This window comes from Pyrus communis, chromosome 16, assembly GCF_963583255.1.
Source record: "Pyrus communis chromosome 16, drPyrComm1.1, whole genome shotgun sequence".
NCBI lineage: Eukaryota > Viridiplantae > Streptophyta > Magnoliopsida > Rosales > Rosaceae > Pyrus > Pyrus communis.
This window is the reverse complement of record NC_084818.1, coordinates 8,751,801-8,822,288: the sequence shown is the minus strand read 5'-3', so window position 1 is coordinate 8,822,288 and position 70,488 is coordinate 8,751,801. Positions and strand designations below refer to the sequence as shown.

At 36.3% G+C, this 70,488-nt stretch overlaps 6 protein-coding genes and 2 non-coding genes across 10 annotated transcripts; 2 read left to right on the top strand and 6 right to left on the bottom strand.

The window, feature by feature from the left end:
- Nucleotides 1-15,053: 15,053 nt before the first annotated feature.
- On the bottom strand, nt 15,054-17,850 carry LOC137721273 (NAC domain-containing protein 1-like). Of its 2 annotated transcripts, none has more exons than XM_068460377.1 (7): nt 17,653-17,850; nt 17,058-17,344; nt 16,786-16,914; nt 16,470-16,694; nt 16,211-16,339; nt 15,897-16,106; nt 15,054-15,798 (listed from the first exon to the last, which is right to left on the bottom strand). In XM_068460377.1, the coding sequence occupies exons 1-7, from the start codon at nt 17,834-17,836 to the stop codon at nt 15,670-15,672; spliced, it is 1,293 nt and encodes a 430-aa protein (XP_068316478.1). In that variant the 5' UTR covers nt 17,837-17,850; the 3' UTR covers nt 15,054-15,669. The 2 variants fall into 2 exon arrangements, with proteins under 2 accessions (XP_068316478.1, XP_068316479.1); XM_068460378.1 differs by having other exon boundaries at nt 15,897-16,103.
- A 10,126-nt stretch (nt 17,851-27,976) lies between these two features.
- On the bottom strand, nt 27,977-31,050 carry LOC137720817 (uncharacterized). The gene is made up of 6 exons (XM_068459923.1): nt 30,676-31,050; nt 29,799-30,067; nt 29,320-29,466; nt 29,138-29,218; nt 28,461-28,868; nt 27,977-28,340 (listed from the first exon to the last, which is right to left on the bottom strand). Exons 2-6 carry the CDS (start codon nt 29,841-29,843, stop codon nt 28,128-28,130), a joined length of 894 nt encoding a protein of 297 aa, XP_068316024.1. The 5' UTR covers nt 29,844-30,067; nt 30,676-31,050; the 3' UTR covers nt 27,977-28,127.
- Nucleotides 31,051-37,252: 6,202 nt separating this feature from the next.
- Nucleotides 37,253-37,337, top strand: TRNAM-CAU (transfer RNA methionine (anticodon CAU)). Its single transcript is given in 2 exon segments — nt 37,253-37,290; nt 37,302-37,337. It is a non-coding gene; the product is annotated as a tRNA-Met (tRNA).
- A 454-nt stretch (nt 37,338-37,791) lies between these two features.
- Nucleotides 37,792-40,561, bottom strand: LOC137720377 (uncharacterized). Of its 2 annotated transcripts, none has more exons than XM_068459440.1 (4): nt 40,180-40,561; nt 39,314-39,588; nt 38,831-38,977; nt 37,792-38,729 (listed from the first exon to the last, which is right to left on the bottom strand). In XM_068459440.1, the coding sequence occupies exons 1-4, from the start codon at nt 40,433-40,435 to the stop codon at nt 38,160-38,162; spliced, it is 1,248 nt and encodes a 415-aa protein (XP_068315541.1). In that variant the 5' UTR covers nt 40,436-40,561; the 3' UTR covers nt 37,792-38,159. The 2 variants fall into 2 exon arrangements, with proteins under 2 accessions (XP_068315541.1, XP_068315542.1); XM_068459441.1 differs by having other exon boundaries at nt 40,201-40,561.
- Nucleotides 40,562-48,410: 7,849 nt separating this feature from the next.
- TRNAM-CAU (transfer RNA methionine (anticodon CAU)) lies at nt 48,411-48,495 on the top strand. Its single transcript is given in 2 exon segments — nt 48,411-48,448; nt 48,460-48,495. It is a non-coding gene; the product is annotated as a tRNA-Met (tRNA).
- Nucleotides 48,496-49,106: 611 nt separating this feature from the next.
- On the bottom strand, nt 49,107-52,900 carry LOC137720376 (protein NTM1-like 9). Its single transcript, XM_068459439.1, has 6 exons — nt 52,442-52,900; nt 51,561-51,829; nt 50,901-51,047; nt 50,422-50,799; nt 49,806-50,234; nt 49,107-49,710 (listed from the first exon to the last, which is right to left on the bottom strand). The coding sequence occupies exons 1-6, from the start codon at nt 52,629-52,631 to the stop codon at nt 49,426-49,428; spliced, it is 1,698 nt and encodes a 565-aa protein (XP_068315540.1). The 5' UTR covers nt 52,632-52,900; the 3' UTR covers nt 49,107-49,425.
- Nucleotides 52,901-54,418: 1,518 nt separating this feature from the next.
- On the bottom strand, nt 54,419-58,261 carry LOC137720844 (uncharacterized calcium-binding protein At1g02270-like). The gene is made up of 11 exons (XM_068459951.1): nt 58,114-58,261; nt 57,784-57,978; nt 57,431-57,535; nt 57,130-57,235; nt 56,370-56,590; nt 56,182-56,258; nt 55,830-55,938; nt 55,584-55,709; nt 55,268-55,378; nt 55,085-55,192; nt 54,419-54,957 (listed from the first exon to the last, which is right to left on the bottom strand). Exons 1-11 carry the CDS (start codon nt 58,114-58,116, stop codon nt 54,730-54,732), a joined length of 1,389 nt encoding a protein of 462 aa, XP_068316052.1. The 5' UTR covers nt 58,117-58,261; the 3' UTR covers nt 54,419-54,729.
- An 8,619-nt stretch (nt 58,262-66,880) lies between these two features.
- On the bottom strand, nt 66,881-70,049 carry LOC137720893 (uncharacterized). Its single transcript, XM_068460014.1, has 11 exons — nt 69,697-70,049; nt 69,505-69,585; nt 69,275-69,370; nt 69,077-69,160; nt 68,887-68,956; nt 68,630-68,712; nt 68,250-68,329; nt 67,922-68,020; nt 67,703-67,811; nt 67,296-67,385; nt 66,881-67,159 (listed from the first exon to the last, which is right to left on the bottom strand). Exons 1-11 carry the CDS (start codon nt 69,916-69,918, stop codon nt 67,121-67,123), a joined length of 1,053 nt encoding a protein of 350 aa, XP_068316115.1. The 5' UTR covers nt 69,919-70,049; the 3' UTR covers nt 66,881-67,120.
- Between the last annotated feature and the right edge of the window lie 439 nt (nt 70,050-70,488).

Below are 70,488 nucleotides of genomic sequence, written 5' to 3'. Positions count from 1 at the left end.
AACATGTATCTCAGGGATTTCATGACACAATATAGAACATCATTCCCACAACATTTAGCTTACTTTACACTTCAACAAACACTTAATCATAGTTACCACTTATTATTTCACATTTAATCAATTAAAACATCATTTTGAATGTAGTAACATGCCTTAGAGAATTCCCTCAATTCCTTACTAGAATGCACTCAATTTTCACACAGATTTTCTAACTCCACACCCTACACTAGGTATATGTGAGGAGATTGATGTAAATATGAATTCTAACACTCACATATGTTATATCAAAGAAAGCATTTTCTGGATTTACGACAATGACATGAATATGATCTCATGAATGGAATGCTACTACTTAGAATGAGAACCAGTGATTCCATATGCTCATACCAAATTCAAACTCCACAAATTGAACACATAACATCAAGATAGAAGTTGAGGGTTGTAACGGGGCTAAGGGTAATTGTTTAACAAAGAAAGGTAAAGTAAAACAAAGGTTCTTAAAGCAATAGGAAGCAAAGTAATGAAATTGACACCTAAACTCACTTTTAATGGCAGAAATCAACTTTTAAACACAAGGGAAGATTCATGCACAATTAGGGTCAAATTCACTCTTTTGGACCCTTCCTTCAATAACCAATACTTGTGAGATCATTCTCACTTATTTTTCAACTCTTTTTCTTTCTTTTCAACACTTTTCTAATTTCTTTTTATTTTTCCACGAATTTTTTTTTTTTTTTTTTTATTTCATTCTTTGGCCGTGCCCTATTATCTTCCCCCACACTTATTTTCTGCAATATATTGATCAAAAGGAGTTCATTCTAAGTCATGCTTCACTATCCTTTAAGAACAAGGGTATGGAAAGTCCTAATCTAAGCTAGGTGAGGATAATGTGATTAACAAAGAAAATAAGCTTGAAAAGGCTAAAAAGGGGTAATCCTACAATACATGTGAAAAGGGATAGGCTTTTTGGCTTTGACTTGACTAACAACTTCATCTTATTGTATGTTATGCAATCAATATCATGCTTTGAATGAATTGGGCATGAGTTCTAGTATTTGGAACTATAATGAAATGCATTCCAAGTAGCAACCAAGCAAAGAATGATGAGATCATGCAACGACTTTAGAAAACAAGAAATCACAGATTTATACTCTCCAAAGAACGTTATAGGCTCAAGTTCACAAGGATGTAGCTTTAGTTTAAGTTCCTTCGTTCAAGCATGTTACAAAAACAGATTTTCTCTTTGTAATTACATGTGAATTCATAAGCTATAACCATAACCAAGCATAAACCAAAGCATAAATCAACTTCCAACCATGTTTACAACATTCTATAATAGTCATGTAATTTAAAACCAAATCCTCATCATTGTGTTGGAAGGTACCCTAAAACACAAAAATGACTCAAAAACGACTCTTTTTGGTATTTTTCAAACTTTTTCGTTTTCTGTTATATGACACTAAAACACATCAAAACACACTAAAAACACTTTAAAACGGTGAGAAACAACATGTGAAGTGATAGGTGATAAAATCCCACGAATTTCATGCAAAAACAGCTTGTTTACCCCCCCACACTTAAACCAAACATTGTCCTCAATGTTTCAAACTTAGATTAACACAAAAACAATCAACTAACACAACTAGCAAACATAACACAAATGGCAAAGTAATAGCAATAAAGAGATAGGTTAGGGACGCAAATCTGGGTTTGGAGTGAAAGTTCCTTCTTCTCGTGTTTCAACACATGGGTTGCCTCCCAAGAAGCGCTTGCTTTAACGTCTTCCAGCCGGACGGTACCTCCGTTTAAGCTTAACTGGGTTCCACGGCATGGAGGGGTACCTCCTCCACGACATGCTCCTCAAACGTCTCGTAATAGGGCTTCAATCGATGCCCATTCACTTTGAATTCTTGCTGCGTCCTTGAACTTTTGATTTGCACTGCACCATGAGGGAAAACATTAGTGACAATAAAAGGACCAACCCATTTGGAACGCAACTTACCCGGAAACAACCGAAGGCGAGAATTGAACAACAACACTTTCTGCCCAATAGAGAACGTCTTGGCACGAATCATCTTGTCATGGAATGCCTTCGTTTTCTCCTTGTAAATCCGGGCATTCTCATATGCTTCATTTCGGATTTCATCAAGCTCACACAATTGAAGCTTCCTATGTAAACCTGCGGCATCAAGGTCCATATTGAACGTTTTGACGGCCCAATGTGCACGATGCTCTAGTTCGACGGGAAGATGGCATGGCTTCCCATAGATGAGCCGAAAAGGTGACATCCCAATGGGAGTTTTGTAGGCAGTGCGATACGCCCACAATGCATCGTTTAAGCGCAAACTCCAATCCTTCCTTGTAGGCCCCACGGTCTTCTCAAGAATTTGCTTGATTTCCCTATTCGAAACCTCGGCTTGCCCGCTCGTTTGAGGATGATAAGGTGTGGCCACCTTATGCGTGACATTGTATTTCTTGAGCAACGCCTCAATGGTTCGATTACAAAAATGGGAACCTCCATCACTGATTAGCACTCGTGGCATTCCAAACCTTGCAAAAATGTTAGTTTTCACAAAATCTGCAACCACTTGAGAATCATTAGTTCGGGTGGCTTTTGCTTCCACCCATTTCGACACATAGTCCACAACAAGCAATATATAAAGAAACCCATGTGACGAAGGAAAGGGACCCATAAAATCAATACCCCAAACATCAAAGATTTCAACACTAAAAATGGGGGTTTGCGGCATTTGTTGTTTAGGACCAATATTGCCCGTTCTTTGGCATCTATCACAAGACATGCAAAATGTTCTAGCATCCCTAAAGATGGTAGGCCAATAGAAACCACATTCTAACACCTTAAGTGCTGTTCTTTGAGTGCCAAAGTGTCCCCCACAAGCATAAGTGTGACAAAAGGTTAGAATAGCATTAAACTCAGAATCGTGCACACACCTACGTATAACTTGGTCAGGGCAATATTTCCATAAATACGGGTCATCCCACACATAAAACCGTGCCTCTTTCTTTAATTTATCACATTGGTGTTTAAGTAATTCACTAGGAACATGTTTAGACACCAAATAATTCACCAAATCAGCATACCACGGTTCACTTACCTTGACGGACATCAGTTGCTCATCTGGGAATGTCTCTATGATAGGCACGGCATCCTCCTCATGCACCATACGGCTCAAGTGGTCAGCGACCACATTTTCACTTCCTTTCTTGTCCCGGATTTCGATATCGAACTCTTGGAGAAGAAGCATCCAACGAATGAGTCGTGGTTTGGCCTCCTTCTTGGTGAACAAATACTTCAATGCTGCATGGTCAGTATAAATAATAACTTTAGTACCAAGCAAATAAGAACGGAATTTATCTAAAGCAAATACAACAGCAAGAAGTTCTTTTTCAGTGGTAGAATAATTCAATTGTGCATCATTTAAAGTCCGAGAGGCATAATAGATAACATGCGGCCTCTTTTCCTTCCTTTGCCCCAAAACAGCTCCTAATGCATAATCGGAAGCATCGCACATAAGCTCGAAAGGTAGGCTCCAATCCGGTGGAACAATGATGGGTGCCGTGGTCAACAACTCCTTAAGTAGGTTGAATGATGCCGTGCACTCCTTGGTGAATTCAAACGTCACGTCTTTTTGTAGGAGACGGCAAAGAGGTTGTGCAACCTTTGAGAAATCCTTGATAAACCTACGATAGAATCCTGCATGGCCAAGAAAAGAACGAACCTCTCTAACCGAAGTTGGAGAGGGTAAGTGACGTACAAGATCTATTTTCGACTTATCAACCTCAATACCGTTTTCAGAGACTATATGACCTAAAACTATGCCTTGTTTAACCATAAAATGACATTTTTCCCAATTCAAAACAAGGCTAGTTTCCATGCATCTTTTCAAGATTAAAGTAAGATTATGCAAGCAATCATCAAATGAGTCCCCAAAAACACTAAAATCGTCCATAAATACTTCAATTATCTTTTCAACATAATCGGAGAATATACTTACCATGCATCGTTGGAAAGTGGCCGGTGCATTGCATAAACCAAACGGCATACGACGATATGCAAAAGTACCAAATGGACAAGTAAAGGTGGTCTTTTCTTGATCATCCGGCGCTATCACAATTTGATTATATCCCGAATAACCATCAAGAAAGCAATAAAAAGAATGACTGGCTAACCTTTCAAGCATTTGATCGATGAATGGCAAAGGGAAGTGATCTTTCCTTGTTGCCGCATTTAGCTTCCTATAGTCAATGCACACCCTCCAACCGGTTTGAATGCGTGTAGGCACAAGTTCATCTTCTTCATTTTTCACCACCGTGACTCCGGACTTCTTGGGAACCACTTGGACCGGTGAAACCCAACAACTATCCGAGATGGGATAGATGACGCCACAATCAAGCAATTTGATGATTTCCTTCTTCACTACTTCCATCATTGGTGGGTTGAGTCGACGTTGGGCTTCCCTTGATGGTTTGGCGCCTTCTTCCATGAGAATTCGATGCATGCATGTGGTAGGACTTATACCCTTGATGTCGGCCAAAGTCCACCCTATGGCCGTCTTGTGCTCTTTGAGAACCCTCACCAACTTTTCCTCCTCTTGTGCCGTGAGTGATGAAGCTACAATGACGGGCAATGTGTCTTGCTCGCCCAAAAACACATACTTCAAGTGATTTGGCAACAGTTTGAGCTCAAGTGTAGGTGGTTGTTCTATAGAAGGAAACAACTTATTAGTTGAAATTGGAATTGAAATTGGACTAGGGGACTTACCTTGGAGCCGTGGCAATGACTCTAGGGCTGCCACGGTCTCAATTACATCTTCATCAAAGGCCACGGCATGGGTGTTCAATTGTGTGCCGTGGTTTGTTATCGTGACATCCATGTGATCCTTCATTTCTATGCCATTTGTAATGACCGTTTCAAGTGCATCGCCATGTAATTGATCAAAGTGTGCCTGCGCCAAAGAATCAAGAATATCAATAGAGAAACATGAGTGATCATCATTAGGAAATCTCATAGTTTCTGAAATATTAAAATCAATCACTTCCCCATCGAATTCCATTGTTAAAGTGCCTTTAAACACGTCTATCTTAGTTCGGGCCGTCTTCATGAATGGCCTCCCAAGAAGAATCGGCAAGGATGGAGCATGGGTGGTTTTCTCCATTTCAAGGACATAGAAATCCGCCGGGAAGATCAAATCATTCACCTGCACTAAGACATCTTCCACTACGCCCTTTGGATAGGCATTAGATCTATCGGCCAACTGAATAATCACACCATCATTTTTCAATTCACCAAGGTTCATTGAAGCATAAATAGAGTATGGCATGATGTTAATTGAAGCTCCTAAGTCTAACATAGCATGTTCGAACTTAGTTTGACCAATAATACAAGGGATTGTAAAGCTACCTGGATCTTTGCACTTTGGTGGTAACTTTCTTTGTAAAACAGCGGAAACGTTCTCACTTACCCTTACTACCTCTTTATGTGACGCCCTCTTCCTTGTAGTGCACAATCCCTTGATGGTTGGACGGTTTTGGCACAATAGGGGGCTGCGGCAAAGTTTCTTTCACCCTTGCCGTGGCCTTTATTCCTTGTTCCTCCTCTTCTTGCAGCAACATGTCCTCTTCTTGACTTGTTTTGGACGGCCTTGAGGTGGTTCCGACCTCCTTACCACTTCTCAACATGATTGCCTTGGCAGATTCGAACCCTCCCTTTGGATTGACAATGGTTGAGCTAAGGAGCTTGCCTTTGTCTCGAAATTGTCCTACAAACTCCGCAATCTGCCCAATTTGTTTCTCCAAGTGATCCACCCTTTTGTCTTGGTTTTGCATGGCTTTGGTTTGATTCTCGTGCCCCTGAGACAAACTAGTAAGCAACTTAAGAATAGTAGCATTATCTAAAGACGTACCTTGATGGTTTTGGGCGGATTGGGGTTGGGTTTGGTCTTGGCCGTGGGTTTTGGTGTAAAACCCCGGGGGTTGCTGCCTAAAGCCTCCTTGTTGGTAAGGTTGTTGAGGCTCCCTCCACTTGAAGTTTGGATGGTCTCTCCAACCTGGATTGTATGTATTGGAATATGGATCATTCCTTGGTTGATTTTGGTTTGGAAAGCCAATGGCGTTTGCACTCTCCCACCCACCATTCTCAATCAATTGAGGGCACTTTTCCGAAGGATGACCTTGAATAGAACATACGCCACATACAATTGGACTATGGATCTTCATTCCTTCGGCCATCTGAGACACAAGAGAAGTAAGATTAGCTAATTGAGTTTGAAGGTCGGATTGAGAACTCACCTCATTAACTTGTTGCCGTGGGGGGTCCCTTTGCCCAAGTCCTTCATATTGTTGTGCATTTAGAGCACGGTTTGCAATTAGGGTCTTGGCTGCCATAGGAGTTTTGTCCACCAATGCACCTCCCGCCGAAGCATCGAGCATTTGCCTTTCAATGGGAAGAAGGCCCTCATAGAAATATTGAAGGAGAAGCTCCTCCTTCATTTGATGTTGAGGACATGATGCAACAAGGGCTTTAAAACGCTCGTAGTATGCCGGAAAAGATTCTCCTTGACTTTGTTGGATTCCGCTAATTTTCTTCCTCAAGAGAATGACTCTTGAAGTAGGGAAGAACTTCTCCAAGAATGCTCTCTTCATGCTCTCCCAAGAAGTAACGGTCCCGGGTGCCAATTCATAAAGCCAATCCTTAGCCTTTTCCACAAGAGAGAATGGAAAAGCTTTCATCTTCATAATATTCCCATCAACGTTAATGGGTGTCATGCTTGAGCATACAACTTCAAACTCCTTCAAATGCTTGTTTGGATCTTCCATGGACAGCCCATGGTACTTCGGAATGTGGTGCAACAAGCTTGACTTCAACTCGAATTCATCGGTCTTGCCTTGGGCAGCCGCGGGGTATTGAATGCATAATGGTGCGGCATTGGCCAATCCCGAGGCCGAAAGCTCTTTAATGGTCCGATTGTCTGCTGCCATAACTTCTTCTTCCACACTTTCAAACTCAGATTCGGCCTCTGAACTTGAACTAGGTTCACTAGGTTCACTAGGTTCGGGATGCCTCCTCTTTCTTCTCAAATCACGTTCAAAATCGTCGTTAAAGTCCAAGATATGTGCATGCACAGTTTGAGAACTCCGCGTCATGCACTAGTACCTAAACCAAGAAAACAAAACAAAATAAGAAAACTAGGTAAATTACACTAAAAACATACGGCAAAAACACAAGGGATTAGCAATTTTGCTAATCCCCGGCAACGGCGCCAAAATTTGATATGAAAATTAACTTGACACACAAATTAAACCCTATGGATGACAATTGTAGTATATGAGCAAATAGGGATCGTTCTAGACCGGGGATTAACTAGGGATGCTAACCAATGTGAAATTGACTCTAAAACGTAAAAACAATATTTAGAACACTAAACTAGACTTAATGAATGCAAACCTAAAATTTAAAATACTCAAACAAACTAAAAGACTCAAACATCACCCAAAACACTCAAAACTGCCTTAAAAACACTTTCTGGGCAGTTTTGAACACTTTGGTGAATTTGGACGAAATTGGGAAATAAATTTAATCAAAACTCTTAAAAACACAAACTAAGATACTTTCTAACTAAATTGGACAATAAAGTAAAGGGGGATTTAGATTTTTACGAAATTAAACTAAATGTACAGATTGTAAATTAAAGCAAAATGTAAATGTGAATGTGTGATAGAATTTGAATGAAATGAAGGCTAGCTAAGGGGTTCATCTCCATACATGTTATACTTGCATAATAAAACGATTTCCAATTGCATTTCAACAAACCATGAATTCTCAATGCTCCAAGTTAATTAGGTCCGCTTAAATTAACTTTCAGATTTCCCTAGATTCATTGGATTGAATGGAATACGCATTACAACCAAATTATTCCTAATCAAAGTCCCTAACTATGGAATACGCATGATAGAGACAATCAACAAAGATCATTAAGTTCAACGGAAATCATAAACATCGACGAGGCATTCGTTACTATGGAATACGCATGAAACTTATGCCAAGAATTCGTTTAACGCGATTGTTTATAAGCAACCTCCACTACTTGTGAATATAAGTTCATAACGATTAGGTGAAACTCACTTATATTCTAGCGTCATATTCATGCATGAAAATTAAGCGCGCATTCTCAATAAACATACATAAATAAGTTATCAATCAAACGGTTAAACAAATTGAATCCACAACTTATGAAACGCAATTAGAAGTAATCAAATCAAAATGCAAGCATAAACATATATTTCGAATCCCCCCCTAGCCAAGGGGGGTTTAGCCACTCATGATTACAACAAACTTAGAGAGTAATAACAAAGTAAACATTGAAAACAAGAACGAAGAACACCTAAAAATCCCAACAACTCAATCTTGAATTGTATGAACGTTTAGGCCTCTTCTCCTCTAGTTGCTGCAGCACAAGGGGTTTTGGTGAGTTTTGGGGGTTATGGATGATGTAGAATGATGTGTTTAGGGTAGGGATGGATGTAGGGGAAGGCAAGGAGTGTTTTTGGGCAGAAAATATGAAGAATGGTGAAGTATGGCAGTGTTAGAGAGAGGGAATGAATTTCTGGCGTGAATGAATGTGTATGAGAGATGATTTTCTGAATATGGAAGAGTGTGTTAATTGTGGCTGCAATGGGTGCTTATTTGTAGGTGAAAAAGAGGGAATATGACAGCTAGGAACTTGGTGGAAAGCTGAAAATGCATGTGCAATGTTTTGGGAGAAAATGGGAGTGCATGTGGCTGCAATGGATTAAAGGGTGAATGCATGTGCAATGATGAAGTGGGATGGCTGAAATTGTAAGGGGAATGCATGTGGGTGAATGTGTGGCTGCATGGTTGAATGATTAAAGGGTGCATGTGGCTGAATTGGTGGTGCAAAGAGAATGAATAATGAAATGGGAAAGCATGTGCAAGGTTTTGGTGTGAATGATTGAATGTGCATGTGGCTGATATGGATTAGGAATCCTTCAATTTCGTCCATTCCTTTTGTTCCAAACATAAGCTATCCATTCCAAGTCCAATTTTGCTCCAAAATGCTCCAAAATGCAACTTTTTGCTTCCTTAGCCATATGAACCTAAAAACACACGAAAATGGCTTAAACTACTAAAACAACTATGAATTAACAACATAAATGCACGAAAACAAGCTAAGTAAGTCGCCTAAATATGCTCCTATCAGATAACGAACTAAAAGTCCTTGGTCTCAAGGCATAAAAAAGAACTTAATGTGGACTTAACTCATCCACGAAAATCCTTTGATAACAAGAATACCCTCCTCAGCGAAATTCCTACTCAAATACGTTGCATTCATTTGATGTGGACTTGTGCTACTTTCTCAAATTCTATCACGTGGATTGTTGAGACTATATACGTTTGATTGTAGTCGAATATCCTTTTCTTTCCTCCTTTGTAGGGTGTAATATAAATAACATGTAAACAATTGACATAGTTTGGTTCAAAATCTATATATAAAGCCAACATAAAAGGTGAATAGTGATTTTGGTGTCACCAAGTTTCAACAAAAATATTTAGACAAATGCCCTCAATACAAAAAACTTCAAAAACATCCCAAAATAATGCATCAAATAAGGCAAGACCATTTTCATCATTTTAATAGTATTTTTTTAATAATTAATTTATTTGTGGTTTGTTTTTTGTTTTTTTTTTTTTTTAATTAGTACCTCACAATAGGCTGTCAATAATGTGATTCAATTTCTCTATTTTTAAACACGTTCAAAACATCTTAAGAGGCATATAATGCCGGTTATAAAAAAGGCCATTCACACATGGATAATAATGTGATTAAATTAGTTATCAAATGATTGTTGTTTTTTTTTTATTTTTAATAAATGATATTATCTAAACTAAGGGGGAGGGGGATGATCTTAGCCTCACAATAGGCTAGCTGTAACATCCCACATCGCCCAGGGGAGTGATCCTTAAATGTATATTCTCATCCCTACCTAGCACGAGGCCTTTTGGGAGCTCACTGGCTTCGGGTTCCGTAGGAACTCCGAAGTTAAGCGAGAAGGGGGCTAAAACACTCCCATGATGGGTGACCCACCGGGAAGTTCTCGTGTGAGTTCCCAAAAACAAAATCGTGAGGGCGTGGTTGGGGCCCAAAGCGGACAATATCGTGCTACGGTAGTGAAGCGGGCCCGGAAAGTGGTCCCGCCTGGGCCAGGATGTGACAATTTGGTATCAGAGCCTAACCCTGGTCGTGGTGTGCCGACGAGGACGTTCAGCCCCTAAGGGGGGTAGATTGTAATATCCCACATCGTCCAGGGGAGTGATCCTTAAATGTACCCCGACCCAGAAAGTCCAGTTGGACCCTGAATCGAGCTGTGCTGGCCGACACCTGGACGGTGACGAAGCCATAAAATGTGATAGAGTGTAGAAAAAGTGAATAAATTTGAATCTAAAAGTGTCTAAGTGCCAGAGTGCGCTATGAGTGGGAGCGAACCCATTTCACATGCGATGTCAGAGCATAAGTAAGGTACAGTAGTGTGGGTAAGAATCATACCCTCAGAAATATCCATCAATACTAAGATTCACCACAGATTCTTGTCGATACAAACTCAGCAGCTAAAACCTGGAGGGCACCAAACAGAAGGTGTGAGTAAGCAATAAAACCAAGCTTCCCAAAGTTATTACCTCTCTAAAAGTAATGCCCCAAATGTAAAACCCGTATCGTTTTCCATAAGACAGTACAACATATATACATATATCCAAACCATACTAAAAAATGACCAAAACCACGGTTTGCCATCAACTCCACCATACATTAATAAGTAGGCTAAATGAACTAAATCAATACAAAGTGATATATCAGTCAGAGTCATCTAAAATGACATGTACAACTTATCCATATCTCATCAATCATGGCTAGCATATAAGTCGGAGTCACCTATAGTGACCTGTACGACTTATCCATATCTCATCAATCCCAGCTAGCATATAAGTCAGAGTCACCTATAGTGACCTGTACGACTTATCCATATCTCATCAATCCTGGCTAGCATATAAGTCGGAATCACCTATAGTGACTTGTACGACTTATCCATATCTCATCAATCCTGGCTAGCAAATAACTCAATAAGTATACCTGCACACGAGTCGGAACCACCTAAAGTGGTCTATACGATAGGACTGGGTGTAAATAAATACGCTCAAGTGCTACGATCACGTGAAGACTGGGCGAATAATCGCGGGTCACCTACGAGTCGGAACCACCTAAAGTGGTCTGTACGACAAGACTGTGCACCTACCTTGAATCCAAGGTGAGCGTAAGGTGCGGGAGGTGAACATCACGTGAAGGATTGTGCCCTGGCCACGGGCGGGAGCACTAACACCAGGGTGCAGGTTTATGAGCTATACTATATCTCAACACAATCGTACTCACTACCATCACTAACATCAACATGTACTCACCTAAAGCTCACTTGGGTGTCCTGCGTCCACCTTTGCACTTGAAAGCATTCCCAATAATTATATGCAAGTAGTATACATATGGATATACCATGATGCAATCTAACATTCAACCATGTTGTAGCATTTTCAATTATAAACTATATAGTGTGAAATGTATAATCAATAACGCTCTACTCCCGAACTACTTATTTTCAGGGATAATTATCCATGATAACCCAATTAACACTAATTAACTAACTAATTCACAAAACTAAAACTTGTCTTTATCAATTTCCTTCGCATTACTCAATTTCCCAAATAAGGCTTTTGTCTCAAATATTTTATGGCTGCATCTAACGTCTCGTTAGACTGCCTACGTACCCTAGACAGGGATCAAGCCATTCGTAGTTCATATAGTACTTCAAGCATTCACAATAATTATATATGAAAGTAATATACCTAATCAATTTAAAAGTGTCGATAAAACTCTCAACAATATGTACGATAAAAAGGAAAAGATCCACTTACCTGGAGTCCACGCTATGATTCTCTAGCGTACACATCGAGGCGTCCTGAATGATTGGTCCCTGTGACCAATTATCAAATCACATCTCAGAACTCTTATCCGTAGAATATGTAATTCACATAAAACACAACCTCAACAACATTCTAAAATAGTTTGAGACCCATTGACCACAAGTCAACCGTCGATCAAAGATCGACGGTAGGGTTTACAACCCTGTATAACTTGACCCGGAAGATCCGCATATCAGATTTCCAATCTAAAACTCCCAACGGTCCACAATATGTTTCTAGAGCAACATATTAAAATTTCATTACGATCCAACGGTTGGATCTCCGCCAATTGCCTAAAACAAGTGGTCGTGAACATTTATTTTACTAACTTACAAATCCAATTCAGGAAGATCCGTAAGTTGGATTCCCGATCCATAAATTCCTATGATCTTTAAATATTACGTATTATAATGTGTCCAATTTTGGTGACGATCCAACGGTCGGATCATCGATTCACATTTTTATCAAGTAACGTATCGTAACGAATTTAGGTTCCAACTATCAACCTACGTCATTCAAATGACAAAACTGAATTCAAGACATTTGACATAGCTTAAAAATAGCATTGGCGGCCCACTAGCCACGCGCCGCCGCGGGTGGCGGTCGGTCGCCCCGACTCGCCGGAAAATCCAACTATTTCCAAAAATTCTCAAACTTCACAGAAATGAAGATCTCAGTGAGTGGATCAACTTTCATACCTGCCACGAAGTCCAAAAGTGGACGGAAGATGATCAATTTTTTCCACAAAGCCGGCGGGTGCCTAAAACTTCCCGACGTCGATTCGTCGTCTACGGTGGTCCAACGGGGTCAAGGTTGGTTGGGTTTTTTCTCCTGGGATGATGGGCTACAAAGCCCAAGTGGTGGCATCGGCCATCGCTTTGCCGATTTGCCGAAAAATCGAAAAGGGTGGCCAGAGCACCATTGATTTTTGTCAACTTTCGTGGCCTCAAACCGCCCCATACCATGGTTAATCAAGGTGGTTCTTGGGTGGGTTTTGTAGAGGGGAATGAGAGCTTCAAGATGGTGGTGGTGGCATCGAAAAACTCCACCGGAGTTGGCCGGAATCGGCCTTGGAAAATGGACTCGCGGTGGTCCGAGTATGGGTGCACAGGAAGCTTTCCCCCCTTTTTTTTTTTTTTTTTTTTCTTTTCTTTTCTTCTTTCTTTCTGATTGGCTGCAAGCTTCACTTCTTCTTCTTCTAATTGGTTCCTTATCTCTTTAATTTAATTGGTCCATTAATCCTACAAGGTGGGAATTCAAATATTTAAATAATCAATTTCAAACGTCCATAACTATACCGTTATAATCCGGACTCGCAAACGGCTTTCGCCTATACGTTTGTACCAATGAGTACTACGAGGATATGCTAAAAGAATAAGTCTCACATCTCTCAAGTCGATGGTCAACAGAAGTCAAAGTCCTTGCCTTTAGGGCAATTTCGTAAATTCACGCTTTTAAAATAAAATAAAAACGTAAAATTTGGAACGGGTTGTTACACTAGCAATAATATGATTCAATCAGTTATTTATTAAATATTATTTTCTCTATTTTAAACACGTTCAAAACATCTTAATAAGCATGTAATGCCGATTATAAAAAAAGTCTTTCGCACGCGGATAATAATGTGATTAAATTAGTTGTCAAATGATTGTGTTTTTTTTTTTATTTTAACAAATGATATTATCTACACTAAGGGGAGGGGGTGTGCTGAGTCTCACAATGAGCTAGCAATAATGTGGTTTAATAAGTTGTTTATTAAATATTATTTTCTCTATTTTTAAACACGCTCAAAACATCTTAAGAGGCATGTAATGCTAGTTATAAAAAAAAAAAAAAAGAAGATCTTTCGCACATAGATAAAAATGTGATTAAATTACATTAAATTAGTTGTCAAATGATTGTTTTTTTTTTTTTTTTTTCCTAACAAATGATATTATCTACATTTTCTCTATTCTTAATGTAAATTCTATAGAGACCGATTTTATTATATGAATTTAGTTGCTTTAATTAGTTTATAAGAGATTTCTTCTAGCATGATCTAAGATTATTCATTTACTTCAAATATTTGACTTTCCTTTTGTCAATTTACGCATATAAATACATTTAAAACGTGTAAATCACGTGTAGTTCAAAAAATACCTTCATCATTTTAATTAGTTTTTTTGTGTTTTTTTTTTTTTTTGTGTGCTGTTTTTTTAATTAGTACCTCATAATAGGTTAGTAATAATGTGATTCAATTTCTCTATTTTAAAACACGTTCAAAACATCTTAAGAGGTGTGTAATGCCGGTTATAAAAAAAGGTTTTTCACACGCAGATAATAATGTGATTAAATTAGTTGTTAAATGATTTTTTTATTTTTTATTTTTAGGGAAGATGATGGGTTTAGTCTCATAATGGGCTAGCAATAATGTGATTCAATCAGTGTTTATTAAATATTATTTTTCTTTATTTTTAAACACGTTCAAAACATCTTAAGAGGCGTGTAATGCCGGTTATAAAAAAAGTATTTCACATGCAAATAATAATGTGATTAAATTAGTTGTCAAATGATTGTTTTTTTTTTGTTTTTTTTAATTTTTTTTAATTTTTTAACAAACGATATTATCCACACTATGAGGAGGGGGTGGGCTTAGCCGCACAATGAACTACCAACAATGTGATTCAATCAGTTGTTTATTAAATATTATTTTCTCTACTCTTAATGTAAATTCTATAGAGACCAAATTTATTATGTGAATTTAGCTGCTTTAATTGGTTTATAAGGAGTTTCTTCTAGCATGATCTAAGATTATTCATTTACTTCAAATATTTGACTTTCCCTTGGTCAATTTACGCATATAAATACATTTAAAACGTGTAAATCGCGCATAACATGCCGTAATTCAAAAAATACCTTGTGCATGCGTGAGCGCATGCATGAAAGTTAGTACATAGAAAAGAATATGCAAAATAAGATGTTCTGATAAACAATACACAAGGATATACATATAGAAAGGTTTAAGACCAACTACAACCATATGTTTTAATAGTCATTCCAATTATACACAAAAACACATGTAAAGTAACACTAATATGTAGACTGATAAAAACTCCGGTAGCCTTGCAGTAGCAGCTGCAGAACAAACAAAAGCACTGCCAATACAGTGAGAACTACGGCTTGGTTGAAATGATATTCTGGAAAAGAGATCATTTCCAAATCTCTTCTTTCAAAATCCGCAGATCAAATGAGTCAGGTTATTGAAATTTGATCCAACATCTATTGAAATTCGAACCCTTAAAAGTTATAATAAATTTTTGTCGTTGAACTAAATTTCAAAAGTTCGGATCACTTGATTTACCGATCTTAGAGAAAGAGATCTGGAGAGGATCTCTTTCTATTATTATGTGGAAGACTATGAACTGACTTCAGGGAGATTTTCAGGAAATTGAAAGAATGTTTTCAGTTGCTGCCAGCTACCTCTTCCTTGCCTAATTCAAAAGGCCTCTTTGCTTTTCTCGCTTAGCTAAATCAAAATGGTCTTTCACAGATAAATGATCCTACATCAGCGTCCACATCAATGCTTACTGCACTTCCGTAACTTGTAGTCAGATAAAATAAGAATATATTATTTCTTCATAGGACTAGCAAACATAGTTATTGTCATGCAAAACATCTCCCACTTTTTTGTTCATTGGTGGCTCCAGTGTGTAGTCCTCTAGCTGAGGTAGATGAAAAGCCAATTCCAAATCTTCTTCTTGCGAAAGACATACCTAGATTAAGAATCATGAACAAGTAAAAAGCTAAGTTTGAATATATTCATAACAAGAAGTTCATATAGCTAAAGTTCAAAGAGCATTCTCATTCTCACCTCTGAAGTCCTTTTATTTGTAACTTGATTTTCAAAATTAAAATGAGTGTTGCTAAATTGTTCACACTCATTATTGGTTGAAATATTATTCTTATCTGTAAGATAAAAATCTTTATTCCAAAATTGTGGTTGCCAATTGTTGTAGCCGTTGTTACAGACATCAGCATCCAGAACACTTCTCGCATGTTTTTCTGGTTGAAGATAAGACTGCTAGATTAAGAATCACAAACAAGCAAGCATTGAGTTTTTGGTATACATCTTGTGTTCAATATTAAGAAGTTCGTATAAAAATGGTCAAGCATGATTCTTCGCACCTCTTGAATCATATCATCTGCATTTTGATTTTCAAAATCATACGCAGTGTAGCTAACCGTCTCATTTTCAGCATTGGTTGAAATATTATTCTTGTATGTAAAATGTGAATAAAAATCTCCAACTCGAGGCTGCCAACATTCATCATAAGGACATTAGTATGCATAAAATCTCCGAACAAATCACAAACAAGAAGGTTTTGATACACTTGTATTATTAAAGCCCATATTAGAAATATTCAAATAAGTATTTTATTCTCACCTCTTCACACATATCATCTGGAGGTTCATTTTCAAAATCAGACATGGTGAACAAATCACCTTTATCACAGGTTGAAATATCATTCTTATCGATATAAGAATAATGATTATCTCCAAATGGTGATTGTATTGCATTACAATCATAATTAATGCCATTGGCTTGCAGAACATCTCCCAGCTCTATGTATCCTGATGACAGGAATGTAGAGGAACTGTAATCCTGTGACTGAAGTGCATGGAGTGATGCATTAAGTTGGGATAAATTTCGCATAATCCATAAGAAAAATGTTCAAAAACAAGACGACTCTCATTCTCACCTTTGGAGTCACAACAGCTGCAGCATGATCTTCAACATTAGACACACTGTAGCTGCCAAGTTCAACTTCATCAATTGAGGTATCCTCTTCATCAAATTCTTTCTTCATGCGATTGAGAACAAAATCCTTCTACATAAGTTGGATAACAATATCATGAATTATAGAGCAAATTCAATTGTCACACTTCAAAACTACTACTTCATGTATGTTACACACGGAAGCATCAATACGACACAAATGTGAACGAAGATGCAATTGAAAAAGAGAGTGACCTGACGCAGCTTAGGATTAGAGATCGCTTCACTCTCAATGAGACTGTACTCGTGCCTGACCCAGTTGGTTTTTTTCAGTTTGCGTTGAGGCCCACAACGTTGGTAGAATGTCAAGGTCCTCTTCTTCCCAATGACAGCTTTGGACAGCCGAGTCTTGACCGCACGCTCCTTGCCTGTCGCTTTCCACTGACCTCCTGGTGTGGTTCGGTTGTAACGGGTGCTATTGATATACTTGTACTCCTTAGGGCTGAAGAAGTACCACACCATATCGTCGGATGGAATGCGAGCTGCATATTACAACGCAAAAACAAAACTGAACGAAGAATTGAGGCCAACCCAATTGAAGTCTTGAAAAACAGTACTAAAAACAGAGTAATTTTTCCCCTTTGGGAACTTAAACATAATTGTTAGTGAGAAATTCAACACAACATAAAATCAAAACAGAAAATTGATGCCAACCCAATTCAGTTATTCAAAAACCAAGTAATATATACAAAACACTATTTTCTTTTATGAAATTTTTCATAACAATGGATTGTTAATGAATCATGAGAAATAAACAGGGAAGAAAGGGTGAGACGAATTGAACAATCACCAGCCAAATCCCAAGGGTCGAAGTTGCAGACTTCGAATTCAGCGATGTGATCAGATTTGAAACCCTTGTCCTGTTTCTTGAGCTTCAAGTAATGATCCACCATTTCCTCCGGAGTGGGGTTGAATCTGACCCCTACTGCGTCCGAAACCCCTCCTGTTTTTCTGTTGCTTCCCTGTGTTCCCATATGTTTCTTTTCTCTCAGTGTTTGAGCGAGTGAAGTTTGAACTGAGAGGAAGGTGCAACTGCAAAGTAACTTATAACTCACTTCAGAATACTCCAGAAGCATTTGATCGCACCTCAGCAAGTCTGCTGACGTGCCACGCGTTTTTATTCTCTTTAATTTATTATATTTTGTCCTTCTGATCAACCCCTGTCGGAAGTTTTCCTTTTCTGCGAGAAAACCCCTCTTGGAAGTTTAGCTCTTAGAATGCTTTTACATTTTGGAATCTGCCCCAAGTCATAAAATATGTCAGAATCAGTTACGAGTCCTTTTACTACATTGAATTACAAATCCAAGAGTAATGGTAAGTAGATTCTTTGGAACTTTAAACTTTCCGTTACTACATGTCTTTTTTTATAATATTTTATAATTTTAGAATAAAAGTAGTAAGAATGTGAACGGGCAAAGTTCTTGAGAAGTCTCACTTTAAAAGAGTATTCTTAATATTTCTCACAACTTCAAAATCAAATTATAATGAGAAATGCTAACGAAATTCTCTTAAAGTGAGATTTTTCATAATCCCTTTGTCACTTTAGAGTTTAACATTAATTTTTTTGTGTCAATATTATAAAATACTGTGTAAAAAACATGAAGTGACAAAGAGTCTATAGAGAATTCCACTTTTAAGAGTTTTCTTAGCATTTCTCAGTAATGTAAATGATTTCTACACTAATAATACTTGGCTACTCAATATATATGTAAGAGCTCATCGTCAAGACTCTTCATTTTCGATTCATACAACTTTGTATTTATTATTATAACCGTTTATATTATGAATCACTTTGCAAATATTAGCTCTACAAAAATTTCAATTAAAACAAGGTCATTTTGTCATGGAACAACATAAAAATAGATGGACAAAATAGGATAAAAGCATTACATACAGTTTATCTATTTGCTACCTTAGTTTTAATTTCTTTTATGCAAAGATGATTTTTATAAAGTAATTTATAATATGAAGGGTTCAGATTATAAGCATGAAATTTTGTGACCCGAACAAGAAAATTTTTGTGTAGGGTGTTCTTACTCATTCTTGAATAGCCATGAATTGTTTTTACTACTCAACTCATTTTTTTCATTTGCACACCTTATTGATTTTATTCATTGATTTTCTATAACTTTTTTAACACGACGATCACAAATAAGTGGGTCGTGCATGTGGTAAAAAATGATGTGTTGAAATGGAAAAAGATCCTCACCGGATCCTTTTCCTAGGGATCCCGTGATCGTGATCATGACCGTTCATCGTACATCATGCGGTCATTTTTCGTTAGGTAATATTTATATTTAATTTTAAAATTTGGAATGATTTTTGACCGCATGATGTACAATAAGCGATCACGATCACGGGATCCCTAAGATCCCTAGGAAAAGGATCCGACAAGGATCTTTTTCCGTATTGAGATCTCTCGTAATAATACTAGACTTTCTAATATGGAGTGATTTCTATGCATCATTTTGCACCTTTTGTAGTCTCACTAATTTTTATATTTGATTCTCTTTTAATTTGTTCAATTCAATGACTAAAAAAGGAGTTCGTAGGAACTGAAAATATGTGTGTGAAAATCATTTTTTTTCGTCTATACAACAACGAATGTATACATTGTAAGTCATGATTATCATCTCATATCCTAAGAGAGAAGGAGAACACGTAATATTCAAATGATTAAACAAGACTTTGACGAATAAGTTTGAAGATGGTACTAAGAAAAATCAAGTTCAGGTTGGTCATCCATAATTTCAATTCTTCAAAACTGCATTCATGTGATCTAGAGTGCCCTTATCCAAGTTTAATCACTTTCTTTCCTCCCTCTTTATAAAAATATATTTGAATTTTGTGATTGGAAGATGGAGATATCCAATACTTCCTCAGCAAGTAGTCCTCTAGTACACTACTGACTACCCCACCTCAGGTATATATTGTACCATTCATTCACACCTTTTTGTTCCCATTTTTCACTTAATCCATAATATCGAAAGTGTATAATTCATAAATTTTAGAATTAAGGATTAATTCCACGGAATAAAGATAGGACAATATGGGTATACATCATTCAGTATCCAATAAATACTGACCTATTACATGATTCAAAAATATTACAACATCTGTTCATTTAATATTCACAACCAAACACCCTTTTTTTAATGTTCATTACAAATATGATCATACTCATCTTCTTCCATGTCAATCAATACAAAACCTTCCATGAAACCATTTCATGATTCGCTGTCACCTTCCTCCCCCACTGCCATGGCTGCCACGAAATAAGGGGACGGATTGGAGGCGGAGTCGATGGTAGAGACGGGTGGGAATGATGGAAATGACGAGGTTGGGTCGATAGAGGTGAAAGGGTTGAGTCGACGGAGGTGACAGGATGGGAACACCCAGAAGGAGGTGAGGGATTGACCAGATCTCCCATGAAGGAAGAAGATAGGCATTTGGTTATCCACATAACAAGATGTAAGTGTCGCAAAATTATTGATCCACGTAATGAGTGAGTATTTTGAGTACTGATTGGTAAGTTCTCAATACCCAAGTATTATGCATAAAGATATAAACCACAGTATTATTCGGTAAATGTGTCTAGCAAGGTTGCTTTAATCTTTCTCTAAGCATCAAATTTGAATGGTAATGCAGCTCCCCGTCAAACCATTTTTTACCAAGCAAAATTTTTTGGGTGGGTTGTGCAGATGTGGGCTATATGACATATAGGTGGTAAATGGGCCATTTTATGTGCTCTTTAACCAAAAAAAAAAAAAAAGAAAAAAAGACTTTGAACAACAACGGGGTGGTGGCGCGGTTGGCTAATCCAAATGATTTCTTTTGAAATTATATTAAAACAAAAAACATTTCAACTTCTCAATTTTAAAAGATATCTCAAGAGTTCAAATCCTTGCTCTCCAAATGATTCTTTTGCAACTATAGAAAAACGAATAACATTTCCACTTCTAACGACAAGAACAACACCATGGTCTAGTAGTGCTTCTATTTCACAATTTTAAGAAGATATCCCAAAAGTTTGAATTCTGTTCCCTAAATGATTAAGCAAAAAAAAAAAAAAAATTATATTTGAGATTTCAGGCTCAGCCATCCATCCTTTCATCTGGTCAGTAGAAATAGAAAAAAGTCAAACTTTATAGGCTATACCAAATATAAACACTACTGCAAACCGTGGCTGGTACTAGGATCCCAAATCCCAAACTGAACTGAAAAAATCTCGATCTCAAATAAAAAATTTTCCAAACCGAAATTCTCAAAATTTTTGGAATGCTATTCCATACCGATTCCGAAATTTCGGTATGAGATTTGAGATTGTCTTCTCAATATTTCAAGAATCTCATACCAAACCGAAAATATATATTATTAATTATTATATATTTATTTATTTATACAAATATATTATATATATATATTTTTAATTATAGTTAGAGTTAATTTCAACCATTGGATTGTTTCAAATTGATCTGTGCCGTCCATTCATTGTTAGGGTTCTCCAGCTCTGAGTTCTCTCCGTTCATCTCAATTTTGAAGCATTTAGGACTCCACGGAATTCTCACTCCAGACCGAAAAACGAAGATCTACTTAGCTTGCTCGAATCAAGTAAGTGCTCTGTTCCTTTTGACATTCCAAAGAATACCCATTTCTTCTGCGCACCCTTTGTCCAAACCCTCCATTTATTTTGGCCTTTTATCCCCACTCTGTTGCCATTTCAGTCTGCAAGTTCGTACCTCAGGACTGTGAATCTGGATCAAACTTTGCTTAAATTTAGTCGGTTTAGTTTAATTGGGCTTCTGTGTCTCTGTACTTCATATTTCGGATACTATTTTTTGCATTTTTTGCGGGATTGAAGAATGTTAACTCAGCTGCCTGCTGTTCATTGTCAAATGGGTAAAATCTGTAGTTCTCTGTTATCTCTTTTGTATGGGGTGGGGTTGGATCTACTTTAGTTACAGTGACTTTGTGAATTAGATTTGTTGTGAAATTATGCGGTAAATTGTATTGTGGGTTTTTTTATATGTTGCTCACCACCTGTTTGATAAAATAAGAAACGGTATATTTTACTTGCCAATGATTATTGAATGTAAGAAAATGAAGAAGCTTTTTTGCGCGTAGTTCGTAATATTTTGGGTTTTTTCACAGAATCATGTTAACCGTAGATGGGAAAGTTCAATTTTTTCCCATTTCATTATATTGCCTGTTCTACCAGCCCAAAAGATAATATTGTTATGATTTTGTTAGAGCTTAGAAGATATTTAACAGGCAATGTATTGCAGTAGATTCGGACGGGGATACAGCTGCACAAGTCTAAACTACCACAAGTCTAAATTTCGCAAGTCTAAATTACCACAAGTCTAGATTCCAGCCCTAGTTGCAGAGCTTAACCATTACATGTAGCCCTATTTGAAGTACAGTTCATAATTTCATTTTTCAATTTTAGATTCCCGATTTGTCCTGAAATTCTAAAAATATTTTGGGATTCTTGAAAATTTGGTTTGAGATTGGTCTTCAAATTTCCGTCCCGAAAAATTTCGGTTTGAGATTCAGGATACTAGTTTCGGTTCGGTATCCCATACCGAACCAGCCCTAGCTGGTGCTCCCACATTTTAGAGCAGCAATAAGTAACCAGTAAGTATGGCATTACTCATTGTGTGACAGACAACAAAAACTAACCATTTTCCGGTAAATGAACCGCTCTAGCACCACTGACCGTATAAAACCGCTTCCCGAGCAAAAATGCAGAACATTATTACGCCTAGAACCATGTTGAAAAGGTATGCTGATGGGGGACTTGTTAATGGAGGGGATATCTCTAAAGAAACGTAGTGTGGTAGAATTCTTTCACTTGTATTGATCTAAACAAGGAATACAAAATATATAGGAGATTAGATACATTCCTGAGCCTAAACTATAGCCTACAAACAAGGAAGTCAAATACATAACAAGTAAATAACTAATTACCAATTTACAATATTTACTTAATCAATTGAGATATCTTCTTTAACACTCTCCCTCAAGTTGGAGTGTATGTTAATAACACCCAACTTGTTGAGTAATGTTTCAAACTGCATTGATCTCAACGGTTTGGTGAAGATGTCAGTTGGTTGATCAATTGTTCGTATATAAGCTATATGAACTATTCCTTATTGGATCTTCTCTCTCACCAAATGACAATTAATCTCTATATACTTTGTTCTTTGATGAAACACCAGATTCGAAGCGATGTATATGGCTGTTTGGTTGTCACAAAACAACATGACTGGTGGTGGATGACGCACTTTCAAATCCTTTAAAATGTTCTTCAACCATGTAATCTCACATGTGGTGGCCATGGAACGGTACTCAGCCTCTACACTTGAACGAGAGACAGTAGTTTACTTCTTCATTTTCCAAGATATCAGTGCTTGACCAAGTTGAATGTAGTAACCTGTTATCGATCTCCTTGTGTCTTTGCATCTAGCCTAGTCGGCATCACAAAATGCCCTTAACTACAATGATGTTGTAGATGGCAAAAAAATACCTTGTCCCGATGCTTTTGTGATGTATTTGAGAACCTTGTGAGATGTGGTTGTCAAGGTTTTTCCATAAATTGACTCAACATATGCACATCATAGGCTAAGTCCGACCTTGTTATGGTCAGGCAGATTAATCTACCTACAAGCCTTATGTACGATAAAGCATTGACCAGAAGCTTTCCTTCTGTCTATGTGAGAGAAATATTTTGCTCTACGAGAAATTGTGAAGGTTTGGCACCTAAAAACCCAACATCATCTAATATATCCAATGCATACTTTCGTTGGCATAAAGTGATGCTGCTTTTGGACCGTGGGACCTTTATCCCCAAGAAATATTTAAGTTGGCCGAAGTTCTTCAATTTGAATTGTTGCGAGAGAAACTGCTTTGTTACTTCAATTTCTTGTAAATTATTTCCTGCCAATATTACATCATCAATGTAGACCAACAAAGCAATGAAGTTACCTTGACGACTTTGGATGAACAATGAATAGTCAGACCATGATTGGTGAAACCCCGCGGTCTTAAGAATAATGGAAAGCTTAATGAACCATTGTCTTGAGGCTTGCTTTAAACCATACAAGGATTTATGTAGCATGCATACTCGAGTCTCCCCTTTTCGTCCGAAACCAGGGGATAAGTGCATGTAGACTTCCTTGTCAAGGTCACCATGTAAAAATGCGTTGTTGACATCGAGTTGGTGCAAATGACACTGACGCACGGCAACCACACTTAGGAGCACACGAATAGTGGTCAATTTTTCAACGGGAGCAAAAGTTTCTCGATAATCAACTCCTTCTATTGGGCTATATCCCTTCGCAACCAACCAGGCTTTGCAGCGCTTGATGGTCCCATTAGGTTTAAGTTTGACCTTGTACCCATTTGCAATCGATTGATCTTTTGTGAGGTGGAAGCGGAACAAGGGACCAAGTATGGTTGGCCTGAAGAGCATCTATTTTGTGTTTCATGGTAGCATGCCATTTTGGATTTGGACAGCCTGCAAAAAGGTGGTAGGCTTGTGGATGACTGTGACATTAGTGACAAAGGTTTTATGTGTGGGAGAAAGGCGAGTGTAAGATAAATATTGAGAGATAGGGTGAGAAGTACTTGATGACTTGACCACATTCGTGGAAGATGAAGAAGCAGGTCTTGACAGGAGAAAGGTCTCTACATGGAAGTCCTGCAGAAAAGTGGAAGGTTTGGTGGGGCGTGTGCCACGGTGCGATAGTGGTGGGGCAGCAACAGCAGGGTGAGCTGGGGTGGGAGATGTAGGTGATAGCGGTGGGGAAGATAATATATGTGAGGTGGTGTCAAGAGGGTTGGTATTAATGGATAAATGTGGTGGGGTGGTGGGGATTAAAGCATCGACATCAGGAAAATGTGAGGAGGATTCTGTGAGAGATGAATGTGGGAGAGTAGGGGACGAATCAAAAGAGAATGGTGAAGGGGTAGTAGTGGACGAAGAACTGGGAGCAGCAGAAGGATGTGAGGTTTGGTATGGAAATTGATCTTCAAAAAATGTTACATCCCTTGACACAAAAACCTTTTGAAGTGTGATATCAAATAAACGATAACCCTTTTGACCATAAGGATTGTTGGGTTTTATGGCTCAAAATTACGATGATGCAAAGAATTAGGTTTGTATTACCTATTTGGTTTTGGTGTCCTATTTGGGTTTGGATTTTGACTTCTTAGTTGGTTCCTTGGTGGAGAGATTTTGTTAATTACCTATTTGATTAGGATTTGTATTTACTTCCTATTAGGATTCTTATTGTAACCTAAGTTTTATGCACTATAAATAGGACCTTAGGGTTAGTGTATTTTGTGTGCCTCACCATGGCTTAGAGAGTTTTCTCTAATTGGGTTTTGGGGTGGAGGTCACCGTTTGGAATCATGAGTGCATGGCAAACGTGTGGCAATTTGGTGAGAGTCAATTTGTGAGTTAGAGAGCAATTTGGGAGAATCTTCTCCGTTTGTTTGAGTTCTCTACTCGTTTGGTTTAGGGTTTGTAATTTGTGGGATTTGGGTTGTGAGAGTTTAAACACTCTTTTGTAATCTCCGTTTGTTTAGTGAAATTCCTTGTCATGCTTCGCTCGTGGACGTAGGCTTTACGCCGAACCATGTAAATTTCTTGTGTTAGTTTGAGATTGTTTGTTTTAGTTTTCACCTACATCATTGATATTGGTACTTTGTTAAAATTCGCTTCCGTTTGCGCATAAAAATACAACAAGGATACCCAAGGAAAAGACAACGATGTGCACGAGGATCAAACTTGAAAGGTTTTTGTGCATGAGTGGATGCAAAACATAAACACCCAAAAACACGTAGATGCGTGTAATTAGGTTCCTTGTGAAACAATCTTTGGTATGGTGTTTGGCCTTGAAGAAGATGTGTGGGTGTACGATTTATGAGATGGGCCTAAGTAAGAATAGTGTCCCCCCAAAAACGTTTAGGAAGGTTGGCTTGGAAAAGTAGGGCTCGAGCGACATTTAACAAGTGCCTATGTTTGCGTTCAGCAACACCATTTTGTTGTGGTGCGTTGACGCAACTAGTTTGGTGAAGAATAACTTTGAGCTTATAGAATGTGTCAAGTTTAACTCAGGTCCATTGTCACTTCAAACCACTTTGACTTTAGCATTGAATTGATTTTCGACCATGTGAATAAATTGAACAAGGAGATCTTGTGTGTTAGATTTGTGTTTCATCAAATAAACCCATGTGCACCTAGTGTGATCATCTACAATGGTGAGAAAATATTTGACACCTAAAATGGAAGCAACTTGATAACCACCCCAAATGTCAACATGTATTAATTCAAAACATGACTTAGTAGGTATTGAACTTAATGGAAAAGATGATCTTGTTTGTTTAGCCAATGGGCAAATGAAACATTTATTTGAATCATAAGGTTTAATGTTCAAAAAGGGAAATAACATGGACACTTTATGTGATGGGTGCCAAAAGCTAGAACTTATGATGGTTACGGTATTGCAAGTTCCCTTCCTTGGTGGGTTGAGATAGTAGAGTCCCTCCTGTTCAATTCCCGTCCCAATCATCTTCCCCAAGCGTAGGACCTGTATGACACAAAATTGTTTTATAAAAATGGTGATGTATAGGGAATCATAGGCTAATTTGCTAATGGATATTAAGTTTAACCTAAACAATGGCACACATAGAACATTATCAAGGACAAGGTTGAGAGAGAAAACCACTTGGCCTACATGAGTCACAGTAGCAAGGGAACCATTTGGTAATTCAACATTATGGTTTTCAACACGTTTTGAGGATGTGAGAAATTTAGGACTACACACGATGTGGTCTGTGGCACCACTATCCAAAATCTAAATGGTTTGCTTTCCATTACGTACGAAAGAAAATGCTTTACCTGAAAGTTCTTCATGATTCGAAGAATTACCCACTTTATTGGCGAATGAGGATTTGCTCTTGTTTAAGAGTTGAAGAATTTGCTTGCAGTCCTCCTGAGAAAAAGGGAAGTTAGGCATTGCATCTTTCTTGTCATGTGCCGTGACTTGGTTGCCCTTAGACGGACGACTTTGTTCGGTTTTGTTCAGTTTAAGCCGCTGCCTTGTGTTTGCAGCAAAATTCGAATATGTGATCCTTCCATCCATAGAAGTTGCACTTGAGATGAGCACGGCAATTCTTGGTACTATGGTTCATCTTGTTGCATTTTCCACATCGTTGACCACCATCTTCGGCTTTAGGTTCTCGACCAGCACCCTTTACAGCAAACATGACATCTTCTGGTTGCGCGATGCTGCTCTTTCCATTTGAAACTTCAACCTGTTTCTCATGGCGAAGAACAAGTGCATAAGCCTTGTTAACAGTTGGCAATGGTTCCAGCAAAAGAATGTTACCACGAACTGTAGCATATGAGTCATTTAAATCCATAAGAAACTTCATTGTTTTCTGAGTCTTGACGTACGATATTATCTCCTTCCTTGTCTCACAACGGCATGCTGGGATCGAACACAAGGTATCACGTTTGTCCCAAAGGCTCTTAAACTTAGTGAAATAAGAGCTTACTGTCATGTTGCTTTGCACACAATTATGGATCAATTATGGATATAGTTTTCTATGTTGAACAGTTGGACTATGTTCACATAAGAAAACCTCTCATGCAGGTCGAGCCACATCTGATGTGCATCCTTCCAGTGTATGACACTTCCTAAGATTTCTTTTGACATGGAACCAAGCAACCATGTTTTCACCAAATTATTGCACCGATTCCATTGTTGTAATTCTTCAACTTGTTCATCAGTTGGCTTCTTGATCGTTCCATCAGCAAGACCTAATTTGTTTTTTGACCATCAAGGCCATGGTCATGGATTGCACCCATGTACCGTAGTTGTCTTCCACGAGCGGCTGCTGCACAAGTATGCTGCCAGGCTGATTCGATTGGTGGAGGTAACGTGGGTGATTAGGGTGTTCCCACTTCTGATACAAAGTCGTGCTTGAAGAGGTTGACTTGTCTGGTTTGTCGCCCATGGCTATGGTTGCTAGAGTTTGTATTTCTTGTGTTGTGGTCTTCCCAGATCGATCACTCTGGTACCATCTAAAGAAACGTAGTGTGGTAGAATTCTTTCACTTGTATTGATCGAAACAAGGATTACAAAATATATATATAGCAGATCAGATACGTTCCTGATCCTAAACTAAAGCCTACAAACAAGGAAGTCAAATACATAACAAGTAAATAACTAATTACCAATTTACAATATTTACTTAAATCAATTGAGATATCTTCTTTAACAATGTCTTCCATGAAATGAAAGAACAGCCCTTCCAATTGCCGGCGGTTGTTGCATTCTGCGTCTGCTTCATACCCTTTTTTGCATTATTGCCTTGAGCCACCTTTGCTTCTTTGTTAGACTCTGTTATAGAGGTCTTCTTCGGGGGAAAATCAACAGCAGCTCGAGGCTCTGCAGCTTCTTTTACCTGCAAAAATAAACCAAATTAAGTTGTGGAAATAGCCTCTACAAAGAATCATTATTCACGTTCCTCTACAAAGAATCATTATCCACGTTCCCCGTGCTGCAGTTTTGGGTTCTCTCTCACCTTGCTTTGCTGCTGTTTTAATTCTTTCTGTTTGCTTAGTGCTTCGAGGGCACTTGTTGCATATGTTCTTCTGCGTGTTCTTTCATTGTTATGGTATTCCTCAGGGGCTAATTGACTACGGTTAATCTGAGGTAATTCTGCATCTACATCCACAGAGGAAGCATTCTTTACGTTTAAGGCATTACTGTGTCTTGATTCACGTTGCAGCCTGCTTGTTCTTTGATGTGTACCAGAATGCTTATCATTAACTAATTGACGACGTGTACCAGAAAGTTCATCAGTGACTAATTGATTAGGTACTACATTGACAGGGGAAGCAGCCCGTTTCTGGTAAAGCATAACAACGTCCTGTCTTCTGGGGTGGCTTGAATCAACGGGTGGCTCACTAAGCATTTGTAAACTCGTTTCCTGAAAATAAAAAATAAATAGTCTGAAAACATGAATGTGTTTCCAAAGCCTTCAGTACCAAAAAGTTGAGCAAATTTTTAGCGTTTGCCGGTGAAAACTACCAACACACCCCAAAAAAAAAAAAAAGATTTTAAGCTTCTATTGGGGAACATGTTTTTTTTTGTTAACTGTGCAAGGAGTACTTGTGTGTCTGTGTCACTGCTTAATGCTTCATCCTCAGAAGACACCCTCCTAATTGACTGGCAGAGTGGAGTCGTTGAAGATGTTACCTTTTCATGGTAATCATTACTAAGCATACGACGCTTTGCCCGCTCAAAAATGTCCATACTTTGTTGTTGCGGAGTGTGTTCCTGCATTGTGAACCATAAATAAGCAAGGTCTTAGATCAGTTTCTTTTGCACCGTCTATATATACGAAAAAGTTAATCAGCATTCGTGTTCAACATTCTCACCTCTTCAATATCCATACGAGGTGCTAGTAACTGTTGGTTTCCAAAATCAGATGCGTTGTTGTTAGTACTCGATTCAAGTTCATGACAGTTTACAGCATCCACTTTCTCACCTGATTTCTTCCTTACGCAACAGAGAACTAAATCCCCCTGCACAATTAAGTTGCAAAAACCAATCATGTAATGCAGTGGCAGCAACACAAAATTAAACAATGTTCAAAACCATAAGTCATTAAAGTTTGCACATTTACATTAAATACCAATTTGGCTCGAAGGGGTTTCAATTTTGATCCATTCAATGATTTCAAAACCAAAACCCCTTGGAACCAAACCAAATAGGCTTCGGTTTCACAATGAAAACCCCTCAAGCCTCCAGTTTAGAACTTACCTCATAAAAATTGTTAAACAATGCTGCAAATTATACATCATATCGATAACATCATTCAGAATCAATAACCCCAAAAAAGAAGAAGAATGGTGACCTGATTAACATTAGGATTGGTTTGGGGGATGTAATACTCATGCATAACCCAGTCGGTCTTTTGGGAATCACGAACACAACCTTGGTTAAAAGTTAGAATCCTTTTTTCACCGATGACAGTTCTTTTGTCTTCAGTCTTGACTGGTTTTTGTTTACCAGTGATCTTCCAGAAGCCTTTCTTCGTCGCCCTTACGGTCTGTTTTTTGCTGTTTTTTTTGTTAGTGCTGAAGAAGTACCATTCTTTATTATCCGAGTCGATGAGTGAAAGCCCTGCATAAAACACAACATTTGGTTCAAACCCAATTGCATATAAAGATTATCAGACTCGTTCAAGGAAAGGGGTAGCGTTTTTCGCACTGCATTTTCAGCTGTTTACACCTCAAAAATGAACATTTTATAATTTTTTGAACTCACAGAAGAGTGCAGAAATCACTGGCCTTCGTAAAATTGTCACCCAAAAAAGAAAACTTTTAATTAAGAACTGGGATTGGTAATAAGTTGCATTAGGATTAAACCCAATTTCCTAAACAGTAAACAGAGATTCAAACTCAATGAACTGCAAATTGAAAAGTTTTTGTAAAATTCTCATTAAAAAAAATAAATAAAAAGATCGAATTTTTTAAGAACTGGGTTTGATAAAGTTACATTTGGACTAAACCCAATTGCATGAACGGACTGTCAGACTCATTGAACTGCAAATTCAAAGTTTTTACTAAAATTTTCAGCAAAATTTAAAAAAAATAAAATTAAGAACTGGGTTTGGTAATTAATTTACATTTGGATTAAACACGAACACCCAATGGCAAATTCAGATTATGAGACACAATGAACCAAGAAAAATAATGAAAATATAAGACCTGGGTTTTGAAAATAATTACCAGGCAAGTCCCTTGGCTCGTGGTCGCAGATATTGATTTAACGGATGACGTCCTTGAAAAAGTAATCCGCTCCCTCGAGCTTCATCTGCAAGTAATAGCGGATCAGCTCTTCTTCTGTGGGGCGGAATCGGAATCCCACTGGCAACAACGTGTCACCTACTGTGGTGAAGTGGATTCCATTGGCAGCCATCTATCTTTGATGAAGAAGAATCAGAATCTGGGTGGGTGGGTTTGTTTAGGATTAGAAACACAGGAGAAAGAGTACGGAAACTGCCTTGGGTTTGATCAAAGTGTTCGGCTTTCAGTTGTTGCTTTTCTGCTTAATGGAAGAAGATGTTAAGCTTGTGACTGTGCTTCTGCTTTTAAGGAGCAACGGGACTTTGGCTGCTGAAAAATCAACAGCAGCCCCTGCTGAGTTGCCACGCGTTTTTTTCTCTTAAATTATTATATTATGTCCTTTTGCTCAAACCCCTCTTGGAAGTTCGTTTTCCTTTTCTGGAATGTTTTTTGTTTTTCGAAACTTTTCTGGGAAGTTTAGCTTTTAGAATATTTTACATTTTGGAATATGCCCCAAGTCATAAAATCTGTCAAAGGTTACGGATCCTTTTCCTAAATTGAAGTACAAATCCAAGAGTAATGGTATGGGTAAATTTGAGCTTTGAACTTTCTATCATTTCATATTTTGCATCATGTTTTATAGATTTGACATGAGAATTACTATAAAACTATGAAGTGGTTGGAAATCTATGGAAAGTTCTACTTTGAAAGAGTTTCTTTAGTATTTCTCACAAATCCAAAATCAAATAATAATGATAAAAATGCTAAGGAAATTTTCTTAAAGTGGGATTTTTCATAGTCCCTTTGTCACTTTAGAGTTTAACATTAATTTTTGTTTCAATATTATAAAATACTGTAAAAAAACATAAGATAACAGAGAATTTATAGAGAATTTTACTTTTGAGAATCTCCTTAGCATTTATCAATAATAGAAATGATTTGTTGGAGTAAATATGTTTTTATTTAAATATTTTAATTGCTATGTATTTGTCTGTTGTGGTTTTTATATTTTGGTTTATTACAACCATTAAATGTATATAACCTAAATTGATTTTTAACCTTATCTTTTGATAAGGAGTAATCTCCTTCACTAACTTTGCAACGTATACTTTATCTTCCTGCATATATATATATATATATATATATATATAGGGATATATAGAGAAATATAAGGAATATATAGAGAAACAACAGTGTATATATTTCTCTTAAAAATTGAGTTCTAAAGCAACATATACAAAGGGTGTGAGTTCGAAAGTTCTTTCATTGTGCAAGAAAGAACTTATCAAAGAAAGAAGGTTCTGAGTTGTTTTATCCTAGGAAAGACGTGGTGTTTGTGTACTGCTTGCAGACTTTGGGCAGAGCCGCGAAACATCTTAAAGAGAGCGACTTAGTCCGCAACTCATCCCAAGAATCATTCACCACTCAAGGCTTCTACATTTTTTGGGTAACTTCATTCCTTTCTATTTCAGTTTACAACATGATTTCTACACTATTAATACTTGGCTACTCAAAATATAGGAGCTCATTCTCAAGACTCTTCATTTTCGATTCATACAACTTCGTATTTATGATCATAACCTTTCATATTATAAATCAGTTTATAAAGATTAGCTCTACAAAAATTTCAGTTAAAACAAGGTCATTTAGTCATGGAACAACATAAAAATAGATGGACAAATATGGATAAAAGCATTACAAAGTGATTTAATTTCTTTTAATTAAATCAAAGATGATTTTATGCAAAGATGACTTTCCTTAGTTTTAATTTCTTTTATGCAAAGATGATTTTTACAAAGTGATTTATGACATGAAGGGTTCCGATTATAAGCACGAAGTTTTGTGAACCAAACAAGAAATTTTTTTAGTAGGAGTACCTACTCATTCTTGAGTAGGTAGCCAAGAATTGTTTTTCCTACTCACTCTTTTTTTTCATTTGCACACCTTATTGTTTTTATTTGTTGATTTTCTGTAACTTTTTTAACCTAACGATCACCAATAAGTGGGTTGTGCATGTAGTGAAAAATGATGTGTTGAAATCTCTCGTAATAATTCTAGACTTTCTAGTATGGAGTGATTTCTTCGCATCCTTTTGCACCTTCTATGGTCTTACTAATTTCTATATTTGATTCTCTTTTAGTTAATTTGTTCAATTCAGTGACTAAAAATGAGGAGTTTGTAGGAAATTTGTATGAAAATCATTTTCCTTTGTCTATACAACAACGAATGTATACATTTTAAGTCACGTGATCATCATCTCATATCCTAAAAGAGAAAGAGAACACGTAATTTTCAAATGGTTAAACAAAACTTTGACGAATAAGTTTGAAGATAGTACTAAGAAAAATCAAGGGTTTTGGTTCGGTATCTTATACCTAGGGGTGGAAAAAATTCCCGAAAATCCCGAACCGAACCGAAAAAATCCCGATCCCAAACCAAAAATTTCCCAAACCGAAATTCCCGAAATTTTCGGGATGCTATCCCGAACCAATCCCAAAATTTCGGTATGGGATTCGGGATTGGCTTCTCGATATTTCGGGAATCCCATACCAAACCGAAAATATATAATATTAATTATTATATATATTTATACATATATATATATATATTATTCTTTTATAATTGACGATAGTAGTTTCTAATTCATGCTCATCAACCTAGAATGCCCTACACCTTGCATATTTTTCATGTTCTGTTTGATATTCATGTGGATTTTATTATTGCTGCTGCCATAGCTAATGATTTCAAAAGGCTTGATTCTTTTGTCTCTCAACAGATTGCAAAAAGAGTTTAATTAATTTGAATTTTGACTATGATAAAAAGAGTCAAGCATGCTAGTGTTCAATTAAATGGTAGTGTGAATGAAATGAAATTCCTAGTTCATGAATATGTTCTTGAATTACATATTTGAAGAACAATTCATAATTTCATATTTCAATTTGGGATTCCCGATTTGTCCTAAAATCCCGAAAATATTTCGGGATTCCCGAAAATTTGGTTTGAGATTGGTCTTCAAATTCCCGTCCCGAAAAATTTCGGTTTGGGATTCGGGATACTAGTTTCGGTATGGTATCCCATACCGAACCACCCCTACTTATACCAAACCACCCCTAGGTATTGTTGTGCTTTTTAAAAAATTGTTTTTTGTTATGTTATCAGAATAAGCAGCTGTAAAAGAAAATTGTTAAGTGTTTGTTAATTTATTTATTTTTTTTTTTTTTTTTGTAGAAGTGTTTTTAATAAAGAAAGCAGTGTCTAAATATTTAGTAAATTTTTATATAAATTACTTTGAATTGACTAAAAAGAATATATTATTTAATATGATGTAATAATTATTAAAAACAATAATATAAAAGCAAAGATTGTAATGTTATGAAACATGTTAAACGTTTCATTATATGAGCATTAATTTGCAACTCACTTGAGAAAACTCCTGTAGTATTTGATCCTTTTGACCAAGTCTGCTGACGTGCCGCACCTTTCTTTCTCTTTAATTATTATATTTTGTCCTTTTGATCAACCCCCTCTTGGAAGTTCGTCTTTCTTTTCTGCGAAGTTTAGCTTTTAGAATATTTTACATTTTGGAATCTTTCCCAAGTCATAAAATCTGTCCAAAGTTACGGGTCCTTTTCCTGCACTGAATTACAAATCCAAGAGTAATGGTATAGGTAAGTTCTCTCAAAAGTGGGCTTCGATTTTTCTATCATCTCATATTTTGCATCATGGTTTACAAATTTGATACGAAAATTACTATAAAATTGTACAGTGGTTAAAAGTCTATGAAATGTTCAACTTTGAGGGAGTTTCTTTAGCATTTCTCACAAATCCAATATCAAATAATAATGAGAAATGTTAAGGAAATTTTCTTAAAGTGAGATTTTTCATGGTCACTTTGTCACTTTAGAGTTTAACATTAATTTTTGTTTCAATATTATAAAATACGGTAAAAAAAATGAGATGACAGATAATTATACTTTTGAGAGTCTCCTTAGCATTTATCAATAATAGAAATGGTTTCTACACTAATAATACTTGGCTACTCAAAATATAAGTAAGAGCTCCTTTTCAAGACTCTTCATTTTCGATTCATACAACTTCATATTTATAATCATAACCATTCATATTATAAATCAGTTTATAAAGATTAGCTCTACAAAAATTTCAATTAAAACAAGGTCTTTTAGTCATGGAACAACATAAAAATAGATGGACACATAAGGATAAAAACAATACAAATCGTCTATCTATTTGCTACAGTTGATTGACTAAATGACCTTAGTTTTAATTTCTTTTATGCAAAGAAGATTTTTACAAAGTGATTTATGATATGAAGGGTTATGATTACACGCACGAAGTTTTGTGAACCGAACAAGAAATTTTTTGAGTAGGAGTACCTACTCATTCTTGAGTATGTAGCCAAGAATTGTTTTTTCTGCTCACTCATTTTTCTCATTTGCACACTTCATTGTTTTTATTCATTGATTTTTTGTAACTTTTTTAACCTAACGATCACAAATAAGTAGGTTGGCATGTACTGAAAAATGATGTGTTGAAATCTATCGTAATAATTCTAGACTATCTGATATGGAGTGATTTCTATGCATCCTTTTGCGCCTTCTATGGTCTCACTAATTTCTATATTTGATTCTCTTTTAGTTTGTTCAATTCAGTGACCAAAAAGGAGGAGTTTGTAGAAACTAAAAATATGTGTGTGAAAATCATTTTCCTTCGTCTATACAACAACGAATGTATAGATTTTAAGTCACATGATCATCATCTCATATCCTAAAAGAGAAAAAAGATGCGTAATTTTCAAATAGTTAAACAAAACTTTGACGAATAAGTTTGAAGATAGTACTAAGAAAAATCAAGTTCAAGTTGGTCATCAATTATTCAAAACTGCATTCATGTGTACACTCCTATAGTCCTCGAAGCTTCACTAATACTAATAGTTCACTCAAAAAGGGACTGAACCTTTACATTTCTCGATAACGTAAAAACAAGCCGAAAAACTTAACCTTGAGAAAATGACGATAGTACCTTTTCAAATGTATCGCATGCAAGTAACGTGACTTAAATGAACATAAAATTAAATAAAATAGATTCGAATCTTTATAATAGGGATGAAGTTAGTAGGTTTTTTTAATGAGTTTCAAGATTTATTTTATCGAAAAAAAAGCTAAGAGACTTAATTTCACTTGGATAATAATCAGTGACCAAATCGGCAATTTACTGTGTATTTAAAGCTAAAAGTGAGACAAAAAGTTTAGGAGCAACACATCTGAAAGTATAAAACTACAAACTTTGGCTTTGAAATAATCCTCTTCCATTTCCTCACCTTTCCGGATTCTATTGCCATTGGCATTGCCATGGATGGTTGGTTTTCATCTCTGACGTCATTAACTCTCTACTAAGACATCTCAATGTGAGATCAAATGAGAGTAAATACATGAGATTCGAGGGACATAACGTGATCCAGAGTGCCCTTATCCAAGTTTAATCCCTTTCTTTCCTCCCTCTTTATAGAAATATATTTGAATTTTGTGATTGGATGATGGAGATATCCAATATACTTCCTCAGCAAGTCTCAAGTACTTCCTCAGCAAGTAGTCTTCTAGTTCACTACTGACTACCCCACCTCACATATGTATTGTACCATTCATTCACACCTTTGTGGTCCCATTTTTCACTTAATCCATAATATCATAAATGTATAGTTCATAGATGTTAGGATTAATTCCACAGAATAAAGGTAGAACAATACTTTTTTTTTTTTTTTTTTTTTTTTTTAAAAAAGATGACTGATGGTAAGCCATTGTTATCCACTCCTTTCAAGAACTTAATAATATTACAACATTTGTTCATTTAAATTCACAACCAAACACGAATTCCACTGTACTCATAACCAAACATCCCTTTTTTTAGTTTTCTCTTATCTGTGCCGTTGCATATATGATCAGCCTCATCTTCTTCCACGTCAATCAATACAAAAGCTTCCATGAAACCATTTCATGATTCGCTGTCACCTTCCTCCCCCACTGCCATGGCTGCCATGAGAAATAAGATGGTAGAGACGGGTGGGAATGACGAAGATCACGAGGTTGGGTCGATGGGAACAAAGACAAAAGCTGAAGGAGGCAAGGGATTGACCAGATCTCCCATGAAGGAAGAAGATAGGCGTTTGGTTATCCACATAACAAGAGATAAGTGTCACAAAATTATGATCCACGTAACAAGTGAGTACTTTGAGTACTGATTGGTAAGTTCACAATACCCAAGTGTTATGTATAAAGATATAAACCACAGTATTATTCGGTAAATGTACCTAAGAAGGTCGCTTTAATTTTTCTCTAAGCATCAAATTTGAATGGTAATGCAGCTCTCCTTCAAACCGTTTTTCACCAAGCAAAATTTTTGAGGTGGGTTGTGCAGCTGTGGACCACAAATAGGTGGTAAATGGCCCATTTTGTATAATTGTATGTAGTTTTACAAAATATAAACAGAGACCTTGAACAATAACGGGGTGGTGGCGCAGTTGGCTAGCGCGTAGGTCTCATAGCTTCTGAGTTATCCTGAGGTCGAGAGTTCGAGCCTCTCTCACCCCATTTCTTTTTTATCCTTTTCCGATTATACAAAAACATTCTAAGTTTAACTTTCAACCTCTAACAATAAGAACAACATCATGGTCTAATATATTTCTCTTTCACAATTTCAGAAGATCCCAAATGATTTCTTTTGAAATTATATATATATATATATATATATAAAATATAATTTTTTTTTTAGTAGAACGATATATTTTACACTAAGGGAATGAGGAGTTTGGTTAAGCCACACAATAGGTAACCTAATTTGGTATCGAATTCGCAATCTACGAGATTCAAACCTAAGACCTCTCATTTATCCTCTCATTTATAAGTGAAGAAGAATACCAACAGACTGTAGTACTGAGCGACTCTTTTGAAATTATACTAAAACGAAAAACATTTCAACTTCCAGAATTTTAAAAGACATCCCCACTAGTTCAAATCCTCACTCCCCAAATGATTCTTTTGCAACTATAGAAAAACGATAAACATTTCAACTTCTAAAAAAACAAACAACACCATGGTCTAGTAGTGCTTCTATTTCACAATTTTAAGAAGATATTCCAAAAAGTTCGAATCCCTGCTCCCTAAATGATTAAGCAAAAAACAATACATTATATTGAGATTCCATGACTAGCCATCCATCATTACATCTGGTCCGTAGAAACAGAAAAAAGTCAAACTCCATAGGCTATACCAAATATAAACACTTCATCACTGCAAACCGTGGCTGGTACTCCCACATTTTAGAGCAGCAATAAGTAACCAGTAAGTATGGCATTACTCATGGTGTGACAGAACAAAATCTAACCATTTTCTGGTGAATGAACCCCTCTAGCATCACTGCCCGTATAAAACTGCTTCCCAAGCAAAAATGCAGAACATTATTACGCCTAGAACCATGTTGAAAAGGTACACCGAGGCGGGACTTGTTAATGGAGGGGATGCCTCCCATGAAATGAAACAGCCCTTCCAATTGCCTGTGGTTATTGCGTTCTGCGTCTGCTTCAGACCCTTTTCTGCATTATTGCCTTGAGCCACCTCTGCTTCTTTGTCAGACTTTGTTCTTTGATGTGTACCAGAATGTTCATCAGTGACTACTTGAATACGATCAGTCTGAGGTTTAGGTACTAAATTGACAGAGGAAGCAGCCTGTATCTGGTAAAGCTTAACATCTTTCTGTCCTCTGGAGTGCCTCGAATCAACTGGTGGCTCACTATCCCAGTGAAATGTTGATTCTACGGCATCCCAGTCCATAATTGAAATTTCGGGCACTTCGATAGTTCCATCACGTTCATTAGCTCCAAATGCCGATGGCATCTCATGGTAATGATCACCAAGGGCACTTGCAAGCATGCTATACTTTGTCCACTCAAAAATGTCCATACTTTGTTGTTGCGGAGTATGTTCCTGCATTGTGAACCATAAATAAGCAAGGTCTTAGATCAGTTTCTTTTGCACCGTCTCTATATACGAAAAAGTTAATCAGCATTCGTGTTCAACATTCTCACCTCTTCAATATCCATACGAGGTGCTAGTAGCTGTTGGTTTCCAAAATCAGATGCATTGTTGTTAGTACTCGATTCACCTTCATGACAGTTTGCAGCATCCACATTCTCACCTGATTTCTTCTTTACGCAACAGACAACTAAATCCCTCTGCACAATTAAGTTGCAAAAACCAATCATGTAATGCAGTGGCAGCAACACAAAATTAAACAATGTTCAAAACCAAAAGTCATTAAGTTTGCACATTTATATTAAATACCAATTTGGCTAGAAGGGGTTTCAATTTTGATCCATTCAATTCAATGATTTCGAAACCAAAACCCCTTGGAACCAAACCAAATAGGCTTCGGTTTCACAACGAAAACCCCTCAAGCCTCCAGTTTAGAACTTACCTCATAAAAATTGTTAAACAATGCTGCAAATTATACATCATATCGATAACATCATTCAGAATCAATAACCCCAAAAAAGAAGAAGAATGGTGACCTGATTAACATTAGGATTGGTTTGGGGGATGTAATACTCATGCATAACCCAGTCGGTCTTTTTTTTGTCGTTGTCATGAACACGACCTTGGTAAAAAGTTAGAATCCTTTTTTCACCGATGACAGTTCTTTGGTCTTCAGTCTTGACCGGTTTTTTGGTACCAGTGATCTTCCAGAAGCCTTCCTTCGTTGCCCTTTCGGTCTGGTTTTTGCTGGTTTTTTTGTAAGTGCTGAAGAAGTACCATTCTTGATTAGTCGAGCGGATGGGTGAACGCCCTGCATAAAACACAACATTTGGTTCAAACCCAATTGCATATAAAGATTATCAGACTCGTTCAAGGAAAGGGGTAGCGTTTTTTGCACTGCATTTTCAGCTGTTTACACCTCAAAAATGAACATTTTATAATTTTTCGAACTCACAGAAGAGTGCAGAAATCACTGGCCTTCGTAAAATTGTCACCCAAAAAAGAAAACTTTTAATTAAGAACTGGGATTGGTAATAAGTTGCATTAGGATTAAACCCAATTTCCTAAACAGTAAACAGAGATTCAAACTCATTGAACTGCAAATTGAAAAGTTTTAGTAAAATTCTCATTAAAAAAAAAAAGATAGAATTTTTTCAGAACTGGGTTTGATAATAAAGTTACATTTGGACTAAAACCCAATTGCATAAACGGAGTGTCAGACTCATTGAACTGCAAATTCAAAGTTTTTACTAAAATTTTCAGCAAAATTTAAAAAAAAATAAAATAAAATTAAGAACTGGGTTTGGTAATTAATTTACATTTGGATTAAACACGAACACCCAATGGCAAATTCAGATTTATCAGACACAATGAACCAAGAAAAATAATGAAAATATAAGACCTGGGTTTTGAAAATAAATACGAGGCAAGTCCCATGGCTCGTGGCTGCAGATATTATTGATTTCAGGGATGACGTCGCTGAAAACGTAATCCGTTCCCTTGAGCTTCATCTGCAAGTAATATCCGATCAGCTCTTGTCCTGTGGGGCGGAATCCGAATCCCACTGGCAACACCTTGTCACCCACTCTGGTCCAGTGGAATCCCACTGGGAACACCTTGTCACCTACTCTGGTGAAGTGGATTCCATTGGCAGCCATCTATCCTTGATGAAGAAGAATCGGAATCTGGGTGGGTGGGTTTGTATAGGATTAGAAACACAGGAGAAAGAGTACGGAAACTGCCTTGAATTTGATCAAAGTGTTCGGCTTTCAGTTGTTGCTCTTCTGCTTTTAAGGAGCAACGGGACTTGGCTGCTGAAAAATCAGCAGCCGCACCTGTTGACTTGCCACGCGTTTTTTTCTCTTAAATTATTAGATTATGTCCTTTTGATCAAACCCCTCTTGGAAGTTCGTTTTCCTTTTCTGGAATGTTTTTTGTTTTTCAAAACTTTTCTGGGAAGTTTAGCTTTTAGAATATTTTTACATTTTGGAATCTGCCCCAAGTCATAAAATCTGTCAAAAGTTACGGATCCTTTTCCTACATTGAAGTACAAATCCAAGAGTAATGGTATGGGTAAATTTCGGCTTTTTAACTTTCTATCATTTCATATTTTGCATCTTGTTTTATAAATTTGGTACGAGAATTACTATAAAACTATAAAGTGATTGGAAATTTATGGAAAGTTCTACTTTGAGAGAGTTTCTTTAGTATTTCTCACAAATCCAAAATCAAATAATAATGATAAAAATGCTAAGGAAATTTTCTTAAAGTGAGATTTTTCATAGTCCCTTTGTCACTTTAGAGTTTAACATTAATTTTTGTTTCAATATTATAAAAAAATACTGTAAAAAAACATAAGATAACAGAGAATTTATAGAGAATTTTACTTTTAAGAATCTCCTTAGCATTTATCAATAATAGAAATGATTTGTTGGAGTAAATATGTTTTTATTTAAATATTTTAATTGCTATGTATTTGTCTGTTGTGGTTTTTATATTTTGGTTTATTACAACCATTAAATGTATATAACCTAAATTGATTTTTAACCTTATCTTTTGATAAGGAGTAATCTCCTTCACTAACTTTGCAACGTATACTTTATCTTTCTGCATATATATAAATATATATATATATATAAATATAAGGAATATATAGAGAAACAACAGCGTATATATTTTTCTTAAAAATTGAGTTCTAAAGCAACATATAGAAAGGGTGTGAGTTCGAAAGTTCTTTCATTGTGCAAGAAAGAACTTATCAAAGAAAGAATGTTTTGAGTTGTTTTATCCTGGGAAAGACGTGGTGTTTGTGTACTGCTTGCAGACTTCGGGCAGAGCCACGAAACATCCTAAAGAAAGCGACTTAGTCCGCGACTCATCCCAAGAATCATTCACCACTCAAGGCTTCTACATTTTTTGGGTAACTTCATTCCTTTCTATTTCAGTTTACAACATGATTTCTACACTATTAATACTTGGCTACTCAAAATATAAGTAAGAGCTCCTTCTCAAGACTCTTCATTTTCGATTCATACAACTTCGTATTTATGATCATAACCGTTCATATTATAAATCAGTTTATAAAGATTAGCTCTACAAAAATTTCAATTAAAACAAGGTCATTTAGTCATGGAACAACATAAAAATAGATGGACAAATAAGGATAAAAGCATTACAAATCGTCTATCTATTTGCTACAGTTGATTGACTAAATGACCTTAGTTTTAATTTCTTTTATGCAAAGATGATTTTTACAAAGTGATTTATGACATGAAGGGTTCCGATTATAAGCACGAAGTTTTGTGAACCAAACAAGAAAAATTTTTAGTAGGAGTAACTACTCATTCTTGAGTATGTAGCCAAGAATTGTTTTTTCTACTCACTCTTGTTTTTTCATTTGCACACCTTATTGTTTTTATTTGTTGATTTTCTGTAACTTTTTTAACCTAATGATCACAAATAAGTGGGTTGTGCATGTAGTGAAAAATGATGTGTTGAAATCTCTTGTAATAATTCTAGACTTTCTAGTATGGAGTGATTTCTACGCATCCTTTTGCACCTTCCATGGTCTTACTAATTTCTATATTTGATTTTCTTTTAGTTAATTTGTTCAATTCAGTGACTAAAAATGAGGAGTTTGTAGGAATTGAAAATATTTGTGTGAAAATCATTTTCCTTTGTCTATACAACAACGAATGTATACATTTTAAGTCACGTGATCATCATCTCATATCCTAAAAGAGAAAGAGAACACGTAATTTTCAAATGGTTAAACAAAACTTTGACGAATAAGTTTGAAGATAGTACTAAGAAAAATCAAGGGTTTTGGTTCGGTATCTCATACCGAACCACCCCTAGGTATTGTTGTGCTTTTTAAAAAACTGTTTTGTTATGTTGTCAGAATAATCAGCTGTAAAAGAAAATTGTCAAGTGTTTGTTAATTTTTTATTTATTTTTTTTTTTTGTAGAAGTGTTTTTAATAAAGAAAGCAGTGTCTAAATATTTAATAAATTTTTATATAAATTACTTTGAATTGATTAAAACGAATATATTATTTAATATGATGTAATAATTATTAAAAACAATAATATAAAAGCAAAGATTGTAATGTTATGAAACATGTTAAACATTTCATTATATGAGCATCAATTTACAACTCACTTGAGAAAACTCCTGTAGTATTTGATCCTTTTGACCAAGTCTGCTGACGTGCCGCGCCTTTTTTTCTCTTTAATTATTATATTTTGTCCTTTTGATCAACCCCCTCTTGGAAGTTCGTATTCCTTTTCTGCGAAGTTTAGCTTTTAGAATATTTTACATTTTGGAATCTTTCCCATGTCATAAAATCTGTCAAAAGTTACGAGTCCTTTTCCTGCATTGAATTACAAATCCAAGAGTAATGGTATAGGTAATATACAAATCCAAAAGTTACGGGTGCTTTTAATAAAGAAAGCAGTATTTAAATATTTGGTAAATTTTTATATAAATTACTTTGAATTGATTAAAAAATATAGTATTTAATGTAATATAATAATTGTCAAAAATAATAATATAAGAGTAAAAATTGTAATTTTATAAAATATGTTCAAAATTTTGAGCATTAATATACAACTCTTTTTTTTTTCATTTGCACACCTTATTGTTTTTATTCGTTGATTTTTTGTAACTTTTTTAACCTAACGATCACAAATAAGTGGGTTGTGCATGTAGTGGAAAATGACGTGTTGAAAAATGATGTGTTGAAATCTTCCGTAATAATTCTAGACTTTCTAATATAGAGTGATTTCTATGCATCCTTTTGCAGCTTCTACAGTCTCACTAATTTCTATATTTGATTCTCTTTTAGTTTGTTCAATTCAGTGACTAAAAATGAGGAGTTTGTAGGAATTGAAAATATGTGTGTAAAAATCATTTTCCTTTGTCTATACAACAACAAATTTATACATTTTAAGTCACGTAATCATCATTTCATATCCTAAAAGAGCAAGAGAACGCGTAATTTTCAAATGGTTAAACAAAACTTTGTTGAATAAGTTTGAAGATAGTACTAAGAAAAATCAAGTTCGAGTTGGTCATCCATTGTTTCAATTCTTCAAAACTGCATTCATGTGTACACTCCTATAGTCCTCGCAGCTTCACTAATACTAATAGTTCACTGGACTAACCTTTACATTTCTCGATAATGTAAAAACGAGCCAAAAAACTCAACATTGAGAAAATGACGATATTACCTTTTAAAATGTATCATATGCAAGTAACGTGACTTAAATGAATGTAAAATTAAATAAAATAGATTTGAATCTTTATAATAAGGATGAAGTTAGTAGGTTTTTAAATGAGTTTAAACATTTATTTTATCGAAAAAATATTTTAGAGACTTAATTTCACTCGGATAATAATCAGTAACTAAATCGACAGTTTACTGTGTATTTAAAGTTAAAAGTGAGACAAAAAGTTTAGGAGGAACACATCTGAAAGTATAAAACTACAAACTTTGGCTTTGAAATAATCCTCTTCCATTTCCTCACCTTTCCAGATTCTATTGCATTTGGAATTGCCAAGGTTGGTTGGTTTTCATCTCTGATGTCATTAACTCTCTACTAAGACATCTCAATGTGAGATCAAATGAGATTAAAATACATGAGATTCGAGGCACATAACGTGATCTAGAAGAGTGCCCTTATCCAAGTTTAACCCTTTCTTTCCTCCCTCTTTACATAAATATATTTGAATTTTGTGATTGGAGGATGGAGATATCCAATACTTCCTGGGCAAGTCTTAAGTACTTCCTCAGCAAATAGTCTTCTAGTACACTACTGACTACCCCACCTCACATATATATTGTACCATTCATATACACCTTTTTGTTCCCATTTTTCACTTAATCCATAATATCATAAGTGTATAATTCATAGATGATAGGATTAATTCCACAGAATAAAGGTAGGACAATACTTCAGTTTGGGTATACATCATTCAGTACCCAATATATACCGACCTATTACAATGACTCAATAATATTACAAAATCTGTTCATTTAACTTCATAACCAAACACTAATGCCACTTTGTACTCATAACCAAACACCCCATTTTTCAGTTTTCTCTTATCCGTGCCATTGCAAATATGATCAGCCTCATCTTCTTCCATGTCAATCAATACAAAATCTTTTAATAAAATAAGCAGTGTCTAAATATTTAGTAAATTTTTATATAAATTGCTTTGAATTGATTAAAAAGAATACAATATTTAATATGAGGTAATAATTATTAAAAAAATAATATAAGAGCAAGGATTTCAATCTTATGAAACATGTTAAACATTTCATTATATGAGCATTCATTTACAACTCACTTGAGAAAACTCCAGTAGTATTTGATCCTTCTGATCAAGTCTGCTGACGTGCCACGCATTTTTTTCTCTTTAATTATTATATTTTGTCCTTTTGATCAACCCCCTCTTGGAAGTTCGTTTTCCTTTTCTGGAAAGTTTTTCTGCTTTTTGAAACTTTTCTGGGAAGTTTAGCTTTTAGAATATTTTACATTTTGGAATCTGCCCCAAGTCCTAAAATCTGTCAAAAGTTACGGGTCCTTTTCCTACGTTGAATTAAAAATCCAAGAGTAATGGTATAGGTAAATCTCTCTCAAAAGTGAGCTTTGATTTTTCTATCATCTGATTTTGCATCAAGTTTTATAAATTTAGTACTATAAAATTGTAAAGTGATTAGAAGTATGTGGAAAGTTCTACTTTTAGAGAGTTTTTTTTTATCATTTCTCACAAATTCAAAATTAAATAATAATGAGAAATACTAAGGAAAGTTTCTTAAAGTGAGATTTTTCATAGTCCTTTTGTTACTTTAGAGTTTAACATTAATTTTTGTTTCAATATTATAAAATACTGTAAAAAAACATGAGATGATAATGAGTTTATAGAGAATTCTACTTTTAAGAGTCTTCTTAGTATTTATCAATCATAGAAATGATTTGTTTTTCATTTAAATATTTTAATTGCTATGTATTTGTCTGTTGTGGTTTATATAGTTTGGTTTATTACAACCATTGAATGTATATAACCTAAATTGATTTTTAACCTTATCTTTTGATAAGGAGTAATCTCCTTCACTAACTTTGAAACGTGAGAAAGCTTCTCACATTAAATAATTTGATGGAATTCCTTCTCAGAATAGAGAAGATGATCAGGTCCCATTCCTTCTTTTGTTCCATTTTGAATATTTACTTTTTTGATTTTATCCGTTTTGGTTTCGTCCATTTTGGTTTTTTAAGGTTTTCGAGTCTCTGATTTTGTCAAACTTGCAACGTATACTTTATCTTTTTGCATATATATAGGTTCCCTATATCGAAGGAATATATAGAGAAACAACAGTATATATTTTTCTTAAAAATTGAGTTCTAAAGCAACATATAGAAAGGATTCGGAGAAGTCACGAGGAATGGAACCAGTGAAAAGTCGTATGCAGAAGAGAAGTACAAAATGGACAAAGACGAAGACTTTGGAAGCGAAAGACGCACCGATTGACGCTCTTCCAGCCCAGTTGCTGTTTATTGAGCTCAAAGTGGATGAGAGAGAGGCTTTTCTATGCTATGGTCTTCTCAATTGCCTAGTCTCGGTTCAAAGATAGTGGAAGGATCCATCCATCAGCCTTTCTATCTCCACAGCGCTGACCTGCGCTTTCCCACCTAGTTCACCGACCTCACGAGTCTGATTTGGCTCTCTATTGTCCACCAAGGAAACTCCAAACAATTCTACTGCTCAGTGTGAGTTCGAAAGTTCTTTCATTGTGCAAGAAAGAACTTATCAGAGGGAGAAGGTTTTGGGCTGTTTTGACCTGGGAACGACGTGGTGTTTGCGAACTACTTGCACACTTTGGGAAGAGCTGGAAACGTCTTAAAAAGAGCAACTTAGTCTGTGACTCATCCATTTCCTCACCTTTCCAGATTCTATTGCAATTGGCAGTGCCAGGGTTGGTTGGTTTTCATCTATGATGTCATTAACTCTCTACTAAGACATCTCAATGTGAGATCAAATGAGATTAAAATACATGAGATTTGAGGCACATAAGTGATCTAGAAGACTGCCCTTATCCAAGTTTAATCCCTTTCTTTCCTCCCTCTTTACATAAATATATTTGAATTTTGTGATTGGAGGATGGAGATATCTAATACTTCCTCAGCAAGTCTCAAGTACTTCTTCTAGTACGATACTGACTACCCCACCTCACATATATATTGTACCATTCATTCACACCTTTTTCTTCCCATTTTTCACTTAATCCATAATATCGTAAGTGTATAATTCATAGATGATAGGATTAATTCCACAGAATAAAGGTAGGACAGTACTTCAGTTTGGGTATACATTTTTCAGTACCCAATATATACTGACATATTACAATGGCTCAATAATATTACAACATCTGTTCATTTTAATTCATAACCAAACACTAATTCCACTGTACTCATAACCAAACACTAATTCCATTGTACTCATAACCAAACACCCATTTTTTCAGTTTTCTCTTATCTGTGCCGTTGCAAATATGATCAGCCTCATCCTCTTCCATGTCAATCAATACAAAACCTTCCATGAAACCATTTCATGATTCGCTGTCACCTTCCTCCTCCACTGCCATGAGAAATAAGGGGACGGATTGGGGGCGGAGTCGATGGTAGAGACGGGTGGGAATGACGAAGATGACGACGTTGGGTCGATGGGAACAAAGGCAAAAGCTGAAGGAGGCGAGGGATTGACCAGATCTCCCATGAAGGAAGGAGAGATTTTTCAAGAAGTCGGGAACTCCACATAAGATTGATAGCTGGTGTACCCGAGCAACAAGAGATGGACACATGACTTTTAACATTTTGTTCTTTAAATACATATGAACACGTAATCCAAAACCAAGAAAACGTCCGACAAACGTTAAGCATTCACACCTCTTTCCTTTCCACCGTCGATGGCATCGTTGGACCCACCCCAAATCCCGACGACATCATCGGAATAAAAAGCCTCACCGCCTTCTTCCTCTTCAGCTACGTCACCGGACACCCTGGACCCTAACGCTTCAACCCGATCGGCGGCTCCGGAATCGGAGAAAGTCTGTCAAACTGCCGCTGACGATGAATACCCGTCCGTCCTCGGTTTCGTCCTTGCTCCGATGGCCTTCCACTGCCCTTTTATGGAGACACCAATCAGTTGAGAAATTAAAGGATAACAATTGCATTTTCTTAAAAAGTCACTGCAATCTGCCGAAAGGCCCCGGTACCCAAAAAAGGCCTTTGTTATTCACATAACAAGAGATAAATGTCACAAAATTATTGATCCACGTAACAAGTAAGTATTTTGAGTACTGATTGGTAAGTTCTCAATACCCACGTGTTATGCACAAAGATATAAACCACAGCATTATTCGGTAAATGTGCCTAGGAAGGTCGCTTTAATCTTTCTCTAAGCATCAAATTTGAATGGTAATGCAGCTCTCCTTCGAACCGCTTTTCACCAAGCAAAATTTTTGAGGTGGATTGTGCAGCTGTGGACCATGAGACATAGGCGGTAAATGGCCCATTTTCTATAATTGTAGGTACGTTTACAATATAAACACATACCTTGAACAGCAGCGGGGTGGTGGCGCAGTTGGCTAGCGCGTAGGTCTCATAGCTTCTGAGTTATCCTGAGGTCGAGAGTTCGAGCCTCTCTCACCCCATTTCTTTTTTATCCTTTTGTGAGGAAAACTAATGAACATAGTTTGAAAACTTTGAGTTTTAACAATAAGAACAAAATAAAGAGTAAAGTGAATAGTACCATGATTAACTTTTTAGTGTAAAAATGTAATTTTTCGTTAAAGTGAACAGTACAATGAGCTTTTCGTTAAAGTGAACAGTACAATGAGCTTTTCGTTAAAGTGAACATATATTTCTCTTTCACAATTTCAGAAGATCCGAAAAGTTCAAGTCTTTGCTCTCCAAATGATTTCTTTTAAAATATAAATAATTTTTTTTTAGTACAACGATATATTTTATAATAAGAGGAGAGGGAGTTTGTTTAAGCCACACAATGGGTAACCTAATTTGGTATCAAATTCACAATCCACGAGATTCAAATCTAAGACCTTTCATTTACAAGTAAAGAAGAATATCACCAGACGTAATAGTGAGCGACTCTTTTGAAATTATATTAAAACGAAAAACATTTCAACTTCCACAATTTTAAAAGATATCCTACTAGTTCAAATCCTCGCTCCCCAAATGATTCTTTTGCAACTATAGAAAAACGAAAAATATTTAAACTTCTAACAACACGAACAACACCATGGTCTAGTAGTGCTTCTATTTCACAATTTTAAGAAGATATCCCAAAAGTTCGAATCCTTGCTTTCTAAATGATTAAGCAAAAAACAATATATTATGTTGAGATTCCAGGACTAGCCATCCATCATTACATATGGTCCGTAGAAACAGAAAAAAGTCAAACTCTATAGGCTATACCAAATATAAACAATTCATCACTGCAAACCGTGGCTGGTACTCCCACATTTTAGAGCAGCAATAAGTAACCAGTAAGTATGGCATTACTCATTGTGTGACAGTCAACAAAAACTAGCCATTTTTCTGGTGAATGAACCCCTCTAGCACCACTACCCGTATAAAATTACTTGCCCAGCAAAAAAGCAGAACATTATTATGCCTAGAACCATGTTGAAAAGGTATTCTGATGGGGGACTTGTTAATGGGGGGGCTGTCTCCCATGAAATGAAAGAACAGCCCTTCCAATTGCAAGTGGTTGTTGTGTTCTGTGTCTGCTTCACACCCTTTTCTGCATTATTACCTTGAGCCACCTCTGCTTCTTTGTTAGACTTTGTTATAGAGGTCAACTTCGGAGGAAAATCAACAGCAGCTCGAAGCTCTGCAGCTTCTTTTGCCTGCAAAAATAAACCAAATTAAGTTGTGGAAATAGCCTCTACAAAGAATCATTATTCATGTTCTCCGTGCTGCAGTTTTGGGTTCTCTCACTCACCTTGCTTTGCTGCTGTTTTAATTCTTTCTGTTTGCTTAGTGCTTCGAGGGCACTTGTTGGATTTGTTCTTCTGCGTGTTCTTTCATTGTTATAGTATTCATCAGGGGCTAATCGAATACATTTAATCTGAGGTAATTCTGCATCTACATCCACAGAGGAAGCATTCTTTACGTTTAAGGCATTATTGTGTCTTGATTCACGTTGCGGCCTGCTTGTTCTTTGATGTGTACCAGAATGCTCGTCATTAACTAATTGACGACGATGTGTACCAGAATGTTCATCAGTGACTACTTGAAGATGATCAGTCTGAGGTTTAGGTACTACATTGACAGAGGAAGCAGCCTGTGCCTGGTAAAGCATAACACCTTCCTGTCTTCTGGAGTGGCTCGAATCAACTGGTGGCTCACTAAGCATTTGTAAACTCATTTCCTGAAAAAAAAAAAAAAAAAAAAGGTCTAAAAACATGAATGTGTTTCCAAAGCCTCCAGCACCAAAAAGTTGAGCAAAGTTTTAGCGTTTGCCAGTGAAAACTACCAACACAACAAAAAAATATAGATTTTAAGCTTCTATTCTATGGGGAACGTGGTTTTTTCCATTTTATTTTATTTTTTGTGACCTGTGCAAGGAGTATTTCTGTGTCTGCGTCACTGCTTAATGCTTCATCCTCAAAATACACCCTCGTAATTGACTCTGGCAGAGTGGAGTCGTTGAAGATGTTAGCATGAGTTGTATCAGGATGAGTGGAGACGTTGAAGATGTTAGCATGAGTTGCATCAGGATGAGTGGAGTCGTTGAAGATGTTAGCATGAGTTGTTTCATCCTGATCCCTGTCAACAATAATTGAATTTAAGAACTCTGCGAACTTATCATCTGGTTCATCAGCTCCAAATGCATATTGTAACCCATGGTAATCATTATTACCAGGGGCACTTGCAAGCATACGACCCTCTTCCCTCTCAAAATAGTCCATGCTTTGTTGTTGCTGAGTATGCTCCTACGTTGTGAACCATAAATAAGCAAGGTTTTAAATCAGTTTCTTTTGCACCATTTATATTTACGAAGAAGTTAATCAGCGTTCGTGTTCAACATTCTCACCTCTTCAATATCCATACCAAGTGCTAGTAGCAGTTGATTTTCGAAATCAGATTCATTGTTGTAAGTAATAGATTCACCTTCATCACAGTTTGCAGCATCCACATTCTCACCTGCTTTCTTCTTTACGCAACAGAGAACGAAATCCCTCTGCACAATTAAGTTGCAAAACAAATCATGTAATGCAGTGGCAGCAACACAAAATTAAATAAGGGTTCAAAACCAAAAGGCCACTTAGTACTACGGTCTAATGGTATTCCTCTTCACTTGTAAGTGAGAGGTCTTAGGTTCAATTACTTGCCAAAGGCGAATTTGAACCACATTATTGCTAGCCAATTGTGAGGCTTAGCCCATTCCCCCACCCCCCCTAGTGTAGATAATATCGTTCGTTCAAGAACATAAAACAAAAGTCCTTAACCTTAGCACATTTACGTTAAAACCAATTTGGCTCAAAGGGGTTTCGCTTTTGATCCATTCAATGATTTCAAAACCAAAAACCCTTCGAACCAAACCAAATAGGCTTCGGTTTCACAACAAAAACTCCTCAAGCCTCCAGTTTAGAACTTACCTCATAAAAACTGTTAAACAACGCGGCAAATTATACAGCATATCGATAACATTATTCGGAAACAATAAACCCAAAAAAAGAACGAGAATGGTTACCTGATCAGCATTAGGATTGGGTTGGGGGATGTAATACTCATGCATACCCCAGTTGGTCCTTTGGGAATTACGAACAGTACCTCGGTAAAAAGTTAGAATCCTTTTTTTACCGATGATAGTTCTATTGTCTTGAGTCTTGACCGGTTTTTGGGCACCAGTGATCTTCCAGAAGCCTTTCTTTGTCGCCCTTTCGGTCTGGTTTCTGTTGTTTTTTTTGTAAGTGCTGAAGAAGTACCATTCTTGATCATCCGACTTTATGAGTGAAAACCCTGCATAAAACACAACATTTGGTTCAAACCCAATTGCATATAAAGATTATCAGACTCATAAGAATCGGGGTAGCGTTTTTCGCACTGCATTTTTCAGCTGTTTACACCTTAAAAAATGAAACATTTTATAATTTTTCGAACTCACAGAAGAGTGCAGGAATCACTGGCCTTCGTAAAATTGCCACCCAAACAAGATAACTTTTAGTTAACTGGGATTTGTAATAAGTTACAATAGGATTAAACTCAATCCCCTAAACAGTAAACAGAGATTCAAACTCAGTGAACTGCAAATTGAAAAGTTTTAGTAAAATTCTCATAAAAATAATAAATAAAAGATTGAATTTTTTAAGAACTGGGTTTGATAATAAAGTTACATTTGGACTTAACCCCAATTTCATAAACGGAGTGTCAGACTCATTGAACTGCAAATTCAAAGTTTTTACTAAAATTTTCAGCAAAATTAAAAAAAAAAAAAAAAAATTAAGAACTGGGTTTGGTAATTAATTTACATTTGGATTAAACCCAAAAACTCAATGGAGAATACAGATTGTCAGACTCATTGAACTAAGAAAGCTAATGAAAATTTAAGACCTGGGTTTGGAAAATAATTACCAGGCAAGTCCCATGGCTCGTGGCTGCAGATATTGATTTCACGGATGACGTCGCTGACAAGGTAATCCTTACCCTCGAGCTTCATCTGCAAGTAATAGTCGATCAGCTCTTCTTCTGTGGGGCGGAACCGGAATCCCAATGGCACCGTCAGGTCACCTGCTCTGGTGAAGCGGTTTCTATTGGCAGCCATCTATCTTTCATGAAGGAGAATCGGAATCTGGGTGGGTTTGTATAGGATTAGAAACACAGGAGAAACAGTACGGACATTGACTTGGGGTTTGATCAAAGTCTTCGGCTTTCAGCGGGTGCTTTTTGCTTAGTGGAAGAAGATATTAAACTGCTGCTTCTGCTTTTTCATGGAACGTGGAATTTTTGTTGTCACGGCGTTTGGTGGGACGCTAAGGAGTCCTACGTGTGGGACCGCCTGCTCTATGGCTGGGTCTGCTTCCTGGGAACTGACTGAGAAGCGATGGATCTCCAAATGAATTGAGCAAATTTTCTTTTGAAGAATAATACTTGGGGGTGGGTTCGATAGAATCGCTACTGTTATCGTATCAAAATTTTATTACGAATTACTAATATTGTACTGATTATCTATTTATATCATCTTTCTAGTAAAGGTGTGGCCCGCTAACGATGTGGGTTTTATTTCTATTAGAGTCTAGAGATATGGTACAAATAGATGATAAGAGTGACGTTTTGGTTTTGGAAAGTGTCTTAACTTTATCATAATTGTGGGTTAAAATTTTATTTTCTTTACTAAACAAATACTTTTGGATGAAAATATATTGCAAGACTCAATTTATAACTTGAAAAAGTAGCAATTGTCCAGTAAGTATACAGTGTGAGTTGCTAATTCTTTAATTTGCTAATTTAGTTGCTATCTCTGTTGGATATGCGTTTTTCTTACATGACATAACAAATCTAACTTTGCTACTGAAATACTACCTCCCTTGAAGATGATATGAGAAATTTTGTACCCCATTTTGGTCCATAGCAGATTAAATGAGGGCAATTGAATATTTTTCAGTACTGATTTTAAAGCGTGAATTAAAAAGTAAACGAATAAGATCTATCGTGCAAGATGGAAAAGAGAGTGAATAAGGTTGATCGAGAAAGTCTGATTGAAAAGGTCAGTAGCATTCCCATGTAGTTATTTTCAATCAAAATATGTCTCCATGTACTATGTCTTCTAAGGCATATTTTTGAAGATGAGTGAGTGGACAATAATGAATTTTCACCTTTTATAAATATATATTATATCTCACTTTAGAGAACCTTTTTGCAAGTTTAAACCGTTTTTGGAAAATTCTTTGAGCGTAACACGAGGAGATTTTTTATAATATATTTGTCTCACTCCTTTTGTAATTCACTTAAGTGTGGTTAATTGCAATAATCTTGTTAACCATAGTGTTCAAAAGTAGGGAAATGGAAAAAGAATCATGAGATGATAATTTCCGTGATAATTAAGATTTGCTTGTAAATTTCAAGATCTAAATTTAAAAAAAAAAATGACATGTACACATCTTTTTTAATTTTTTACACACCTGATTAATTTCCGTCATTAATTCCCGTTTTGGTTTGTTCAACCCAAAAAATGCACGAGAAAAACTACGGATGTGCTGAACAGCCTGAACTCATACCTAATTACTAATTTAGTGTGTCTACTTTCCAAATTTTTTTTTTTTTCTCTGTACCGACAACAAACACAGAAGCAAACAACGGCCTGCATTTCTCTTTGACATGATTGTGGGCCCACCCGATAGGACTTGCAAAGCAACAAGACAAATCCATACAAGTCACAAACTAATCACAGATCATCAAGTAGGATCTTCAAGATCCATTTGTTTCTGGCCGAAAGCATTCCGCATTACAGCTGAGAGCTGCACACATGATTCCCCACTGCTTTCCCCAAAGAATAAAAAGAAAAACACTAAAGAGATTTTCTTTAAGCAAAATTTTTTATAAGTTCTTTATCATTTTATAGTTTAACAATAATTTCGGTCTCAGAATTATAATTATAAAACGTTATGCCAAAAATATGAGGCGACGGATAATCCTTTGAGAGTCTACTTCTCCTTAGCATTTCTCAGGTAAAAAATAATTTGGGCAGGGCTAGTGAGAAACAGTTAAAACAATGAAGAATATAAACCAGAAAAAACTATCAAACCTACACAAGTACCCCAGAAGGGACTTTTCCTCTGTTGGCTATACACATTTCCTACAGGTTATGCATATTCCTTTCTGCTCCACTTATGTTCGCCCACGCGTGCGTCGTTAAGTGCGGTTTACGACTGGCAACACCACATCCTTTCTGGTGAAAGTACAACCGATAGTCCAGCATGGTCAGAGAGAGTGTAATCATCGGGCCATATTCCCTTCTCCGCCTCACGGGGGTATAGAACTGCATTCTTCACATTGAATCCGAGGGCGCCCTGCGTGCCTCGTTTGGACTCCTCTCTACTAACGTTAAGGCTTTCCATTTCCTCTGACGCTGTCGAACTCCAGATTCTACTCTGCAGTGTCAACGGTTTTAGACACAAGATGTTAATGTTATAGATCTTTTGGGTAACTACTACTTGAGGACAATGATAATGCAAGTTCAAACTGAAAATAGATGAAATTTTATGGATGTAAAGGTACCTTAAATTCTTCGTAATCAAGGAAACCATTTGCGTCGGCATCTGCTTGGATCCAGAGATCCCTCGTCTCCTGGAAACCTAGTCCCGTAGGATGACCAATTAAGTTAACCTGCAAAAGACATACATGAGCAAGCCTGATCTTTCCATTTGAACTTTATATAGATTAGTAGCAAATAGAACCAACCTGATGTAGTCCTTCACAGAAAGCTGAGGTCGTAATAAAATCACCATGACTATCACCCTTTAGAAAGGTAAATGCATCATTTTCAGCCATCGAAGCTTTTCGGAGCTGGCACTGAAAACCCCAAAAGGAAAAATGAAGTTATTAGGATCGCATGTGGAAACTGTCTAGGGCGTGGGCGTGCATGCACTATAATGTAAATGATCAAATGCATTTTTTTGGAAGTTTTGAACAGAGCTTTTGTGCACAATATATCTGACGAACAGAGTCGCCTTCTGTGGCAAGATATTAGATAGAATATGGAAAACGAACTGCTTACCCGTAATATTCCAAAAACAGCTTCGCACCAACTAGCCTTTAGTGGTTTTCGTGACTTATTGGGATTACAAAGCCAAATGAAGTCAACACCGCAGATGTTTCCCCTATGATTACGGTGGCTAACCCACTGTAGGATATAAAATACAAATATTCCATTAATATTAAGCATGATGAGCATTGTATATATGGGCTCTGTAGCCGCAATGTAGGTCACTGATTTCAGAACTTAAATCCAGAAAACACCAACCTTGTGAGCATCCGCATCAGTATATTGATGAGCAGCATCATATGTTGATTCAAACCCCTGCGATCTAAGGAATTTGTACACATGGCCACGTTTACTTCCATTCCAGTCACTGCATTGAGAATAACATAAAAGAAAACAAACATAAGACCGACAATTCTACACAAAAGAATACAACCAGAGTTAGCCTACCATTTATTAAAATTCCGTTGTGAAGGCGGCCTTCAAAAGCAATTACCAATTAGGATAGCTGGCACCTTCAAAACGATGTACATTTTAAAGGTTTTCTTCAGAGTATTACAAATGAGATTTTGTCATCAAGCAGTAACTAAGAAAGACAAGACAGAAGACTCACCCACAGAGTACAATGGGCATCGGGTTTAGCTTGTTTTCATTCTGATATGACTCCACAAATTGCAAAATTTTGTAAACCTGTTATAAATTGCAAGATACAATGGATAGAGTGATTGCAATTGCAGCTTGTTCAAAATAAGTAGACCTTGATATGCCAATAGATGACAACTAGAACGAAACTTTGAATACCTCATGCAATCGCACTATAGAGAGACTGGAATCGTGAGGAAATAACAAGTGAGTATTCACAATTAGCATTTCTTGCTGAACGTTTCCTCTCTGGTTTTGTGAAAATGGGGAAGCTAACTGAACATGTAACAGCTGAGCAACACGATCTCCAAAATCATTAAAATGCAACTCTCGATAGTTTAGAACACTAAAGCAATCCCTCCGCACAGCAGTCAGCAAACCTGTATAGAGCAAATACAAAGTCAAGCCATAGAGTATGGCATAGTACTTAAAAAAGCTCATTTCAATCATGACAACACTCTCAAATCAAGAAACGAGTTGATATCAAACTGGAAGGCCATTCTACAAGTAAGACACAACTCGTTCAGAAAAGCTAGCTGATATATGAAGAACCAGTGGAAGAACTCTCCTATATCTTAGACTGCTGACGAAACAGAAGGGATGGTGGAAAATTGTACTGGGAAAAGATAACAAAGAAAAGGCCAATTCAACCGCAAAGTGTTGGGACAGAGGACTCTGATGCATGAAACATGAAACCATTTGTGCAGAATAATGCACATTTTTCTCAAAACATTCAAGTTGTTCAGCATCTGACTTATGTTGCAGTTGTGAACTTGGAATTAACATATAAATGTAAGTTAAAAAACTGCGAATTTTACCCATGGACCAAAGCAATAATGAGATTTAACTGAATTTGAATGATCCCAGATAAGTCTAATGCATTAAAATTGTTAAGGAATAGATCAAAGCTGCAATATACCGTCACCCCGGTTGTTAGTTCGGGCAAGCTTGAAGGTAGTATAGCCTGCATCACCAAGCCTGTCCAGGTACATATTCACAAATTCTTCATTTCCAACCCAGAACTCCTAATTTTGCAAAAAAGGGGTTAGTGTCAGCACATATAGCTGGAAAGGGCCACGACCCTTAAAACCTCAAACAAGCTCACTTTATTCTCATATGTAACAAGGGATATTTCGTTTGAGGTCCAAAAATATTTTCGATATTAGGATTAAGTCCAGACAGCAATTACACAAAAGAGCAAAAAGGTACTCAAATATAACCTGCAGACAAATAATGGCGGATGATTCATAGAGCAACCAATCCAAAATCCTCTGGTTCCTGGCCACCCAAAACTCCCTGTAGTCGCTCTCTCGAAGGCTTTGATTCTGCTTCACACACACCACAAAGAAATTGAGAACACAAAAACAAATAAACTAACCGACCATATTGTGATGAGGACATCTACAAACGAAATGGTTGTCAAACGGCTCTAAAAACAAAATAACTATCAAATAAAGTGATTATCAAACGGCTCTAAAAACAAAATATTATCAAATGAAGTGGGTTATCAAACCGCTCTAAAAACGAAATAATTATCAAACCACCGAAGAACACAAATGGGATATAATAGGACCTGTTGATCGAGTCGTTTATAGATTGGAGCCAAAATATTGAAAGTCGTGCACGAAACTAAGCAAGGCCCTGCCAAAGTCTCTGGCTTTGGCTCTGATATCGACGGAAACGAAGTGCAGCTGCCGCTATAGCTCCTTGAAAGGCTCTCACCTTCTCTGCGATTGACCTTTGCCACATTAGAACCTCCACCTAAACCCTGCAAATTCTCAAAATTCTCAAAATCTTCAGTACCCAATATCCAAAAACCGATTTCCCGAGTACCCATTTTCTCAGATACCAAATCCATGAAAGAAAAACAGAATGAATCTCGAGAGAGAGAAGAGAGAGATACCATGTTAAAATCCTTGCCACTGCAAAAGTTGCTAAATTTGGAGTAGATTTTAACCAAGAAGATGAAACGAGCGATGGGTTTGTTTCCAGTCTTCCAATAATTTCCGAAGTTTTTGAAATTGCGTAGATTGAAGATCAATATGACTGGATTTTTTGTGAACCGTGTTACTTATAGCAAAATGCTGGGGATGAAAAGTAAAGTTTGGAACTTGAATTTTGCCGCCGCGTTAAGGATAGAATCATAGGAGCGAATGGTATAGGAACCTTCTGTGGTGGGACGAAACCGAAGGTTCTGCTTCTATCTTAACCAAGAATACTGAGGCTATCTAGATGATGCGACATGTTATTAATTGTTTCATAGAAAATATTTCGATGGATTAGGCAAATCAAGCTGCGGTATTTTACCAGGGGCTGCATTTATCCACTCTTAGTATTGTAGGCAACATCGTTGACTTAGAAAAATAGGTAAAATTTGCAAACTTAATTAACTATAACAATGGAGCTAGTTTTTGCTTATTAACTATAACTTAATTGCCGACACTATTGAAGAGGATGCCCTTAGAGTACACAAACTCTTTCTCAATTTTGTCACTTTGAATAATCAATATGCTATTTGCCAATTTCAAGAGTATGTCCTACTCCTACTCCAACTAGGCATTAAATGGCACAGGTTCTGAGAATTTTGGATGCAAGTGTGATTGTGCTGTAGATATCGAAGTTTCGTTAAAGTAAATGTTCATCAATACAATAAATTTCGACATGTCAAAATTTATGTGGCATGCATCGTGCATCACAAATGGTACACATAACACGTGACTTATCAAAGCTGAACGAGTCATTAAGAGTAAGACGTGTCGACATTTGGTTGAAATTAATTAATGAATTATCTTTATTAATTCTTTGATTAATTTTAATTGAAATTAAACAAATTAATTGATTTAAAATGTGACTGATTATTTGATTATTTGATAAAATCAAATCACGAATGACGCTCAAAATCAAGTCTCTGTTCTTTCGTTAATTAATCAAGACCACAATCAATACCAAATCAAGATTCAAGTAACACTTGGAGAGGCTATAAGTACGAGGCTCTAAGACAAAGAAAGAGGAGAAATTCAACCCCACACCCAGCCGCTCAAACTCTCAAGCCCCAAACACTCTTAAATACTCAGAAGACTCAGAAAGCTTTCTGCACTGTACAACCCGGGAGATCGAATCAAATGATTAACACTTTGTAATAAGAGATTGTTACCCTAAATTACATTAATACAATACTTTATTTTGTACACGTGTTATTATTTAATTTGTTACAGAAATTTTGTGTTTCCATGTGTAATCCAAATTCAATAGCAATCGAACTTTAGGGAATGATTTTTGCACATTCATTTTGTGCACAACTGCTTGTTTATGTCCATTAACTCTTTAACAAGTGTGTTGAAATCACTCATCACTAACTAATTATATCATTTTAAAAATGGAGTTTTAACGAAAAGTCCACGGTGTTATTCACTTTAACGAAAAACCACATTTTTATACTAAAAAGTCAATCCTGGTACTATTCACTTTACCCTTTATTTTGTCCTTATCATTAAAACTCAAAGTTTTTCAAATATTTTTTATTATTTTTCCTTTTTAAAAACGCACGCCGAATTAAATTTAATTACTAATATATTATAAATTTCACTTGCACCAACAATCGGAATCGCCCAACGAATGTTGTGGCTTGAAATCCTAGCACTGCTCACATTTGACACACCAGTGGATCTACGTTAGACTTAGTCTATCAATTAGCCCCATCGTCCATCATTGCTATAAATCAAATTGTTAAATGTTTCTTTCGATGTTTTTAATGGACATGATCGTCATGAAAACAAAATGTTCAACAAAATATCACAATAAAATTAAGACAGAATAGTTAGGTAAAGTGGCGTCCAATTTTCATCTTACGCTAGAAATGAAAAGTTCTTAAATCCACCACTAATCTCACAATTTGATTTCAACTTTCGTTGAACCTTGGTGGGTAATATTAATATTGTCGCATGAGATGAACCCAAATATGGGGATAAAGAAACAAGAGAAATCATCATTAATTTGCCACGAAAATCTTGTACCGAAAGCTGAAAGATTGGGTAGTAGTTGCACCTAAAAGTTCGAACGCGCAAAAAGATGTCAAGATACCCTACGGTGTCCATTTGTCGGTTCCTCATCCTCTCTCTTTTCTTATCTAATTTTATTTTCTCTCTTTTTCTCGGGAGGGGACTTTTTGTTTAATATTTATTAAGGTTTGGTTAAACCACTTATGTTCTATATACGTCCCCGATCCATATGTCCCCCCATTGTGCATTAGACCATTTCTAACCTTGAAGTAAAATTTAAAAATTTTAGTTTAAAAAAATTTAGGTTTTAATTAGAAATAGTTTTTCTGCTCCAACTCTTATAACCTAAAATTTTAGTCTCAGATTATTAAAAAAAAAAAATTAGGCTAATTTTTTTTAAATTAACTTTTAAAAAATAATGTAGATTATCCTAAATTAATTTTATGAACATTTTAACCTAAAAAGATTTAAATTCTAATAAATATTGAAAAATCACTAAATCAACACATGAAACTCATGAAGCGCTATAGAAAAATCACTAAATCGGATCATTAATAGACCATGATTAATAGAAATGGTTTTGGAAGATGGTAGAAAGAAAGATCGAAAGAATTGTAGGAGAAAATTGAGTTTTCTGTTGATGTTTGAACAAATGCATAGGTATTTATAGAGTTTTTGGGTGAATTTTGAATTAAATTATTTTTTTTTAATTATTTTAGCCGTTGAATTTAAATTTGGGACATTAGATCCTTTTTTTACTATTAGATTTGATCACATTCGATTTCAACTGTTGGTTCAATAAATATATAAATATAAAACTAAAAAAAAAAAATTTGAAAGTGGACCGTTGGATCAACCAACGGCCCATTTAAATTGGACTGCACGATAAAAAATAAAGCCGTTAGGCTCATGTTTGCATGGTAACAAGTGGGTTAGGGTCATGATTGCATGGCAACAAGTGGGCAGTAAGCCCACATTGGTGTGTCGGGTAACCTTTGGAATCTCATTCCTGAATTTCACTATTGTAATTGACATATTATGTATTACCAGGACTTTATATTATCTTCTAGAATATATTTTAATTTTAGATTTTACTTAAACTAAATACGAAGTTTGAATTTTGGTCATTGATCGTTAAAAAATTCATAGACCTAACAAAGTCACACTAAGTATAATATTTTAGTACTCATCGCTAGGAACCGTGGGCACAAGTGGAACGAGATTTGGTTTTAGAACGAAGTTTTTACGGGACTTTAAAGTCAAGGGCATTTTGGTAAAATACCTCCATTTCTAGATAAATCTATTGGTTATTTGGGTTCACTGGGGTCCACGCCCCTCTTTTGTTCCGGGTCCTCTCTCCGCTCGAGGGGAAGGGGGAAGAAACCCTAAATCTCTTTTGCAGGAACTCTCTGGAACTCTCTCTGTTTCTACTCCCACATTATCTCATCAACTCCAAGTCTTAAGGAGGGAAAGGAATCCAAAATCTTAGAGCATGATCAGAGCAATGGAAATCCAAGGAGTTGTATGGGGTTGCAAAATGGTGATTCTTCAACCTCAAGCTGCTGGAATGGGGCCAATGGGTGGCCTGACCTTGCCATTTATACCCCAGTTTCAAGTTTTTAGTAAAAATATGAAAGATATGATTATGCTTTTAATGTTTTTTTCTTAATCATAAATTTGGTAATTATGATGAAAAGTGGATATGAATGATGACTCTAATCGACTTATCTGATAAGCTAAAAGCACCTTCCAAAAGTTTATAATTTCTAATGTTATAGAGGGTTTAAGAAAAATACCACAGAGCCATCATACCAATAGCATTCCAATATGTAATGGTGTCTATTTTCTCTCTTGTTGTGTGTTCTTTTGTTGTACATGGTAATATAGCCTCTAATAGTATTGATTTTGCAAATATTCCTGCTAGAAAGACTATACTGTGTAATCGGGCATGCAACAAGAGAAATAGAGACATAGATATATTCGGTTGCACTCAACATTTATATGGAAGGCTCTTTTATTAAGGGATGCATGACTTTCTTTTAACTGTCACTCTCATAATATTATGGTTGTATTTTTACATAAACATACCATGTGCTAGTTGTAATAATTGTGCTAAGAGTCTGTTGCATTCTTTGATCTGGTGTGTATGTTCTGTGATGGTGTGACATGTATGTATGGTTTCTGTATGCATGTATGGTTTTTTTTGGATTGTTGCTATTGGATTTAGACATTTTTGTTGGTAATGGCCTTGTTGCTTATGGATATAAATGTTGTAAGTAGATATGGTAATTTTTATATGCATTGAATATCTAATTAAGGTCTCATTGGTTTAACATTATCAAAACTTTTGCATATGTCTGAAGTTGAACGAATACTTATATGTACGTATAAAATCTGAAAGGAATGGAATTGTTTCCTTGTTTAGTAACCGTGTACATATATCTATGTATGTATATTCCAATGAACTTACTTATATCTCAAAAAATACGTACGTACCAATCGCCACAGCTTGTATATACAGGTACATCTATATTTGTAAATAGCATCTTCACTTATTGTCTAAAAGTGTTTTCATTCAAATGTTTCATTTATTTTGATCATGCTATTTCAAGTTAATCAAAATAATACTTGGATCTGATGCAAGTAATCTAATTAAGATTTAAGACTAGAGTCGAAAGTGATGCATTTAGTAACTACGTACACTTGTGAATAGGAGTTGATCAAGGTGGTTTCTTGTTTTAATAACTCGAAACAATGCTTTGGAACCTAGATATGGGAAATGCAGAAATTTATAGTGTATGCGCTCACTTTGTAAATCATAGGTGTTGAGGTAGAGGTAGGTTGTGAGTTGATCTAATTGCACCATGTAGCAATGGTACATGAATGGTCCTGCTTGGTATATCCACGATAGGGGACCATACGTATTTTAGGGGTGATCATGCTTGGTATATTCGTGATGGGTGATCACCTCCTGCATGCTTAGATTATGCCTATGGTTCTGCTTGGCATATCCATAATGGGGGACCATACGCATTCAAGGAGTGATCATGCTTGATCACTACCTAGAGCTATAGGATGCGGTCCTGTTTGGTATATCCACGATGGGGAGGTGTTAGGAGTGATCATGCTTAATATATTCGCAATGGGAGATCATTACCTACGTTATTAGACTATGCATATGGTTCTGCTTAGTTTATCTGCAGTGGGGGACCATACGCATTCTAAGAGTGATTATGCTTGGTATATCCGCGATGGGTGATCACTACCTAGAGTTAGGATGTGGTCTTACTTGGTATATCCGCGATGGAGACCATATGCATTTTAAGGGTGATTATGCTTGGTATATCCGCGATGGGTGATCACTGCCTGCTAACTTAGATTATGCCTATGGTTCTGCTTGGTATATCCGCAATGGGTGACATACGCATTCTAGGGGTGATCATGTTTGGTATATCTGTAATGGGTGATCACTACCTACCTAGGTTTATGAGGATTAGTTGTACTTGGTACATTTTGATAGGCTACCATATTTTAGTTGGATTATGTTGAGTGGTATGGAATCCCCACTCTTGTGCATTTCCATAAAGTTAGTCTTGAACCCTAGATTCAAGTGAATGAGAATTACTCATAGAAGACATTGTGTTTATAAATTAGATTTATCATGTTATTACTTGGAATCAAGATAGGGAATTATGTAGAATTCCTTGATTAAATTTCGTGAATTGATATGTGATCTTGTTGATTGATTAACGTAGTTAAATGTTAATATCGTGCATCTTTGATTCATGAAATTGATTAATTGGAGTGATTGTGGAATAATGTTGGATATGATTGTTATTATTATGATCAGATTAGTTGATCAATGTGGCTAAAGAATAATATTGTGCTTCGTTGGTTCTTTGATATGTTACATGTTATGGATTGCAGTATTATGTTGAAACATAGTGATTTATATGACAGATGAAATGGAAATCTTGAATGTCTTGTGGGTTTGTTATGTAGCCCTGAATCTAGTAATTTCATGCTTGTCAAGTTCTAATAATTGATTGAGAAATGCTATGCTTTTCTGTTTGAACATCCTATGATAAACATCGGAGTTTAATGAATGGTGAACTACGAATGTCTTGATCCCGTATGAGGGTACGTAGGCAGTCTAAAGAGGAGGTTAGATGCAGCCTGATGTTTACGAAAAATTATTACGCAATTGGACCTTGGGTGGTGTTTTGTCCATGTCTCGGAGGCGGAGCATGATAGATGTACGGGTACATGGTGACGTCACGTGTCGATCCTAGACGTGTGTCGGGTTCGGGGTGTGGTGGCGCGAGTGAGCGTCCTTGCCTAGCAGGTGAATTTCTCTTGTTGTTTCTCACTCTCACATGTGGGCTCCACTGCTAACCTTGGCCTAAATCTTGGTCGGAATCTAGCTTTTTTTTTTTTTTAGTTTTAAGACTTAACCCCATTTTAGAACAAGGGTTGGAATAAAATGGAGGAGCAATAGAAGGGAAAATTTAGAACTTACTTCAAGGGTTGGAGTCGGTCTTATATAACAAAGTCAAATTTCATGCACGACTTAATTAGTGGGTCATACGTAGAAGATTCACACATTAACAATCACGTAGAGTTAAGAGGACTCATTCACTTATCACGTGAGGCCAAGAAACTCACCATCACATGGCAGTACGAGTCTACTCTCTGACTCTAATACCAGGTCAAATTATCAAAGAGACGAGTCAAATACCCACTTTCAATAACATCAATATTGTCTCCAACTTGTTAGCTGACATGTGTAAAGTTTTATTGTAAAAAAATTCTCAATATTCGTTAGAGTGAAATTATCTAAATTTTTCTTTTTCTCTACCACCCCGATGTGGAATATTTTAACATATAGTACCACAAATCATGAGTCAATCTTTGTACAAGGGGCCTCCCTTTGCTTTGCAGACTATCGGTGCGTTTGGATTAAAAGAATAAACATAAAGTATGTACGAAACACAAAATATTTGAAGTGATATATGTTATTTCTCTTGTTTTAACTAACACAAAAATATATATAATTATTTACATGAAAAATGAAACTTGAAACTTAAGAATCACATAGTCCAAATTTAAAATTCGTCCTAAATATGTGTAGTATACAAAAATTCCAACTGATCATGGTCATCACCACAATCTGACCGCTACTTCCATTGACATGGCACCCGCAGCCAGATCCGGCTTTCAGCACCAAAATTTTGGGGGCCCCAAAAATATTTTTTATTGAATATAGTAAGATATAAAATAATATTATACGAAATAAAATACTAATCAAATAAAAAAACATATATATAAAAATCTAATGGACCCAAAAGTCATAAGGCTACCTGCCTAAAATTTGTACGGAATTATATAAAGAGAGTTTTAACGAAAAGCTCACGGTACTGTTTATTTTAATAAAAAATTATATTTTTACACTAAAAGGTCAATCATGGTATCATTCACTTTACCCTTTATTTTGTCCTTATCATTAAAACTTAAAGTTTTCAAACTATTTTCATTAGTTTTCCTTTATATAAAATTATAATTAAAAAACCTATGTTGGCAAAGATAATCAATTTAAAGGGGAGAACCCCACCGAGGCAAACAATTCATGTTAGAGACTCAGAGTCCACTTTTCTTCTCAGTTCTCTCATGCCAAAGTCTCATCGTTGTTTCTCACTTTTCTTCTTACACACCAGAGTCCCTAATGTCAGAATCCCAGATGTCATCGCCAGTGTCCCACTCTACTTCCATTCTCTCTTTGTCCCATTGTTATTTTTCCCACAAATTATTAAACCCTAATTTATAAATTCATGAAATTGAAGAGAAACTTCTAAATCATGAAGACAATTCAACTGATCAGAATGATGTAGACTTCGATTAAAGTAAGATATATACTAATTTAAGTATATTGACTTGGAATTTGAAGATTTGGGTATTTTTCATCTATAATGATTTTTTTTTTTAAGATGTCTTATAAGACGGGCCCCTTTTATGAATTTCGTATAAGGTCCCGGAAATCTTAGAGACGGTCCTGCCCACAACCACCACTACAACCGCTACCACCACCGTAACTTTTTACCACACATGACTACAACTCATTTACATGTATGTTGATACCTCCATCAAGACACCGGCCCGGCATTTCTCCTCCTCGTTCTGATATCTGCGCTGACCTTCGACAATGGAATCGAGTCAGACTTCAAGTACGTTTTTTGAGACACCAACAATCTTCGTATTTTGCATGCGATCGTGTACTTGGATTCACTCATCTTACCATACTATACCGGTATTGATGCTCTAGTGTCGTCAACCTTTTTCCGGTGAGCATGCATCTCGTTTGTGTTGTAAAGAAGTTTCGATTGTCGGAAGAACGTGATATCCTACCGGGGATGGTCGCTGACCACTTTTTCGGAGGATACCATGCCGGGTTGCAGGAGCGAGAACTGGAAAGTCCATATGGATTGAGTCGTTGCTCGAGTGTTCGAATTGGAACTTGATAATCGCAGATTGTGTCGATCTAACCACCAACTCCCCGCCGGAAAGATTGGAGTTGCGAGTTGCTGGTTTCGGAGGCATCTTCGTTCTGGTTTGCTTTCGTGTAAATAGAGAAGCAAAGTAGGACAGCAGTTGTTTGCAACGCAAGCAAAGTAGAAATGAGACAATGGTGGGAAGTAAACATATATTTTCAGGAACCGTGCACCAAGCATGAGAATCTTCTTTCCAAAATTTAATACAGAATTCACCATAAGTCATTGGAATTGAACAGCACAAAATTGATCTTGAAACTAAAACAATGGTCCGGGCCGATGTACTTCTTGCCGTGCAGTAGCGACTCTTAAACTGTAACGCTTGTGTTTCCAGCAATGATAAACTCGAGCAATATTCCAAAGTAAATCACAAGAAAAATCTCCTTCTGCTAGTGTCCATTTCCGGCTATAAAACAAATGGGTAGGAAGAAAAAATGCACCAAACAGTGAGTACGAGACATGAGGGGAAAATTTTATTAATAACAAAAAGAAATGACTCCAATATACGACATGAATTGATTGGTAAATGTCAAACTGAGTACCTTGTGAACCCACTCATATTCCCCGCCTTTAGTATCGAAGGTCCCATGCTGCAGACTAATTAGTTTAAGGGTGAAACGAGGGCCACACTCCTGTGAGTTTAAGATGGAAACAGTGTTATGATTAACTATAAATGCTCCCGACAAGATACGTATTCAATTGCTTCTAAGTATATAAAGATGGACCTTATGAAACCCCATCATTTTATCCTATTGGACTACATGGTATGGAGGCCATGTGTCACTAATTCTTTTTTATTTCCATTTTGTGAACCACACTGGTCACAGAGTAAAGGACCACAACAAAGCACGAAAAATACCTCAAGTAGTTTAGTAAGGCCTGAGCCAAACAAATCAAAATGTATAAAAAGAAATACAAAAGAAGAAAAGATGAACTGAGAGACACCAACCTGTAGGCGGGCAATCACTTTCCCTTTAGGTCCGCTTTCAGCATTCGCATCCTTGGTCTTTCTACCTTTGGACTCTATCTGTTTAGTCTCTTTATCTTCAAAGATATACCTGAAAACATGCGAGTGAAATGTATTCATTAGTAAACGGAAGCTTCATAAGAAAGAGAAAATAAGTAAAAGTTGTTAATATTGCAACTTATAAATGTCAAAGAAGCAGACCGATGATGCCGGAAGAATATAAAATCTCTCTGGTTGTGAAAAGTTACAACTCGCCGACCACGGAAGTTTGGTTCTTGTGGGAAAAGTGACTGTATTAATCTGAAAAAAGCAGGTCGATATAAAAACCATTAGAAAGCGAGAGGTTGATTCACATCAAACTTGCAGAGATATCAAAAGGCTATAAAGAAAACTGTACAGGCAGAAGAATACAAAACTAGATGCACTCATTTTAATTAAGACTATGTACGACGATGTGTGTTCAAATCTAAAAGTACAAAAATACATAGCATATAATTTTGGGAACATTTACACAAGATAAGAACACAACCTTCCAATACGATGACCAAGGCGTGTTGTAAAGTTGTTTAATACAAGCTCAGGCTCATGACTGGTTGGATTTCCATGATTCTGCAGGTATATCAAATAAACAATAAGAAAACAAAAGAAATATACATGTGTACACACGCACATGCGTGCATGCACACAACACACAGAGAACTCCTTCATAAACGCATTCTAATAGTGAGACTATAAACTGTAGGATTTGTTGTTGGAGTTTATATAAGTTTCTAAGTTTATATGTATCCTATTTTTAAACTCAACTTTCGAGAAAGAAGCAGCTAAAAACCCTTCAGTGTAGCATGTGTAAAGCAAAGTGGCTAGCATCAAAGGTTAATGTTGAGATATGAAAAAGAGAATGTGACCAACCTTGATATCCTTGCGTAAAACAAGCTTTGAGAGCTTGAAATGGGCAGTAGGTCCAGCAGGTAAGCCAATTATTAGGAGCGCATCTACAAAATTATTACAATAGCCGACGGTTAGACATATTAACAAAGGACACGAAGTGGAAGATAACACTCCAGAGACTTTTCTAACAATCTAAAATTTTTTTCATCAGAAACAAAGCTTGAGGGAGCACTAGTACAAGAATACTATAGAACCCTTCAGAAAGAGACAGAACCAACCTGGTTCCCTGCGATTCGTGTGAACAACAATTAGAGAAGTGAAATCTTTCTTATTTGCGTACTCTACAATCTGCAACCAAAGTCAGAAAACAATCAAAACATACACATATAAATTGTTCAAATTTAACGATCAATATATTGAAAAGAGGAGGGGGAAGAGTGGGGGAGGGGGGTTTCCAAAGGAAAGCACCTTTTTCAAGTCATATGTTCCTCTTTTATAGTAGGTTGCATTTGGGATCACAGAAAGTAGTTCCTTTATAAACTCAGGCCCCCTCTGCAGACCCGAAACACGAAAAATAGTAAACAAAATATAACCTAAACAAAGAATTCCCCAACCACATCAAATTCGGAATGCTGTAAAAAATCAGGGGAGTTGGAATGTACATACAGAAGAATTGAAACGGCAAGTGGTGATTAATATCTTTGGATTCGATTCGCGCTTTAAAATTGAACTGAATTCATCGGCATCATTTCCAGCAAACAGCTGCAATCCAACACACAACACAAAGCCGAAATTAACCAAACCATCATTCAATTTTCCACGCATAAAAAACAAATCTTTTGACATTTGCTACATTGTAAGCCAGTCAAGCACAATCAAAGGGTGCAAAAACGAACCTCTTCGTCGTCGGGCTTACAAACAGTCTCATCGACTTCCCTGGTGTTCTCAATTGTCTTCGGGATCTTCTTTGCCGGGGGCTACAGAGCGCAATTAACAACACTAATTAGCTAATCAAACCAAAGTTAAACATCAATTAACAATTAAAATAGCAATTTATCAGTTCATAAATTCACAATTGGCATAATTACCTCCTCGCCGAGCTCGAGAGCGCGCTTCTCAGCAGCGTCACGGGCCTTGGCCTTCTTGCGCTTCTCGAGCTTCTTCTGCTGCTTGAGCTTGGCGTGGACCGCCGACCTCTTCTCCTTGTTCTTTATCATCGACGGCAGAATATCCATCTTCCTCTCCGGCGGTGGTTCTTCTCCTCCTCCATCGCTTTCGCTTCGCTTCCTCCTGTTATTATCGCCTCCCATTTTCGCAATTGCTCAATCGAGATACCGCAGGACCGCAGGTAGCTGATAGCTGATCACCTTCTTCAATCTCGCGTTAGGGTTTTTGCTCGGCCACAGTAATAACCACTAGGGTTTATCTAGTTATTGCCTGCTCCTCCCCGCACCGTATTTCGCTCGTGCTTCTAACTTTTCACCTTTTAAACCAGTAATTTGCCATTTTATTTTACTTTTGTTTTGTTTTGGATAATGTGAGGTAAATTAAATTTGCAAACCAATAGATTTGTTACGAATATAAATAAGTTTATTAATCAATACTAATAATAATCATTAACCACCACGTTATTTAATTTATAAAATTTGATATAAAAATTTAGTATCACCAGCATTAAAGTTAAAAATGACTATCAATTTTTACTTTGCACTTTTATTTTACCCAATTTATACCTCCAATAAATAGCTAATTATTTTCTCAACATCCAGATTTTTAAATTTTCATCTATTTTTTTGTCCATATTTATTATGTGAATAACATATGAGCCACTTAAAAAGTAACAATGAAAATTTTATAGCAATTAGATAAGTCGTTGTACA

Excerpts from the sequence above, each read along its gene's own strand:
- LOC137720893 (XM_068460014.1), bottom strand. The coding sequence starts at position 69,918 with ATGGGAGGCGATAATAACAGGAGGAAGCGAAGCGAAAGCGATGGAGGA. Across the intron at positions 69,161-69,274 it reads CTTGCCGTTTCAATTCTTCT|AGGGGGCCTGAGTTTATAAA; the intron begins GTATGTACATTC and ends TCGGGTCTGCAG. Across the intron at positions 67,386-67,702 it reads AAGTGATTGCCCGCCTACAG|GAGTGTGGCCCTCGTTTCAC; the intron begins GTTGGTGTCTCT and ends TTAAACTCACAG.
- LOC137721273 (XM_068460377.1), bottom strand. The coding sequence starts at position 17,836 with ATGGGAACACAGGGAAGCAACAGAAAAACAGGAGGGGTTTCGGACGCA. Across the intron at positions 16,915-17,057 it reads CTAATCCTAAGCTGCGTCAG|AAGGATTTTGTTCTCAATCG; the intron begins GTCACTCTCTTT and ends CAACTTATGTAG. Across the intron at positions 15,799-15,896 it reads CAAATAAAAGGACTTCAGAG|GTATGTCTTTCGCAAGAAGA; the intron begins GTGAGAATGAGA and ends TTCTTAATCTAG.
- LOC137720376 (XM_068459439.1), bottom strand. The coding sequence starts at position 52,631 with ATGGCTGCCAATAGAAACCGCTTCACCAGAGCAGGTGACCTGACGGTG. Across the intron at positions 51,048-51,560 it reads CCAATCCTAATGCTGATCAG|AGGGATTTCGTTCTCTGTTG; the intron begins GTAACCATTCTC and ends TTAATTGTGCAG. Across the intron at positions 50,235-50,421 it reads CAGAAATACTCCTTGCACAG|GAAATGAGTTTACAAATGCT; the intron begins GTCACAAAAAAT and ends TTTTTTTTTCAG.
- LOC137720844 (XM_068459951.1), bottom strand. Across the intron at positions 57,236-57,430 it reads CCGCCATTATTTGTCTGCAG|GAGTTCTGGGTTGGAAATGA; the intron begins GTTATATTTGAG and ends TTGCAAAATTAG. Across the intron at positions 55,193-55,267 it reads TCTGTGAAGGACTACATCAG|GTTAACTTAATTGGTCATCC; the intron begins GTTGGTTCTATT and ends TGTCTTTTGCAG.
- LOC137720817 (XM_068459923.1), bottom strand. The coding sequence starts at position 29,843 with ATGCATGAGTATTACATCCCCCAAACCAATCCTAATGTTAATCAG. Across the intron at positions 28,869-29,137 it reads GTAATGATTACCATGAAAAG|GAAACGAGTTTACAAATGCT; the intron begins GTAACATCTTCA and ends TTTTATTTTCAG. Across the intron at positions 28,341-28,460 it reads TAAAACAGCAGCAAAGCAAG|GTAAAAGAAGCTGCAGAGCC; the intron begins GTGAGAGAGAAC and ends TTATTTTTGCAG.
- LOC137720377 (XM_068459440.1), bottom strand. The coding sequence starts at position 40,435 with ATGGCTGCCAATGGAATCCACTTCACCAGAGTAGGTGACAAGGTGTTC. Across the intron at positions 38,978-39,313 it reads CCAATCCTAATGTTAATCAG|AGGGATTTAGTTGTCTGTTG; the intron begins GTCACCATTCTT and ends TTAATTGTGCAG. Across the intron at positions 38,730-38,830 it reads CTCGTATGGATATTGAAGAG|GAACATACTCCGCAACAACA; the intron begins GTGAGAATGTTG and ends TTCACAATGCAG.